This window comes from Bufo gargarizans, chromosome 9 (genome assembly GCF_014858855.1).
Source record: "Bufo gargarizans isolate SCDJY-AF-19 chromosome 9, ASM1485885v1, whole genome shotgun sequence".
NCBI lineage: Eukaryota > Metazoa > Chordata > Amphibia > Anura > Bufonidae > Bufo > Bufo gargarizans.
In genome coordinates this window covers 7,313,530-7,373,059 of record NC_058088.1, presented here as the reverse complement: position 1 = coordinate 7,373,059, position 59,530 = coordinate 7,313,530, and the positions used below count along the sequence as shown (strand labels likewise).

At 43.6% G+C, this 59,530-nt stretch overlaps 7 protein-coding genes and 1 pseudogene across 7 annotated transcripts in view; all 8 read right to left on the bottom strand.

Annotated features, from left to right (window-relative positions):
• The window catches only part of LOC122946570 (interferon lambda-3-like), a 1,638-nt gene extending 786 nt beyond the window's left edge, over positions 1–852 (bottom strand). Inside the window, exons 1-4 of the mRNA XM_044306290.1 lie at positions 793–852; positions 529–690; positions 178–255; positions 1–76 (exon numbers count right to left, since the gene is read on the bottom strand). The exon at positions 1–76 is cut by the window's left edge and continues 59 nt beyond it. Coding sequence (XP_044162225.1) covers positions 1–76; positions 178–255; positions 529–690; positions 793–852 — 376 coding nt within the window. The remainder of the gene's footprint in view (positions 77–177; positions 256–528; positions 691–792) is intronic.
• Positions 853–10,698: 9,846 nt separating this feature from the next.
• On the bottom strand, positions 10,699–12,338 carry LOC122946569 (interferon lambda-3-like). The gene is made up of 5 exons (XM_044306289.1): positions 12,279–12,338; positions 11,664–11,741; positions 11,428–11,562; positions 11,249–11,329; positions 10,699–10,785 (listed from the first exon to the last, which is right to left on the bottom strand). The coding sequence occupies exons 1-5, from the start codon at positions 12,336–12,338 to the stop codon at positions 10,699–10,701; spliced, it is 441 nt and encodes a 146-aa protein (XP_044162224.1).
• A 7,538-nt stretch (positions 12,339–19,876) lies between these two features.
• Positions 19,877–21,516, bottom strand: LOC122946568 (interferon lambda-3-like). The gene is made up of 5 exons (XM_044306288.1): positions 21,457–21,516; positions 20,842–20,919; positions 20,606–20,740; positions 20,427–20,507; positions 19,877–19,963 (listed from the first exon to the last, which is right to left on the bottom strand). The coding sequence occupies exons 1-5, from the start codon at positions 21,514–21,516 to the stop codon at positions 19,877–19,879; spliced, it is 441 nt and encodes a 146-aa protein (XP_044162223.1).
• A 4,927-nt stretch (positions 21,517–26,443) lies between these two features.
• Positions 26,444–28,415, bottom strand: LOC122946567 (interferon lambda-3-like). The gene is made up of 5 exons (XM_044306287.1): positions 28,356–28,415; positions 27,741–27,818; positions 27,505–27,639; positions 27,326–27,406; positions 26,444–26,530 (listed from the first exon to the last, which is right to left on the bottom strand). Exons 1-5 carry the CDS (start codon positions 28,413–28,415, stop codon positions 26,444–26,446), a joined length of 441 nt encoding a protein of 146 aa, XP_044162222.1.
• An 8,022-nt stretch (positions 28,416–36,437) lies between these two features.
• Positions 36,438–37,552, bottom strand: LOC122946565 (annotated as a pseudogene).
• Positions 37,553–44,567: 7,015 nt separating this feature from the next.
• LOC122946564 (interferon lambda-3-like) lies at positions 44,568–46,232 on the bottom strand. The gene is made up of 5 exons (XM_044306281.1): positions 46,173–46,232; positions 45,566–45,643; positions 45,333–45,467; positions 45,154–45,234; positions 44,568–44,654 (listed from the first exon to the last, which is right to left on the bottom strand). Exons 1-5 carry the CDS (start codon positions 46,230–46,232, stop codon positions 44,568–44,570), a joined length of 441 nt encoding a protein of 146 aa, XP_044162216.1.
• Positions 46,233–51,929: 5,697 nt separating this feature from the next.
• LOC122946562 (interferon lambda-3-like) lies at positions 51,930–57,293 on the bottom strand. The gene is made up of 6 exons (XM_044306280.1): positions 57,276–57,293; positions 53,321–53,440; positions 52,764–52,841; positions 52,528–52,662; positions 52,349–52,429; positions 51,930–52,016 (listed from the first exon to the last, which is right to left on the bottom strand). Exons 1-6 carry the CDS (start codon positions 57,291–57,293, stop codon positions 51,930–51,932), a joined length of 519 nt encoding a protein of 172 aa, XP_044162215.1.
• A 12-nt stretch (positions 57,294–57,305) lies between these two features.
• Positions 57,306–59,166, bottom strand: LOC122946561 (interferon lambda-3-like). The gene is made up of 5 exons (XM_044306279.1): positions 59,107–59,166; positions 58,491–58,568; positions 58,255–58,389; positions 58,064–58,144; positions 57,306–57,392 (listed from the first exon to the last, which is right to left on the bottom strand). The coding sequence occupies exons 1-5, from the start codon at positions 59,164–59,166 to the stop codon at positions 57,306–57,308; spliced, it is 441 nt and encodes a 146-aa protein (XP_044162214.1).
• Between the last annotated feature and the right edge of the window lie 364 nt (positions 59,167–59,530).

Sequence of the window (59,530 nt, the reverse complement as noted above, 5' to 3'; positions counted from 1 at the left end):
CAGAGGTAGACATATTAGTCAGGACGTCCAGCGTCAGCGACACTCGTTCCAGGGTCAGGATCAGGCGGTCACTTGGCTGTAGAACAAAATACAAATGTTATATGAGGGGTTCTGCCATTGCTCATCTATAGAGTTAGGTGATTTGACAAAGGCTTTGGTGGAATCTTATTTCCATACCTTGAGGTCACATATAGATGTCTTGTGTCCAGTCATGGTGGTGTAACATCTCACTCCATCACCAGATATTTTCTTTTGCTGTTTAAGAATAAAAATGAGTTTTCTACAATGTGGACAAACAGAATTGTTTCCCTGGTTCTGTCCCTCCATCTAGGGACTTTGTCAGTTAGTTTTCAGGTATTATGACCTTATCTGGAGCTCATACATGCCATTCAGGAAGCTCCTCTAGATGCTATAGAGCGATGAACCCTCAACTCAATGTCCTCATATCACTCTAGAAATGGGATTCAATAATGGAAATAAAAGCTGCGCTTTACACTGACCTGATCATTTCGCAGATGTCTGAGGGACTTCACTTCGGAGGTAGATATGGATGAGTGCTGGATCAAAGGGCAGAGTCTCCTGTGTGGACGTCCACCCACTGCCACCAGAGAAACCAGCAAAGCCAACAATCTGATGTCCATGGTCAATCCTTCCTGCTGAATACTTCAACCTTTTCTTCTCTCTGGAAATCTGTGAATATGAGATGAGTTACTAAACCATATCTGATGTCCATAATCACAGACTGTGTACTGGCTCCCATTAATCTGTATACACCCAGGAGAAGACACTTACCTGCTTAGTTGTCTTGTGTCTCTCTCCTGGTGATCTCAGTTCTATCTCAAGCCCTTCCATCTTTCTCCTTTTATAGTTCAGTCTACAGGAGAAAAATCCCTTTATTTTCCTGATGTGGAGAAATCTTTCATCTAACGTTCAGAATTCAAGTGACGGGAGACAAGGCAGCCGTGGGAACTTCTTGCAACTTTCAGTTTCCTTACTATAGAGGTGAGAAGGAGACGTCAGGTAACTGGGAGGAGACTTCTACAGGTGAGAAATCTCTACAGGAATCCTCCTGTTACTGCACAGCATATCTGTACATAACCAGGATCCCCCGTCCCTCAGTAACTCCCTGCCATCAGTGTTTTATGAAGAATCTTACCCTCTGACTTTGTGGAGAATCATGCTGTGATTCTTCATACTTGGAAGTTTTTACTTGGTATTATATACAGCAGTATAACTTAGATGTTGATGGTGGCAAAACATTAGCCATAATGATCTGTATGTACATACGGTTTTAATTGTAGTTATTGCTTTGTGACACAAAAATGGCAATAAACCTAAAGTCTAACTTATCTAAAATTTTGCTTCTCATTGAATAAAACCTATTGTCATTATCGTCCATTTTATGACAGTGAAGATCTTAAAGTGGTTGTACCAGGTTGATAAGTAATCCCCCATCTACAGGATAGGGGACAACTAGTTTATTTCTGGGGATCTGACTGCTAGGACCCACACCGATCCTGAGAACAGGGGTCCCGTTTCCCCGTTCTGATGGAGGGGCAGGTCTTGCATGCACACTACTGCGCCATCAATTCTCTATGGGAGCGCCCGAGATAGCTGAGCACTGTGTTCTGTAACTTATACATTTGGTCCAACCCCTTTAATGTTATGTTCACACAATAGCGACAAGCTTTGATTTCTAATATTATTAAAGACATCCATCCTCTCCCACCTTGTGTTTATTATAAAGAAGTAACTTATTTAGGGCAGGAAACTTGTGCTGCTGTTAGAACTAAGGGAAAACAAAATAATAGTAGAAATCAATGCTTCACTTATGTCCTAACCAGCAGCACAATAATGGGGATTTAACAAGAAGTAACCTCATAGGGAGGGCCCTCTCATGTGGCGGACTCAAAATTGAACACCCAAGAGCTGTCTCCCCTGAGAACCGGAAAGATATTCCCTCAATGATTGAGCACCAAAGTTTCTGGATCTAGCCACCTTTATGTTTCTTCCACCTAACACGATGGAGTTCATCTGCACTTGTGCCAGATACACAGCTTCCTTGTCCCAAAGTAAAGTGCCCGGTTTCACAGACTGAACAAGCCAATGCTACAGCTCCTGCCTTCTTCCTCCACAGTGTAATAACAGTAGACGTCGCCCAGGTGTGGTCAGCCCAGCTCCTTGGGAAGATGTTGGCGATGTCAAAAAGTGATGGCACACAGGGGCCATGTTTATCTTGGTCTTTAGGAACTGTAAGTGGCACTTGGTGTGGAGGGGATGTGAGACACAAATGGGCATAGCCCCAGGCTGCGGCCTGTATTTGGCAGGTTCCAGTCAGTGGAGGGGAAGTTGGAATGAGGTATGGTAGATCCTGTCACTGTAGGATGCTGTATACATGTTTCATCCAGGCCTGTCACTATAGAAGAAATACAGACGTGGACAAAATTGTTGGTACCCTTTGGTCAATGAAAGAAAAAGTCACAATGGTCACAGAAATAACTTTAATCTGACAAAAGTAATAATAAATTAAAATTCTATAAATGTTAACCAATGAAAGTCAGACATTGTTTTTCAACCATGCTTCAACAGAATTATGTAAAAAAATAAACTCATGAAACAGGCATGGACAAAAATGATGGTACCCCTAACTTAATATTTTGTTGCGCAACCTTTTGAGGCAATCACTGCAATCAAACGCTTCCTGTAACTGTCAATGAGACATCTGCACCTCTCAGCAGGTATTTTGGCCCACTCCTCATGAGCAAACTGCTCCAGTTGTGTCCGGTTTGAAGGGTGCCTTTTCCAGACTGCATGTTTCAGCTCCTTCCAAAGATGCTCAATAGGATTGAGGTCAGGGCTCATAGAAGGCCACTTTAGAATAGTCCAATTTTTTCCTCTTAGCCATTCTTGGGTGTTTTTAGCGGTGTGTTTTGGGTCATTGTCCTGTTGCAAGACCCATGACCTGCGACTGAGACCAAGCTTTCTGACACTGGCTAGTACATTTCTCTCTAGAATTCCTTGATAGTCTTGAGATTTCATTGTACCCTGCACAGATTCAAGACACCCTGTGCCAGACGCAGCAAAGCAGCCCCAGAACATAACAGAGCCTCCTCCATGTTTCACAGTAGGGACAGTGTTCTTTTCTTGATATGCTTCATTTTTTCGTCTGTGAACATACAGCTGATGTGCCTTGGCAAAAACTTCGATTTTTGTCTCATCTGTCCACAGGACATTCTCCCAGAAGCTTTGTGGCTTGTCAACATGTAGTTTGGCATATTCCAGTCTTGCTTTTTTATGATTCGTTTTCAACAATGGTGTCCTCCTTGGTCGTCTCCCATGTAGTCCACTTTGGCTCAAACAACGACGGATGGTGCGATCTGACACTGATGTTCCTTGAGCATGAAGTTCACCTTGAATCTCTTTAGAAGTCTTTCTAGGCTCTTTTGTTACCATTCGGATTATCCGTCTCTTAGATTTGTCATCAATTTTCCTCCTGCGGCCACGTCCAGGGAGGTTGGCTACAGTCCCATGGATCTTAAACTTATGAATAATATGTGCAACTGTACTCACAGGAACATCTAGTTGCTTGGAGATGGTCTTATAGCCTTTACCTTTAACATGCTTGTCTATAATTTTCTTTCTGATCTCTTGAGACAGCTCTTTCCTTTGCTTCCTCTGGTCCATGTCGAGTGTGGTACACACCATATCACCAAACAACACAGTGATTACCTGGAGCCATATATATAGGCCCAATGGCTGATTACAAGGTTGTAGACACCTGTGATGCTAATTAGTGGACACACCTTGAATTAACATGTCCCTTTGGTCACATTATGTTCTGTGTTTTCTAGGGGTACCATCATTTTTGTCCATGCCTGTTTCATGAGTTTATTTTTTTACATAATTCTGTTGAAGCATGGTTGAAAAACAATGTCTGACTTTCATTGGTTAACATTTATAGAATTTTAATTTATTATTACTTTTGTCAGATTAAAGTTATTTCTGTGACCATTGTGACTTTTTCTTTCATTGACCAAAGGGTACCAACAATTTTGTCCACGTCTGTACATTAGATGTATTGGGCAGGTAGGAGAACATCAGCCTGGCATAGAATGACTGGTGAAATGGTGGAGGACATGAAGTGGATGAATTGATAGGTAAATTATTGGCAGATTAGTTGGCACTGGACATACAACAGGAGCTTTTGAATGAATTGACTCTGGTCATGCTGTGGGCACCTTGATGGGTGAGCTGACACTGAGCAGGCATCAGGGACAATGACACGTGACCTTTTGGCTGGGCAGTCACCTGCAACCATCAGGTGCACCATGGATAAGCTTTGCACTGGGCAAGTTTCGGGCACAATGATGGGTGGTCTTTGCTCTGGCATGTGAACTAGCTCTGGTCATGCATAGATCTATCAAGCTGACACTTCACCAGAATCTGTCATTTTGACACGTGGGCTGGTGCTACATGAGCACTGGACTCATTGGTGAGTGAGCTATACAAGCATCGGGCACATTGATGGATGAACTGGCACTGGCTGAGCAACAGAAACATTGTGTACTGGCACTGGCTGAGCAACAGAAACATTGTGTACTGGCACTGGGCATACATTGGTAATAATAGTAAGTAGCAGGTGCTGGGTGCGCGAAGGGAATGGTTCAGAGCAATGTCTGCAAAGGGCTGAATGACCTTGACCCCTCCATTTCATTAAACTACCAAGGAAGTAGACTTTTTTTTTCTATTTTTTTGTTGTTTAAACCAAAGTTATGTCTCATAGTCTGAAAAATTTTGTAATTAGTGGTAAATTGAGTCCATCTGTCCTACACATTAGGGAGAAATACCCCCATGATTGTGCTGCTGGTTAGGACATAAGGGAAACAATAATTTTTAGAACAATTAAATCTATGGGTGTATTCACATATTCATTGTTTCAATGGACTATGAATACTGGTCATAAAATAAATATGACATGTCCTATTTTTTACTTTTATGATGACCCAAGGACCCCATAGAAGTCATTGATCCCATTTCTTGACAGCCTTTCTACAGAATAGAATCTGTCTGATGGCCTGTAAAATTGGTTGGTTTCTAGGAGATACCGAGGAGAGGCAGGGAAATTCTCACCTACCTTCCTAGGTTTCTGGTGAAGACGAAATTCAAAATGAAGTCTATCCGATCACTCCTGGTGTTTTGGAGAAAGAGGATTTTCTAACCACAATACGTCTTAGAGGTATCTACTGCACATCCCCATATTATCCATCCACAAGAAATTTCTCAGAATACACAATCTTGCACATTCTTTATCGCCAAATCACTTGTCTGCACTTTAACATGTCATTTGCTCCAAGAGTTTTCATGAAGACCACAGTAGTTCTGACAGCAGCCCTAGAGATTCAAAGTGTGCCCGGGTTAAGGTGTCCTCCAGACAACAGCTTCTGATGGATCTGCTCGCAACCATGCAGCTGTTACAAGATCATGTCTTCTGGATCATTTACAAGGGGTCAAAGCTAGATCCAACTCAGGAGCTAAAACATCTGTTTTTGTCATAAACACTCATAAGCTAAGAGTAAAATTGTCGTCAGAGAGGAGACACAATCCTGAAGGGGGCAAGTCACCTCTTTTCTCACTCCAAAGAATCATTTTGTTACGTCATGAAAATGTTGGATCTCCTAACTTCATCAAGAGATGTAATACTATGGGCCATAGCTCATGCGGGCTCCTTCCAAGACAATATACACATTTCTTTCCACAGATGTCTCTAGATCAGGGTTTCTCAACTCTGGTCCTTGGGACCCACCTACCAGTCATGTTGTCAGGATTTCCTTAGTATTAAGCATGTGATATAATTAGTGTCCATGCATCAGGACTTACCACAGGTATTCATTCTGTGGGATATTTTCAAATCCTGACCGGTAGGTGGGTCCAGAGGACCGGAGTTGAGAAACCCTGCTCTAGAGCCTAGAAAAGGGGTTTTTAAGTGTATCCATCCACTCGCCAAGAGCTGAAGCTTCTTCTACATTGAAAATCTAAAGTTCTCACCACAGATTCCTCTACCTGGGGTGTGCATGTAGACAGATTGTGGATCCAGAAAATAAAACACGACAAAAGGGTTGTCACCCAACCAGAAAGATCTCAGGGCTGTCAGACTGACCTTAGCTTATTTCCAACCTTACCTGCCAAACCAACAAAAGCTTGTTCAGTCAAACAACTTACCAAAGGTAAGGAGTTAAAAAACAGGCTGCAAAGAGGTTCATCCAGGGTAGTGAAAACTCAACTGTACAATCTTCTCTCAGTCAAAAAGTGGAAGGACCACCTCTAGATGCCAGGGTGACAGAGGAGAATACTAAGGTTTCCAACTTTGCTCTCTATATTGCTCTCATTATGCTCTAGCAACAGGCCGTCTGTCAATCAGCAATGGTGTATATATTCCTACCTCTGCCATTAGTGCCCAGAGTGTTTCGGAAGATTTTGGAGGAACAAGTAGAAGCCGTTCTCCCACTCTGACCCCGCTGAGCCTGGTTCTCGCTCCTTACTGCCCAGCTTTAGGCCCATGGTAATTAATTAATTAATCATTACTGCTTATTAAGTCAACAACAAAAAGTAAAAAAAAATCACCACTATCTTTATGTTAAACACTGCAGCAACTTTAGAAGGGCTCAGGATGACCTAATGGGGATGCGAATTTCATCAGAAGTGGTGTAGTGAAGTCAATAGTGTGCGTGCATATCTTCACACCCCTGTGCCTCCACAACTAAATGCCCATAGAAGCGCATTTATTGCGAAAAAGCTGTTGCCTTTCTGCATTCCGCATTCTCGCGCCATTTGACGGAAAATCGATTGTAAAGGATCTCCCGGCACCCCGACCGGGTACCTCCGTTAATGGATGCTCCCAGTGCCTCCGGAGGACTCCAAGCACTCCACTCAACACCGATACCACCACAGGAACCAGGAACAGGAACAGCTCTTACAAGAGCTAGAAGTAATAGCCAGGGGAGTATACACGTATAGCAATCCCCACACACATGAGACGAGGCTCTATGTTGAGTGTAAAACAGGAACTCTTTATTTGAACACACAGCATTGATTTATGCACATCTTCCAACAAGGTTACCACCCACAGGGTTTTGTAAAAACAGCCAATCACATGCATTTACAGTATTGACACCTTCCCAGCAATTGTACACAAAACCCCCTACCCTCTGTCTGTAACGCAATCAACAAAGTACAATGAGCATTGTCTGAGACACAATTAACTAACACACTTGCATTGTCTGAGACACAATTAACTAACACACTGGCATTGTCTGAGACGCAATCAACAAAATACAATTACCAAACATAATAGGCTAACTTAATCACTCACAGACAGAAACCACACATTTTTCCCAAAACACAGAAAACACCTCAAAACCCCACATATCCCCATAATGTATACATCCATGGATAGCTCTGATCTGGGTGAACAACATATCCAAAAATCACCCAGATCCGAGCAGGGGTTCCCGAATTCCATGGAAGTCACATTTGGCCGTCCGCAAGCATGGCTTTCCTGCCCAAAACAGTTCCACAGATTTAATCTTTTTGGCCGGTCTGTCTTCTCCTTTAAAGTTAGTATGGGCCATAATCCTGGGGCAAGAGGCTGGCAACCAGGCTCCTCCAAAACTTAGTGGCGAGGTTGGTTTCGCCACACATCTCCCCCTCCCAGGGAACACTAACCAGATACCCGACCTCACGTCAGTCGGTACCTGAGTTAGTCTGGCAGTCCACTCACAACCAAATACTGGACCTGTTGAATTTAGTAGCCTGTCTCTGTCCAGTGAGTCCGGCAAGGTTATGTTGGTAACTGGTACTGCCGGTCTCTGTGTTGCTCCCTGGCTTGGAGTGGAGGTTGCTTTGTGGGCAGGGATCAACGGTACTCTGCCCTGGTGCCAGCGCTACCACGGAAGAAGCCTGGTTGGAGCCTGGTTGTTGGAGAGGGAGACCGACTGTCTCCCCTTTGGATACCCAGCTCTGCTGCTGGAGGGGGAGACCGACTGTCTCCCGTTTTGCTAAACAGCCCTGTTGCTGGGGGACAGGACCGACTGTCCCTACCCCCTGTGCTGTAAGTGCAGAGACCACGGTCCCATCTGCACAGTTGTGGGGCTTACTGTCTCCCCCTGGTAAGTTAAGCTGCCACTGGGGAATGGAGACTAGGCTCCCAATTCCCAACAAATCCTTCTGTTGCTGTGGGATGGAGACTGGGCTCCCAATTCCCAACAACTCAATCTGCTGCTGGGGGACAGGACCGACTGTCCCTGCCCCCTGTAACTCAGCCTGCCGCTGGGGAATGGAGACTGGGCTCCCAATTCCCTGTAAATCGCCCAGCCGCTGGGGAATTGAGACTGGGCTCCCAATTCCCTGCAATTCACACTGCCAATAGGGAGAGGGGGTAACAAGCTCCTCTCCCATACATACTTCAAGCCTCTGGGGAGGGAGACAGACTTTTTCCGCTCCCAATACAGTGTCCTGTTGCTGGGGAAAGGAGACTGGGCTCTCTATTCCCTGTAGGACAAAATGCCGCTGGGGGACAGGACCGACTGCCTCTGTCCCCTGTAACTCAGCCTGCAGCTTGGGAATGGAGACTGGGCTCCCAATTCCCTGCAGGAGCAGTAGAGAGACCTCGGTCCCATCTCCACCGGCCACCTGGGGTTCTTCCCAGTAAACATCCACAATATCCTCCCAGCTGAAGGGCTCTGGACCTGGGTCTGTCACTCTGCTGTCCTGCTGAGCCTTCTCACTGGAGTGGAACAGCTGCTGGTATCCCTGTTCCAGCTCCATCTCCCGGGTCACCAGGTGGACCAGGTCCTGCTCATGAGTGTCATCCCAGTCATACCTGCTCTCCCTCCATTCCAAGAGATCACGGAACCGGGCTTGTGTAGGGCTCCCAAACTCCAGCTCTGAAAAAGTCTCCCATAACAAGCCAGGACGATGAAACTCCTTTCCCTCTGGCTTGTCATGCTCAGCTGTCCTGTGTAGGTACTGTGCCCCATACCACCAGAGCGCCTGGTAGGCATCTTTCAGTCACAGCTCCTGCCATGCTAGGAGTTCCAATTCCTTTACCCATTCCTCCCGGGGCTGCTCTCCCAGGAAGGGCATCTGCAGGGCTACTCGCTTCTGCAACGCTGGTCTTCCGTGGGGAGTCTCTCGTCCCGCAGATACTCCACAATACCCAGTGCTTGGTACCAGATGCCTTTGCGAACTGCATCTCGGTTATCCATGACACCCTCATCGTACTCCACCGCTGTTTCCATTCTGGTGCTGTCAGGGTCGCTGTACTAGGACATGCGTTGCCCTCAAATTGTAAAATCCATGGAATGGTGTCTCCTGTAGCTGTCCTTCTGGCTGTGGGAACGATCCCGCCGCTTGCCACCAATGTAAAAGATCTCCCGGCACCCCGACTGGGTACCTCCGTTAATGGATGCTCCCAGTGCCTCCAGAGGACTCCAAGCACTCCACTCGACACCAATACCAGCACAGGAACCAGGAACAGCTCTTACAAGAGCTAGAAGTAATATCCAGGGGAGTATACACGTATAGCAATCCCCACACACATAAGACGAGGCTCTATGTTGAGTGTAAAACAGGAACTCTTTATTTGAACACACAGCATTGATTTATACACATCTTCCAACAAGGTTACCACCCACAGGGTTTTGTAAAAACAGCCAATCACATGCATTTACAGTATTGACACCTTCCCAGCAATTGTACACAAAACCCCCTTCCCTCTGCCTGTAACGCAATCAACAAAATACAATGAGCATTGTCTGTGACGCAATTAATTCGGGTTCCCGAATTCCATGGAAGTCACATTTGGCCGGCCGCAAGCATGGCTTTCCTGCCCAAAACAGTTCCACAGATTTAAGCTGTGCGGCCGGTCTGTCTTCTCCTTCAAAGTTAGTATGGGCCATAATCCTGAGGCAAGAGGCTGGCAAACAGGCCCCTCCAAAACCCGGTGGCGAGGTTGGTTTTGCCACATCGATTAATAAATAAAGCAAGTATTTTATCACTAGCGAGCGGCGCATTTCAGGTCACTGGAGTTATATTACTGCTTATTAACCTGTTGCTGTCTAATTATGTCTAGAGGCTACAGGCTTTAACCTATTTGTGCCTGTGATGTCTACGGACTACCGGGACTAAAAATTTCGGAAAGTAATTTTTTGTTATTTTTTTCTCTCCAGGAATTGCTAAGTAAAAGGTATCATTACATTAACCGAAGCTAGCCCTACAATGCACAGTGTCTGGGTAATCAGTAGGTTTCTAGTGACAGATTTTAAAAATGTTTTTTTCAGACAAGACAAAAAAATTAAAAATATTATGAGACAGAATTATTTTAAAATCTTAATTTAATAGAGCATGTATAAATAAACATAATTTAACAAACTCAATGCATCCTCCAGGGATGAAACCTCTCTGTATAAAACAATATATTATTAGATATAACATAAATAGAGAAATATTACAATATATAAAATATAATTATAAATACAATTATAAATAAATAAATAATAACAGGTCATGTGGACGGTTATAGGTGAACCTCCAGGTAGTTTCTCATATTTCCTGAACAGTATTTGATGACAGAAGATAGAAAACTGATGTCTTGATGATACTTGTGCATACGATTAGGAAAGAGTCCACCTTGGAGACAGTCTAGGAATCACTTGGACACATCACATTTTGCATCCTTAATGAGATGAGGTTGAGCACAACAGCGTCCTGGACACATTGAGGGGAGGCCTATAATGGAGGACAGAGAGATATCTCATTATGTACTGATCACTACAGTCTCTCCCCAAATGGTGACAATGCCGAGTAACTGAATGTGGGTAGCACTATAGTGTGATTGTCAGTTCTAAGGTCCAGTTGTGCCATCGTCCTGTACTAGATGATCACAGAACAAGAGAAATGCACATCGCAAGACCAACAGCAGAATAAAGCAGCCTATTGGAATAAATGCTCCAAAGCCTGTCCTCTCCCCTCGATGCTCCCTCTCCCCTCTCACAGCAGGAAGTCTCAGACAGACAGTGACAGTAACATCCTGCAGCTGCACCCCCCTCCGTTTCTTTTCTTCCTAACTGAAACATACCATTCCCATAAAGCTTTCTGCTTTCAATATCTCTATAAAATTCCTCATCATTTTACTCCTTACAAAGACAATATCCTGTAAACTGTCAGTGTGCAGCTTCTGTAAGACACGTACCTTGTCTTTGAAATCTTGGAGATGACTCAGCCACGGCTCCAGCTGCTCAGAGGCAGGATCACTGTATTCAGGCAACTCTCTCTGTAAAGGAGAACAGGATATAAGGAATTTACACCATGTTGGGTCTATTTCATGGGCCAAAGTTTGATGGACATACAGGATAAGAAGAAGGAACTTACACAGATTATCAGCTGGTCCCTCAATTTAAGGAAAGCCTTCATGGAATTTGTTACAGTGTCAGAGGTAGACATATTAGTCAGGACGTCCAGCGTCAGCGACACTCGTTCCAGGGTCAGGATCAGGCGGTCACTTGGCTGTAGAACAAAATACAAATGTGATATGAGGGGTTCTGCCATTGCTCATTTATAGAGTTAGGTGATTTGACAAAGACTTTGGTGGAATCTTATTTCCATACCTTGAGGTCACATATAGATGTCTTGTGTCTAGTCATGGTGGTGTAACATTTCACTCCATCACCGGATATTTTCTTTTGCTGTTGAAGAATAAAAATGAGTTTTCTACAATGTGGACAAACATAATTGTTTCCCTGGTCCTGCCCCACCATCTAGGGGCTTGGTCAGTTAGTTTTCAGGTATTGTAACCTTATCTGGAGCTCATACATGCCATTCAGGAAGCTCCTCTGTATGCTATAGAGCGATGAACCCTCAACTCAATGTCCTCATATCACTCTAGAAATGGGATTCAATAATGGAAATAGAAGCTGCGCTTTACACTGACCTGATCATTTCGCAGATGTCTGAGGGACTTCACGTCGGAGGTAGACATGGATGAGTGCTGGAACAAAGGGCAGAGTCTCCTGTGTGGACGTCCACCCACTACAACCAGAGAAACCAGCAAAGCCAACAATCTGATGTCCATGGTCAGTGCTTCCTGCTGAATACTTCAACCTTTTCTTCTCTCTGGAAATCTGTGAATATGAGATGAGTTACTAAACCATATCTGATGTCCATAATCACAGACTGTGTACTGGCTCCCATTAATCTGTATACACCCAGGAGAAGACACTTACCTGATTGGTTGTCTTGTGTCTCTCTCCTGTTGATCTCAGTTCTATCTCAAGCCCTTCCATCTTTCTCCTTTTATAGTTCAGTCTACAGGAGAAAAATCCCTTTATTTTCAGGATGTGGAGAAATCTTTCATCTAACGTTCAGAATTCAAGTGACGGGAGACAAGGCAGCCTTGGGAAACCCTTGCCACTTTCAGTTTCCTTACTATACAGGTGAGAAGCAGACGTCAGGTAACTGGGAGGAGACTCCTGCAGGTGAGAAATCTCTACAGGAATCCTCCTGTTACTGCACAGCATATCTGTACATAACCAGTATCCCCCGTCCCTCAGTAACTCCCTGCCATCAGTGTTTTATGAAGAATCTTACCCTCTGACTTCGTGTAGAATCATGCTGTGATTCTTCATACTTGGAAGTTTTTACTTGGTATTATATACAGCAGTTTAACTTAGATGTTGATGGTGGCAAAACATTAGCCATAATGATCTGTATGTACATACGGTTTTAATTGTAGTTATTGCTTTGTGACACAAAAATGGCAATAAACCTAAAGTCTAACTTATCTAAAATTTTGCTTCTCATTGAATAAAACCTATTGTCAATATCGTCCATTTTATGACAGTGAAGATCTTAAAGTGGTTGTACCAGGTTGATAAGTAATCCCCTATCTACAGGATAGGGGACAACTAGCTTATTTCTGGGGATCTGACTGCTAGGACCCACACCGATCCTGAGAACAGGGGTCCCGTTTCCCCGTTCTGATGGAGGGTCAGGTCTTGCATGCACACTACTGCGCCATCAATTCTCTATGGGAGCGCCCGAGATAGCTGAGCACTGTGTTCTGTAACTTATACATTTGGTCCAACCCCATTAATGTTATGTTCACACAATAGCGACAAGCTTTGATTTCTAATATTATTAAAGACATCCATCCTCTCCCACCTTGTGTTTATTATAAAGAAGTAACTTATTTAGGGCAGGAAACTTGTGCTGCTGTTAGGACTAAGGGAAAACAAAATAATAGTAGAAATCAATGCTTCACTTCTGTCCTAACCAGCAGCACAATAATGGGGATTTAACAAGAAGTAACCTCATAGGGAGGGCCCTCTCATGTGGCGGACTCAAAATTGAACACCCAAGAGCTGTCTCCCCTGAGAACCGGAAAGATATTCCCTCAATGATTGAGCACCAAAGTTTCTGGATCTAGCCACCTTTATGTTTCTTCCACCTAACACAATGGAGTTGTCCTGCACTTGTGCCAGATACGCAGCTTCCTTGTCCCAAAGTAAAGTGCCCGGTTTCACAGACTGAACAAGCCAATGCTACAGCTCCTGCCTTCTTCCTCCACAGTGTAATAGCAGTAGACGTCGCCCAGGTGTGGTCAGCTCAGCTACTTGGGAAGATGTTGGCCATGTCAAAAAGTGATGGCACACAGGGGCCATGTTTATCTTGGTCTTTAGAAACTGTAAGTGGCACTTGGTGTGGAGGGGATGTGAGACACAAATTGGCATAGCCCCAGGCTGCGGCCTGTATTTGGCAGGTTCCAGTCACTGGAGGAGAAGTTGGAATGGGGTGTGGGAGATCCTGTCACTGTAGAATGCTGTATACATGTTTCCTCCAGGCCTGTCACTATAGAAGAAATACATTAGATGTATTGGGCAGGTAGGAGAACATCAGCCTGGCATAGAATGACTGGTGAAGTGGTGGAGGACATGAAGTGGATGAATTGATAGGTAAATTATTGGCCGGTTAGTTGGCACTGGACATGCAACAGGAGCTTTTGAATGAATTGACTCTGGGCATGCTGTGGGCACCTTGATGGGTGAGCTGACACTGAGCAAGCATCAGGGACAATGACACGTGACCTTTTGGCTGGGCAGTCACCTGCAACCATCAGGTGCACCATGGATAAGCTTTGCACTGGGCAAGTTTTGGGCACAATGATGGGTGGTCTTTGCTCTGGCATGTGAACTAGCTCTGGTCATGCATACATCTATCAAGCTGGCACTTCACCAGAATCTGTCATTTTGACACGTGGGCTGGTGCTAGATGAGCACTGGACTCATTGGTGAGTGAGCTATACAAGCATCGGGCACATTGATGGATGAACTGGCACTGGCTGAGCAACAGAAACATTGTGTACTGGCACTGGCTGAGCAACAGAAACATTGTGTACTGGCACTGGCTGAGTAACAGAAACATTGTGTACTGGCACTGGGCATACATTGGTAATAATAGTAAGTAGCAGGTGCTGGGTGCGCGAAGGGAATGGTTCAGAGCACTGTCTGCAAAGGGCTGAGTGACCTTGACCCCTCCATTTCATTAAACTACCAAGGAAGTAGACATTTTTTTTTCTATTTTATTGTTGTTTAAACCTAAGTTATGTCTCATAGTTTGAAAAATTTTGTAATTAGTGGTAAATTGAGTCCATCTGTCCTACACATTGGGGAGAAATACCCCCATTATTGTGCTGCTAGTTAGGACATAAGGGAAACAATCATTTTTAGAACAATTAAATCTATGGGTGTATTCACATATTCATTGTTTCAACGGACTATGAATACTGGTGATAAAATAAAAATGACATGTCCTATTTTTTACTTTTATGATGGCCCAAGGACCCCATAGAAGTCATTGATCCCATTTCTTGACAGCCTTTCTACAGAATAGCATCTGTCTGATGGCCTTTAAAACTGGTTGGTTTCTAGGAGATACCGAGGAGAGGCAGGGAAATTCTCACCTACCTTCCTAGGTTTCTGGTGAAGACGAAATTCAAAATGAAGTCTATCCGATCACTCCTGGTGTTTTGGAGAAAGAGGATTTTCTAACCACAATACCTCTTACCGGTATCTACTGCACATCCCCATATTATCCATCCACAGGAAATTTCTCAGAATACACGATCTTGCACATTCTTTATCTCCAAATAACTTGTCTGCACTTTAACATGTCATTTGCTCCAAGAGTTTTCATGAAGACCACAGTAGTTCTGAGAGCAGCCCTAGAGATTCAAAGTGTGCCCAGGTTAAGGCGTCCTCCAGACAACAGCTTCTGATGGATCTGCTCGCAACCATGCAGCTGTTACAAGATCATGTCTTCTGGATCATTTACAAGGGGTCAAAGCTAGATCCAACTCAGGAGCTAAAACATCTGTTTTTGTCATAAACACTCATAAGCTAAGAGTAAAATTGTCGTCAGAGAGGAGACACAATCCTGAAGGGAGCAAGTCACCTCTTTTCTCACTCCAAAGAATAATTTTGTTACGTCATGAAAATGTTGGATCTCCTAACTTCATCAAGAGATGTAATACTATGAGCCATAGCTCATGCAGGCTCCTTCCATTTCTTTCCACAGATGTCTCTAGATCAGGGTTTCTCAACTCTGGTCCTTGGGACCCACCTACCAGTCATGTTGTCAGGATTTCCTTAGTATTGAGCATGTGATATAATTAGTGTCCATGCATCAGGACTTACCACAGGTATTCATTCTGTGGTATATTTTCAAATCCTGACCGGTAGGTGGGTCCAGAGGACCGGAGTTGAGAAACCCTGCTCTAGAGCCTAGAAAAGGGGTTGTTAAGTGTATCCATCCACTCGCCAAGAGCTGAAGCTTCTTCTACATTGAAAATCTGAAGTTCTCATCACAGATTCCTCTGCCTGGGGTGTGCATGTAGACAGATTGTGGATCCAGAAAATAATGGTGTCTCCTGTAGCTGTCCTTCTGGCTGTGGGAACGATCCAGCCGCTTGCCACCAATGTAAAAGATCTCCCGGCACCCCGACCGGGTACCTCCGTTAATGGATGTTCCCAGTGCCTCCTGAGGACTCCAAGCACTCCACTCGACACCGATACCACCACAGGAACCAGGAACAGGAACAGCTCTTACAAGAGCTAGAAGTAATAGCCAGGGGAGTATACACGTATAGCAATCCCCACACACATGAGACGAGGCTCTATGTTGAGTGTAAAACAGGAACTCTTTATTTGAACACACAGCATTGATTTATACACATCTTCCAACAAGGTTACCACCCACAGGGTTTTGTAAAAACAGCCAATCACATGCATTTACAGTATTGACACCTTCCCAGCAATTGTACACAAAACCCCCTTCCCTCTGTCTGTAACGCAATCAACAAAATACAATAAGCATTGTCTGAGACACAATTAACTAACACACTGGCATTGTCTGAGACGCAATCAACAAAATACAATTACCAAACGTAATGGGCTAACTTAATTACTCACAGACAGAAACCACACATTTTTCCCAAAACACAGAAAACACCTCAAAACCCCACATATCCCCATAACGTATACATCCATGGATAGCTCTGATCTGGGTGAACAACATATCCAAAAATCACCCAGATCCGAGCAGGGGTTCCCGAATTCCATGGAAGTCACATTTGGCCGGCCGCAAGCATGGCTTTCCTGCCCAAAACAGTTCCACAGATTTAAGCTGTGCGGCCGGTCTGTCTTCTCCTTTAAAGTTAGTATGGGCCATAATCCTGGGGCAAGAGGCTGGCAACCAGGCCCCTCCAAAACTTAGTGGCGAGGTTGGTTTCGCCACACATCTCCCCCTCCCAGGGAACACTAACCAGATACCTGACCTCGAGTCAGTCGGTACCTGAGTTAGTCTGGCAGTCCACCCACAACTAAATACTGGACCTGTTGAATTTGGTAGCCTGTCTCTGTCCAGTGAGTCCGGCAAGGTTATGTTGGTAACTGGTACTGCCGGTCTCTGTGTTGCTCCCTGGCTTGGAGTGGAGGTTGCTTTGTGGGCAGGGATCAGCGGTACTCTGCCTTGGTGCCAGCGCTACCACGGAAAAAGCCTGGTTGGAGCCTGGTTGTTGGAGAAGGAGACTGACTCTCTCCCCTTTGGATACCCAGCTCTGCTGCTGGAGAGGGAGACCGACTGTCTCCCCTTTTGCTAAACAGCCCTGTTGCTGGGGGACATGACCGACAGTCCCTACCCCCTGTGCTGTAAGTGCAGAGACCACGGTCGCATCTGCACAGTTGTGGGGCTTACTGTCTCCCCCTGGTAAGTTAAGCTGCCACTGGGGAATGGAGACTAGGCTCCCAATTCCCAACAAATCCTTCTGTTGCTGTGGGATGGAGACTGGGCTCCCAATTCCCAACAACTCAATCTGCTGCTGGGGGACAGGACCGACTGTCTCTGTCCCCTGTAACTCAGCCTGCTGCTGGGGAATAGAGACTGGGCTCCCAATTCCCAATAAATCACACGGCCGCTGGGGAATGGAGACTGGGCTCCCAATTCCCTGTAAATCACCCAGCCACTGGGGAATGGAGACTGGGCTCACAATTCCCTGCAATTCACACTGCCAATAGGGAGAGGGGGTAACAAGCTCCTCTCCCATACATACTTCAAGCCTCTGGGGAGGGAGACAGACTTTTTCCGCTCCCAATACAGTGTCCTGTTGCTGGGGAAAGGAGACTGGGCTCTCTATTCCCTGTAGGACAAAATGCCGCTGGGGGACAGGACCGACTGTCTCTGTTCCCTGTAACTCAGCCTGCAGCTGGGGAATGGAGACTGGGCTCCCAATTCCCTGCAGGAGCAGTGGAGAGACCTCAGTCCCATCTCCACCAGCCACCTGGGGTTCTTCCCAGTAAACATCCACAATATCCTCCCAGCTGAAGGGCTCTGGACCTGGGTCTGTCACTCTGCTCTCCTGCTGAGCCTTCTCACTGGAGTGGAACAGCTGCTGGTAGCCCTGTTCCAGCTCCATCTACCGGGTCACCAGATGGACCAGGTCCTGCTCATGAGTGTCATCCCAGTCATACCTGCTCTCCCTCCATTCCAAGAGATCACGGAACCGGGCTTGTGTAAGGCTCCCAAACTCCAGCTTTGAAAAAGTCTCCCATAACAAGCCAGGACCATGAAACTCCTTTCCCTCTGGCTTGTCATGCTCAGCTGTCCTGGGTAGGTACTGGTAGGCATCTTTCAGCCACAGCTCCTGCCATGCTAGGAGTTCCAATTCCTTTACCCATTCCTCCCGGGGCTGCTCTCCCAGGAAGGGCATCCGCAAGGCTACTCGCTTCTGCAACCGCTGGTCTTCCGTGGGGAGTCTCTCGTCCCGCAGATACTCCACAATACCCAGTGCCTGGTACCAGATGCCTTTGTTAACTGCATCTCGGTCATCCATGACACCCTCATCGTACTCCACCGCTGTTTCCATTCTGGTGCTGTCAGGGTCGCTGTACTAGGACATGTGTTGCCCTCAAATTGTAAAATCCATGGAATGGTGTCTCCTGTAGCTGTCCTTCTGGCTGTGGGAACGATCCCGCCGCTTGCCACCAATGTAAAAGATCTCCCGGCACCCCGACTGGGTAACTCCGTTAATGGATGCTCCCAGTGCCTCCAGAGGACTCCAAGCACTCCACTCGACACTGATACCACCACAGGAACCAGGAACAGGAACAGCTCTTACAAGAGCTAGAAGTAATAGCCAGGGGAGTATACACGTATAGCAATCCCCACACACATGAGACGAGGCTCTATGTTGAGTGTAAAACAGGAACTCTTTATTTGAACACACAGCATTGATTTATACACATCTTCCAACAAGGTTACCACCCACAGGGTTTTGTAAAAACAGCCAATCACATGCATTTACAGTATTGACACCTTCCCAGCAATTGTACACAAAACCCCCTTCCCTCTGTCTGTAACGCAATCAACAAAATACAATGAGCATTGTATGAGACGCAATTAATTCGGGTTCCCGAATTCCATGGAAGTCACATTTGGCCGGCCGCAAGCATGGCTTTCCTGCTCCACAGATTTAAGCTGTGCGGCCGATCTGTCTTCTCCTTCAAAGTTAGTATGGGCCATAATCCTGAGGCAAGAGGCTGGCAAACAGGCCCCTCCAAAACCCGGTGGTGAGGTTGGTTTCGCCACATCGATTAATAAATAAAGCAAGTATTTTATCACTGGCGAGCGGCGCATTTCAGGTCACTGGAATTATATTACTGCTTATTAACCTGTTGCTGTCTAATTATGTCTAGAGGTTACAGGCTTTAACCTATTTGTGCCTGTGATGTCTACGGACTACCGGGACTAAAAATTTTGGAAAGTAATTTTTTGTCATTTTTTTTTCTCCAGGAATTGCTAAGTAAAAGGTATCATTACATTAACCGGAGCTAGCCCTACAATGCACAGTGTCTGGGTAATCAGTAGGTTTCTGGTGACAGATTTTAAAAATGTTTTTTTCAGACAAGACAAAAAAATTTAAAATATTATGAGACAGAATTATTTTAAAATCTTAATTTAATAGAGCATGTATAAATAAACATAATTTAACAAACTCAATGCATCCTCCAGGGATGAAACCTCTCTGTATAAAACAATATATTATTAGATATAGAATAAATAGAGAAATATTACAATATATAAAATATAATTATAAATACAATTATACAATTATAAATAAATAAATAATAAAAGGTCATGTGGACGGTTATAGGTGAACCTCCAGGTAGTTTCTCATATTTCCTGAACAGTATTTGATGACAGAAGATAGAAAACCGATGTCTTGATGATTCTTGTGCATACGATTAAGAAAGAGTCCACCTTGGAGACACTAGGAATCACTTGGACACATCACATTTTGCATCCTTAATGAGATGAGGTTGAGCACAACAGCGTCCTGGACACATTGAGGGGAGGCCTATAATGGAGGACAGTGAGATATCTCATTATGTACTGATCACAACAGTCTCTCCCCAAATGGTGACAATGCTGAGTAACTGAATGTGGGTAGCACTATAGTGTGATTGTCAGTTCTAAGGTCCAGTTGTGCCATCGTCCTGTACTAGATGATCACAGAACAAGAGAAATACACATCGCAAGACCAACAGCAGAATAAAGCAGCCTATTGGAATAAATGCTCCAAAGCCGGTCCTCTCCCCTCGATGCTCCCTCTCCCCTCTCACAGCAGGAAGTCTCAGACAGACACTGACAGTAACATCCTGCAGCTGCACCCCCCTCCGTTTCTTTTCTTCCTAACTGAAACATACCATTCCAATAAAGCTTTCTGCTTTCAATATCTCTATAAAATTCCTCATCATTTTACTCCTTACAAAGACAATATCCTGTAAACTGTCAGTGTGCAGCTTCTGTAAGACACGTACCTTGTCTTTGAAATCTTGGAGATGACTCAGCCACGGCTCCAGCTGCTCAGAGGCAGGGTCACTGTATTCAGGCAACTCTCTCTGTAAAGGAGAACAGGATATAAGGAATTTACACCATGTTGGGTCCATTTCACAGGCCGATGTGTGATGGAAATACAGGATAAGAAGAAGGAACTTACACAGATTATCAGTTGGTCCCTCAATTTAAGGAAAGCCTTCATGGAATTTGTTACAGTGTCAGAGGTAGACATATTAGTCAGGACGTCCAGCGTCAGCGACACTCGTTCCAGGGTCAGGATCAGGCGGTCACTTGGCTGTAGAACAAAATACAAATGTGATATGAGGGGTTCTGCCATTGCTCATCTATAGAGTTAGGAGATTTGACAAAGGCTTTGGTGGAATCTTATTTCCATACCTTGAGGTCACATATAGATGTCTTGTGTCCAGTCATGGTGGTGTAACATTTCACTCCATCACTGGATATTTTCTTTTGCTGTTGAAGAATAAAAATGAGTTTTCTACAATGTGGACAAACAGAATTGTTTCCCTGGTTCTGTCCCTCCATCTAGGGGCTTGGTCAGTTAGTTTTCAGGTATTGTAACCTTATCTGGAGCTCATACATGCCATTCAGGAAGCTCCTCTGGATGCTATAGAGCGATGAACCCTCAACTCAATGTCCTCATATCACTCTAGAAATGGGATTCAATAATGGAAATAGAAGCTGTGCTTTACACTGACCTGATCATTTCGCAGATGTCTGAGGGACTTCACTTCGGAGGTAGATATGGATGAGTGCTGGAACAAAGGGCAGAGTCTCCTGTGTGGACGTCCACCCACTGCCACCAGAGAAACCAGCAAAGCCAACAATCTGATGTCCATGGTCAATTCTTCCTGCTGAATACTTCAACCTTTTCTTCTCTCTGGAAATCTGTGAATATGAGATGAGTTACTAAACCATATCTGATGCCCATAATCACAGACTGTGTACTGGCTCCCATTAATCTGTATACACCCAGGAGAAGACACTTACCTGCTTAGTTGTCTTGTGTCTCTCTGCTGTTGATCTCAGTTCTATCTCAAGCCCTTCCATCTTTCTCCTTTTATAGTTCAGTCGACAGGAGAAAAATCCCTTTATTTTCCTGATGTGGAGAAATCTTTCATCTAATGTTCAGAATTCAAGTGACGGGAGACAAGGCAGCCGTGGGAACTTCTTGCAACTTTCAGTTTCCTTACTATAGAAGTGAGAAGGAGACGTCAGGTAACTGGGAGGAGACTTCTACAGGTGAGAAATATCTACAGGAATCCTCCTGTTACTGCACAGCATATCTGTACATAACCAGGATCCCCTGTCCCTCAGTAACTCCCTGCCATCAGTGTTTTATGAAGAATCTTACCCTCTGACTTTGTGTAGAATCATGCTGTGATTCTTCATACTTGGAAGTCTTTACTTGGTATTATATGCAGCAGTTTAACTTAGATGTTGATGGTGGCAAAACATTAGCCATAATGGCCTGTATGTACATACGGTTTTTATTGTAGTTATTGCTTTGTGACACAAAAATGTCAATAAACCTAAAGTCTAACTTATCTAAAAATTTGCTTCTCATTGAATAAAACCTATTGTCATTATCGGCCATTTTATGACAGTGAAGATCTTAAAGTGGTTGTACCAGGTTGATAAGTAATCCCCCATCTACAGGATAGGGGACAACTAGCTTATTTCTGGGGATCTGACTGCTAGGACCCACACCAATCCTGAGAACAGGGGTCCCGTTTCCCCGTTCTGATGGAGGGTCAGGTCTTGCATGCACACCTACTGCGCCATCAATTTTCTATGGGAGCGCCCGAGATAGCTGAGCACTGTGTTCTGTAACTTATACATTTGGTCCAACCCCTTTAATGTTATGTTCACACAATAGCGACAAGCTTTAAATTCTAATATTAAATATTATTAAAGACATCCATCCTCTCCCACCTTGTGTTTATTATAAAGAAGTAACTTATTTAGGGCAGGAAACTTGTGCTGCTGTTAGGACTAAGGGAAAACAAAATAATAGTAGAAATCAATGCTTCACTTATGTCCTAACCAGCAGCACAATAATGGGGATTTAACAAGAAGTAACCTCATAGGGAGGGCCCTCTCATGTGGCGGACTCAAAATTTAACACCCAAAAGCTGTCTCCCCTGAGAACCGGAAAGATATTCCCTCAATGTTTGAGCACCAAAGTTACTGGATCTAGCCATCTTTATGTTTCTTCCACCTAACACGATGGAGTTCATCTGCACTTGGGCCAGATACGCAGCTTCCTTGTCCCAAAGTAAAGTGCCCGGTTTCACAGACTGAACAAGCCAATGCTACAGCTCCTGCCTTCTTCCTCCACAGTGTAATAGCAGTAGACGTCGCCCAGGTGTGGTCAGCTCAGCTCCTTGGGAAGATGTTGGCCATGTCAAAAAGTGATGGCACACAGGGGCCATGTTTATCTTGGTCTTTAGAAACTGTAAGTGGCACTTGGTGTGGAGGGGATGTGAGACACAAATGGGCATAGCCACAGGCTGCGGCCTGTATTTGGCAGGTTCCAGTCACTGGAGGAGAAGTTGGAATGGGGTGTGGGAGATCCTGTCACTGTAGGATGCTGTATACATGTTTCCTCCAAGCCTGTCACTATAGAAGAAATACATTAGATGTATTGGGCAGGTAGGAGAAAATCAGCCTGGCATAGAATGACTGGTGAAGTGGTGGAGGACATGAAGTGGATGAATAGATAGGTAAATTATTGGCAGGTTAGTTGGCACTGGACATGCAACGGGAGCTTTTGAATGAATTTACTCTGGGCATGCTGTGGGCACCTTGATGGGTGAGCTGACACTGAGCAGGCATCAGGGACAATGAAACGTGACCTTTTGGCTGGGCAGTCACCTGCAACCATCAGGTGCACCATGGACAAGCTTTGCACTGGGCAAGTTTTGGGCACAATGATGGGTGGTCTTTGCTCTGGCATGTGAACTAGCTCTGGTCATGCATAGATCTATCAAGCTGGCACTTCACCAGAATCTGTCATTTTGACACGTGGGCTGGTGCTAGATGAGCACTGGACTCATTGGTGAGGGAGCTATACAAGCATCGGGCACATTGATGGATGAACTGGCACTGGCTGAGCAACAGAAACATTGTGTACTGGCACTGGGCATACATTGGAAATAATAGTAAGTAGCAGGTGCTGGGTGCGCAAAGGGAATGGTTCAGAGCAATGTCTGCAAAGGGCTGAATGACCTTGACCCCTCCATTTCATTAAACTACCAAGGAAGTAGACTTTTTTTTTCTATTTTTTTGTTGTTTAAACCAAAGTTATGTCTCATAGTCTGAAAAATATAGTAATTAGTGGTAAATTGAGTCCATCTGTCCTACACATTGGGGAGAAATACCCCCATTATTGTGCTGCTAGTTAGGACATAAGGGAAACAATCATTTTTAGAACAATTAAATCTATGGGTGTATTCACATATTCATTGTTTCAATGGACTATGAATACTGGTCATAAAATAAATATGGCATGTCCTATTTTTTACTTTTATGATGGCCCCAGGACCCCATAGAAGTCATTGATCCCATTTCTTGACAGCCTTTCTACAGAATAGCATCTGTCTGATGGCCTGTAAAATTGGTTGGTTGCTAGGAGATACCGAGGAGAGGCAGGAAAATTCTCACCTACCTTCCTAGGTTTCTGGTGAAGACGAAATTCAAAATGAAGTCTATCCGATCACTCCTGGTGTTTTGGAGAAAGAGGATTTTCTAACCACAATACCTCTTACAGGTATCTACTGCACATCTCCATATTATCCATCCACAGGAAATTTCTCAGAATACACAATCTTGCACATTCTTTATCTCCAAATCACTTGTCTGCACTTTAACATGTCATTTGCTCCAAGAGTTTTCATGAAGACCACAGTAGTTCTGAGAGCAGCCCTAGAGATTCAAAGTGTGCCCGGGTTAAGGCGTCCTCCAGACAACAGCTTCTGATGGACCTGCTGGCAACCATGCAGCTGTTACAAGATCATGTCTTCTGGATCATTTACAAGGGGTCAAAGCTAGATCCAAATCAGGAGCTAAAACATCTGTTTTTGTCATAAACACTCATAAGCTAAGAGTAAAATTGTCGTCAGAGAGGAGACACAATCCTGAAGGGGGCAAGTCACCTCTTTTCTCACTCCAAAGAATCATTTTGTTACGTCATGAAAATCTTGGATCTCCTAACTTCATCAAGAGATGTAATACTATGGGCCATAGCTCATGCAGGCTCCTTCCAAGACAATATACACATTTCTTTCCACAGATGTCTCTAGATCAGGGTTTCTCAACTCTGGTCCTTGGGACCCACCTACCAGTCATGTTGTCAGGATTTCCTTAGTATTGAGCATGTAATATAATCAGTGTCCATGCATCAGGACTTACCACAGGTATTCATTCTGTGGGATATTTCCAAATCCTGACCGGTAGGTGGGTCCAGAGGACCGGAGTTGAGAAACCCTGCTCTAGAGCCTAGAAAAGGGGTTTTTAAGTGTATCCATCCACTTGCCAAGAGCTGAAGCTTCTTCTACATTGAAAATCTGAAGTTCTCATCACAGATTCCTCGGCCTGGGGTGTGCATGTAGACAGATTGTGGATCCAGAAAATAAAACACGACAAAAGGGTTGTCACCCAACCAGAAAGATCTCAGGGCTGTCAGACTGACCTTAGCTTATTTCCAACCTTACCTGCCAAACCAGCAAAAGCTTGTTCAGTCAAACAACTTACCAAAGGTAAGGAGGTAAAAAACAGACTGCAAAGAGGTTCATCCAGGGTAGTGAAAACTCAACTGTACAATCTTCTCTCAGTCAAAAAGTGGAAGGACCACCAGGGTGACAGAGGAGAATACTAAGGTTTCCAACTTTGCTCTCTATATTGCTCTCATTATGCTCTAGCAACAGGCCGTCTGTCAATCAGCAATGGTGTATATATCCCTACCTCTGCCATTAGTGCCCAGAGTGTTTCGGAAGATTTTGGAGGAACAAGTAGAAGCCGTTCTCCCACTCTGACCTCGCAGATCCTGGTTCTCGCTACTTTCTGCCAAGCTTTAGTGACATAGTAATTGATTAATTAATCATTACTGCTTATTAAGTGAACAACCAAAAGTTAAAAAAAATCACCACTATCTTTGTGTTAAACACTGCGGACACTTTAGAAGGGCTCAGGGGGACCTAATGGGGATGCGAATTTCATCAGAAGTGGTGTAGTCAAGTCAATAGTGTGCGTGCATATCTTCACACCCCTGTGCCTCCACAACTAAAAGCCCATAGAAGCGCATTTATTGCGAAACAGCTGTCGCCTTTCTGCATTCCGCATTCTCGCGCCATTTTACGGAAAATCGATTAATAAATAAAGCAAGTATTTTATCACTGGTAGGCGGCGCATTTCAGGTCACTGGAGTTATATTACTGCTTATTAACCTGTTGCTGTCTCATTGTGTCTAGAGGTTACAGGCTTTAACCTATTTGTGCCTGTGCTGTCTACGGACTACCAGGAATAAAAATTTCGGAAAGTACATTTTTGTTGTTTTTTTTTTTCTTCAGGAATTGCTAAGTAAAAGGTATCATTGCATTAACCGGAGCTAGCCCTACAATGCACAGTGTCTGGGTAATCAGTAGGACAGAATTATTTAAAAATCTTAATTTAATAGAGCATGTATAAATAAACATAATTTAACAAACTCAATGTATTCTCCAGGGATGAAACTTCTCTGTATAAAACAATATATTATTAGATATAACATAAATAGAGAAATATTACAATGTATAAAATATAATTATAAATACAATTATAAATAAATAAATAATAAAAGGTCATGTGGACGGTTATAGGTGAACCTCCAGGTAGTTTCTCATATTTCCTGAACAGTATTTGATGACAGAAGATAGAAAACTGATGTCTTGATGATTCTTGTCCATATGATTAAGAAAGAGTCCACCTTGGAGACAGTCTAGGAATCACTTGGACACATCACATTTTGCATCCTTAATGAGATGAGGTTGAGCACAACAGCGTCCTGGACACATTGAGGGGAGGCCTATAATGGAGGACAGCGAGATATCTCATTATGTACTGATCACAACAGTCTCTCCCCAAATGGTGACAATGCTGAGTAACTGAATGTGGGTAGCACTATAGTGTGATTGTCAGTTCTAAGGTCCAGTTGTCCCATCGTCCTGTACTAGATGATCACAGAACAAGAGAAATACACATCGCAAGACCAACAGCAGAATAAAGCAGCCTATTGGAATAAATGCTCCAAAGCCTGTCCTCTCCCCTCGATGCTCCCTCTTCCCTCTCACAGCAGGAAGTCTCAGACAGACACTGACAGTAACATCCTGCAGCTGCACCCCCCTCCGTTTCTTTTCTTCCTAACTGAAACATACCATTCCCATAAAGCAGTGATGGCGAACCTATGGCACGGGTGCCAGAGGCGGCACTCAGAGCCCTCTCTGTGGGCACCCACACCCTGGAAAGAGTCTATGGTGTACCAATATGCCTTAGACTTTTCCTGCCATTCAGCAGCGCAGGTCGCACTATGAACAGCACAGGCAGCGCACTGAATGTAGGCAGGCTATTATAGCTAAATGATAATGTACATGGAAGATATTCTATATTGGACTGTAGTATTCAAGGTAAATTGCTGTGTTGGCACTTTGCGATAAATAAGTGGGTTTATGTTGCAGTTTGGGCACTCGGTCTGTAAAAGGTTCGCCATCACTGCCATAAAGCTTTCTGCTTTCAATATCTCCATTAAATTCCTCATCATTTTATTCCTTACACAGACAATATCCTGTAAACTGTCAGTGTGCAGCTTCTGTAAGACACGTACCTTGTCTTTGAAATCTTGGAGATGACTCAGCCACGGCTCCAGCTGCTCAGAGGCAGGATCACTGTATTCAGGCAACTCTCTCTGTAAAGGAGAACAGGATATAAGGAATTTACATCATGTTGGGTCCATTTCACAGGCCAAAGTGTGATTGACATACAGGATAAGAAGAAGGAACTTACACAGATTATCAGCTGGTCCCTCAATTTAAGGAAAGCCTTCATGGAATTTGTTACAGTGTCAGAGGTAGACATATTAGTCAGGACGTCCAGCGTCAGCGACACTCGTTCCAGGGTCAGGATCAGGCGGTCACTTGGCTGTAGAACAAAATACAAATGTTATATGAGGGGTTCTGCCATTGCTCATCTATAGAGTTAGGTGATATGACAAAGGCTTTGGTGGAATCTTATTTCCATACCTTGAGGTCACATATAGATGTCTTGTGTCCAGTCATGGTGGTGTAACATCTCACTCCATCACCGGATATTTTCTTTTGCTGTTGAAGAATAAAAATGAGTTTTCTACAATGTGGACAAACAGAATTGTTTCCCTGGTTCTGTCCCTCCATCTAGGGGCTTGGTCAGTTAGTTTTCAGGTATTGTAACCTTATCTGGAGCTCATACATGCCATTCAGGAAGCTCCTCTGGATGCTATAGAGCGATGAACCCTCAACTCAATGTCCTCATATCACTCTAGAAATGGGATTCAATAATGGAAATAGAAGCTGCGCTTTACACTGACCTGATCATTTCGCAGATGTCTGAGGGACTTCACTTCGGAGGTAGACATGGATGAGTGCTGGAACAAAGGGCAGAGTCTCCTGTGTGGACGTCCACCCACTGCCACCAGAGAAACCAGCAAAGCCAACAATCTGATGTCCATGGTCAATCCTTCCTGCTGAATACTTCAAACTTTTCTTCTCTCTGGAAATCTGTGAATATGAGATGAGTTACTAAACCATATCTGATGTCCATAATCACAGACTGTGTACTGGCTCCCATTAATCTGTATACACCTAGGAGAAGACACTTACCTGCTTGGTTGTCTTGTGTCTCTCTGCTGTTGATCTCAGTTCTATCTCAAGACCTTCCATCTTTCTCCTTTTATAGTTCAGTCTACAGGAGAAAAATCCCTTTATTTTCATGATGTGGAGAAATCTTTCATCTAACGTTCAGAATTCAAGTGACGGGAGACAAGGCAGCCTTGGGAAACCCTTACCACTTTCAGTTTCCTTACTATACAGGTGAGAAGGAGACGTCAGGTAACTGGGAGGAGACTCCTGCAGGTGAGAAATCTCTACAGGAATCCTCCTGTTACTGCACAGCATATCTGTACATAACCAGGATCCCCCGTCCCTCAGTAACTCCCTGCCATCAGTGTTTTATGAAGAATCTTACCCTCTGACTTTGTGTAGAATCATGCTGTGATTCTTCATACTTGGAAGTCTTTACTTGGTATTATATACAGCAGTTTAACTTAGATGTTGATGGTGACAAAACATTAGCCATAATGGTCTGTATGTACATACGGTTTGTATTGTAGTTATTGCTTTCTGACACAAGATTTCATTTAAATGGCAATAAACCTAAAGTCTAACTTATCAAAAATTTTGCTTCTCATTGAATGAAGCCTATTGTCAATATCAGCCATTATATGACAGTGAAGATCTTAAAGTAGTTGTACCAGGTTGATAAGTCATCCCCTATCTACAGGATATGGGACAACTAGCTTATTTCTGGACATCTGACTGCCTGGACCCACACCGATCCTGAGAACGTTTCCCCGTTCTGATGGAGGGGCAGGTCTTGCATGCACACTACTGCTCCATTAATTCTCTATCAAAGCGCCAGAGATAGCTGAGCCTGTGTTCTGTAACTTATACATTTGGTGCAACCCCTTGAAAGTTATGTTCACACAATAGCGACAAGCTTTGATTTCTAATATTAAATATTTTTTCCCATAGTCCTAACAGCAGCTGAATAATAGGGGTAATGGGGGGCGTGGCCTGGCCGGCAACTGAGATGGACGCCTGGTGAGAGAGCTCCGGATCCCGCCGTCCATCTCCCTCATCTAGCGACTGCCATAGCGACCTAAGGCATTATCTGAAGCCCAAGAATGGCTGTCAAACAGCTGGGGAAAAGAAAGGGGCCAAAACTAAAGGCTCAATGCCTCTGGATCACTTCTTTTACAACGGGACGGTAGGCAAAGATAGCATGTGTGAGGGAGAGTGTGCAAGCAGCACTATGGCCCTTGTAGAGCTCCCCGCCGCCGCCTCAACCCCGACTCCCTCAGCCGCTCGGCAGTTCTCCCTAGATGGCCCTACTGGGACTCGCCTGTCCCATTTGCAGGGGAAGAGGATGAAACTACGGCAGGCCCCGATGCCTGGAGAGGAGGGAAGCCATTCCTCCACCCCCAGAGATGGCCGACACTCAGCGCTGGTAAGCCCGCAACAGCAGAGGCAGGACAGACAGAATGGAGAACAAAGTGCTTCAGCAGAGGAACCTGACATTTTCTCACAATTTCAAACGTCAGACAAAGCTGCATCTGAACATACACTAAAATGGATGCTATTAGCCCTGTGATCCTGCTTGCACAAGGAGTTTACTAAGCTCCTGTCTCCGTTTCCTGTCTCCGCTCCACACGGTGAGCCATGACATTGGAGATAGAGTATCCCACGTGGAATCTAAAATGTCTTCCTTCGCTGAAGCTCACAATGAGCTGGTAGACTCCCACAATAACCTAGATGATAAAGTGGCCTCTCTACAAGCGAAGCTGGTGGAATATAAAGATCGCAGCCACAGGAACAACATAAAGTTCTGCAACATCCGGAGTCCATTCTCGACTCAGAAAATACTTACAACAGTTCACCAAACTTCTACTTCCCGACTGTGCGGATTACGAGCTCAGCATAGACAGAGCGCATAGAGTTCCCAAGCCACCTAACCTACCGGACTCAGTGCCCAGGGACGTACTGGCCCGATACACCTTCTACCATATAAAGGAGATGCTCCTGGAAAAGACGCAAAAACAACAGCCACTACCTGACCCATGCTCGTCCCTGAAATTATTCACTGACTTATCGGCTGCCACCCTGCAAGCCCGCAGACCTCCATCCTGAGACACCAAGCTATCCCGTACCGGTGGGGTTTTCCCACTAAAGTCCTCATTAACAGGAAAGGGATGTTCCATGCAGCTGCATTGATATAAGAAGGGAAAGCTCTCCTTTCCAAATGGCGCATTCCAATGGAAGAAGAACCCCTGCAGACCAAAAACATTCCCCCTGCAAAGTTAGCCAAGGAGTGGCATGCAATCCCTACATCCTGAACCTTATCCCTATACCAGGCCTTCTATTCTATCATCCTTTTCCTCCCAAGAGCCCCCTAACTAGGGTGAGGGAGAAGGTGGGATCCCTTTTGAACTAAACTAAGATGTCAACTGTTTTCCCCCCCAGTTCACACAGTACCTCCAGTACCGGGTGTAAACTCAGGGACTGGGTACTGTTAATGTTATACCATGGTCACTGCTTGTTATCTTTTTACTTTTGTAGTCATTTCATATGTCGGTTGTCCGGGTGAAGGCTTTCTTTGTGATAGACCGATTGGAGGTGGTGGGCAACCCCCTAGTTGCCCGAGAACTAGTGTCACCAAACACACCTATCATTTCTGGGTAACTCAAAATGGTACTTAAGCTTCTTTCTTTGAATGTGAGGGGGTTAAACAGCCCCTTCAAGAGGTCAGTGAAGTGGAGGGAATTAGCCTCCCAGAAATATGATATTGTATGTTTGCCGTAGATACATATTTCATCTACTAATCCACCTAAATTACAACACAAAAATGACCCCATCATCATTAAATCCTCATTCTCCCCCCCCCCCCCAAAAAAAAGAGGAGTACTTATAGCTTTCAAAGCATTAGTAGCAGTCCAAATTCACCAAACCTGGATTGACCCACACAGTCGTTATGCTTGGTCAATAATGTAGAATACACTATAATGAACAGAACGCTTCCTTAGACGCGCACTGAGTAAACTGCAAAAAGTACAGAAGGGTAACGTTGTTGTTTGCGGGGATTTCAATGCTATTTGCAACCCCTCTATGGACTCTACCGCAAACCCCTTGACCTGCAGAATTTCAATGGCAAAAATGACATGGGCGCATGATCTGTATGATATATGGCGTCTCCTGCATGTTAATGAAAAAGATTACACTTATTACTCTGGAGTCCATAGGACTTACTCCCGTAAAGACATGTTTTGGGTGGGTAAGTCCCTCTTAGATAAAACTACCAAGGTGGAAATAGGTTCTATTCAGTGGTCGGATCATGACCCTTTAACGCTGTCACTATCAGAATCCCCCTCTAGAATCTAAGATTATGTCTGGAGGTTAAATACGTACCTTCTGTCGGTGCCAGCAGTGGATAGAGAAGTGGAGTCGTCCCTTAGAGAGTTCTTTGCTTTTAACTGTACCTCAGAGATCCAACCCTATAGCCTGTGGAACTGCCGCAAGGCATACATGAGGGGAGTGCTTATCAAACAGAGCAACATATGGCGCAAACAAAGAGATAAAGACATCCAGAACACGATGAAAACTATTCAAAAGACAGTGAATAAACAATCTCTTTCAGATTCTCATTTAACTGAGCTCTCCAAAGCCAGGCTACGTCTTAGAAGCCGCCTCATGTATGCCCATGAGAAATCTCTAAGCCGCCTTAAGTTCCAATATTATGCCTTATGCCCAAGACAACAAAGCCGGGGAGCTCCTGGTGAAAAAATACTTAAATCTCAAACACTAAAATAAAAAATACAGCGTATTCACCACCCCAACACAGGGTACCCAACCTACGCCCCTAGAGACATAGCCAACACCTTTCGAGATTACTACTCTCGCCTATATAACCTAAGTGAAGATGCCAATACTGCCCAACCTACTCAGGAGAATATTAACTCCTTTTTAGAACAGGTCAACCTTCCAAAAGTATGCCCAGAAGACCTAGAAGACCTAAATAGACCAATCTCCTCTGCAGAGATACAGGCAGTAATTCACTCCCTCCCTCTAAACAAAGCCCCAGGGCCTGATGGTTTCTCCGCATTATACTACAAGAAATATGGCCCTCAATTAAACATCTACGTCCTATCAGTATATTCCACGGCAATGGAAACTGGCTCCCTCCCGTCAGAGATGCTAAAGGCACTCATAGTGACTATCCCAAAACCTGGCAAATCACCCCTGCAAACCACCAGTTACCGACTAATTTAATTGCTAAATTGTGATGTAAAGATCTATGCTAAGATATTAGCAAATAGACTCTTGTCGATTATCCCCTCCTTAATTTTTAAAGATCAAACTGGGTTTGTGCCAGGGAGACAAGTTCCGGACAACACCAGAAGAATCCTGACACTTCTGCAGACAGCAGAATCTTCCGGTATCCCGACCACATTACTGACGCTGGACGCCGAGAAGGCTTTTGACCAAATTAACTTGCCTTATTCCTTCTCGGTGCTTCGGAAGTTTTGATTTATGGGCCCAATTAACACAGCAATCTACGCACTGTACTCCAACCCATGTGCTAAAGTATTCGCCAATGGAGCCCTATCCTCTGCATTCAACCAGGCCAATGGCACTAGACAAGGTTGTCCACTATTCCCCCTGTTCCTCATTCTTTCTATGGAACCATTAGCAGAGCTAATTCGTCAAGACCCAAGTATAGTGGGTCTAGAGGAGGGATCCACGGAACACAAATTGGTGTTATTCGGTGATGATATTATTGTGGTCTGTACTGACTCTACACACTCCCTCCTCAGAGTTTTTGACTTTACTAAAGGCCTTTGGCCACGTACTACAAACTGAATATAGATCTCAGAGCCTCCTAATAAATATTCCAACTGACCAACTGCTACAACTTAAAAAATTATTTTTAACCTACCCAGTGTCAAAAACTTTCCATACCAACTTTCCCCCCATGTTAGCATGGGTGGCAGCTTACAAGATGCTACTCTTGCCCAAGCTTCTTTACCTTTTCAGAACCCTCCCTATCCCAATCCCCGAGCCTTTCTTTAACAAAGCCCGGAAACAGATGTTGGACTTCATCTGGAACTATAAACACCCCAGAGTAGCGTACTCGACCATAACCAGACATAAAAACGAAGGAGGACTGAGAGTACCCAACCTGAAAAACTATCACACAGCATGCCTGTTGGACAAATTAGTCCACTGGTGGAACGACTCAGCAGACAAACAATGGGTGGCAATGGAGAGGTCCTTGCTTAAGCTAACCATTCGCTCCCTGTTGATAGGTACAGCCTGGAAACTTGGGCCATACACATCCACACTACTCACAGTAAAATCATTCATTAAGGCTTGGGAAGTCTACTTAGAGAGACTAAGCGAAGGGGGAGACATTCCCTCCCCCACAATATCCACAACCTGCCTTATGGACCACATCCCAGGACTGGACCTCCGGATGTGGACCACCCGGGGCATAAAGCAAAAGGATGAAGGCTACAGCAGCAAATCCAAATACAGAGCTTCTTTATTCAGACTTCCAAAAAAACGATGTACAAAGTGGCAACTTTTCGGCTACAAGTAGCCTTTGTCAAGCATCTGGGGCAGGTATCTGTAATAAGAATCATATCTCTGACTCTGCAAGAAAATCACAGAGAGATATCTCATTTCAGATATATGCCCTCGTTACTGCTGTAGGACTGTCTCTGCACCTTCCTATATCCATTTACTCTGCAAAACGTCATACTTTTTGATATATACATACTTATCTCCCTATATGTATGTTTATGTGTATGCATTTTGATGAGGAGATGTATATATATATATATTTTTTTTTTTGTATTGTTTATATCTTTAAGTATACATATATGTATTTTTCCATCTCCCTAAGAATTGTTCATATTATACAAGAATGCAATGAGTTTGGTTCAAAATACTCTATAGACAGCTCTCTACAAGAACACATCAGTGCCGAAAAAAACGCATACATAACGCAATGGAATCGCATTCCAACAAGAATCCTATTTATCATCACTGGATCCATTCCAGATTTACCACAGAGCCCGATAAGAAGACAGCTATATAAGAGCCGGTTTGCCAAATATAGCCACTGAGGAAGGAGACAGTAGAGTCTTCGAAACGCGACTAGCGTATAATACAAGATATATTTGATCTGGCACGAATAAAACCGGTATTTGGATATCCAGCATCGTTTTCCTAGCCGATGTCAAAGTAAGCACTTGCAAGTAAAAAGAGACCAGAAAGTACGGCAGTGATTGGTGTACTACAGGAAGTAGCAGGAAACTAATCGAGCTCCATTACCTGCACGGGCAGGATCGGAAACACGAGGGACGCCAAAGACCTACTGGGAGCCCCACTACAAGCCGTTTCTGGGCTCACTAAAGAAGAATCACGTTATACAGCAGAGCTCTACCTACCGGCTAGAACAGACCACATCGTCTGCAGTGAGGTATTATTGAAGCCTGCTATTGGAGATCGCTATAGATGAGGTAAGCTTACCCCATACTCACCCCACGTGGGATGCCACAAATAGGAGAATATGGACATATATGTGAGTACTGGAACAATCCTCGGCAAGCTGCATTGTGTATCACTGACCCACTTTGAGTTTGCTAAATCCAAGCTCCAGACTGCAACATTGTATATGAACACTAATCAGTAATTATCAGCTACATTCTCGAGGGAAACAACTCTGATATTACCATTGCGGAGAATCTCCATATATTTGGCAGCATGTTCATACTGTCACTGTGACTATTTTTCTTGAGCACGTTTGCACTTTAGAGGAATATCACTTTTTGTTGCACCTCTGCAATATTTTTGTATTATCATTTTTTGCCATTTTTATCCACTCTACTCCCTACTGGTTGGACTTGATATACCCACCTATTTATTTATTTATTATTTTTGCCACTTACATAGATTTTTTTCATATTTGCACACTATTCTGGACATATTGTTGCCATAAAGATATTTGTTTATGATACTACTTCTATGACCTATTGGACTATATCTGTTTGAGAGTAGAATGAACTTTGCTTTGACTCTAGATCCCGCAGTTCAGTAGCTATCCGGACACTTTTTATATATATATAAAAAAAAAACTTTTATATTTATTTATTTATATATAATTTTTTAAATAAATTTTCATATATTTCTAGCTATATTATAATTATCACCCATTTAAAAAATACATCATAGTGATACATTATACATTGAGTCTATGTGAATCCATCTATAAGAGTTCCCACTCACTTCTTTTGGCACTATTTGATTTTGGTGAATAGAGTGCGTCATCTGTTTGGAGCACCTTGCCATCTCCAAGCAGAGGGAGAGCCGTCCTAGACATCCTACCAGATTTAACCCATGTGTGCCTGTGGAGTGAAGTCAATAGTGTGCGTGCATATCTTAGCATATCTTGACACGCCTGCACTGCCACACATAAAAGCAGTAGAAGCATATTTATTGCGAATCGGCCGTTGCCTTTCTGCATTCCGCATTTTGATGCCGTTTTATGGAAAATCGATTAATAAATAAAGCAATAAATAAAGCCTACAGACTACAGGAAAAAAAAATATTCCGGAAAGTACTTTTTTTTTTTTTTTTAATCCAGAATGAAGCAATGGATTGCTAAGTAAAAGGTATCATTACATTAACTGGAGCTAGCCCTACAAGGCACAGTGTCTGGGTAATCAGTAGGTTTCTGGTGACAGATTTTAAAAATGGGTTTTTCAGTCAAGACAAAAATAAAAAAAAATGTTATGAGACAGAATTATTTTAAAATGTTAATTTAATAGAGCATGTATAAATAAACATAATTTAACAAACTCAATGTATCCTCCAGGGATGAAACCTCTCTGTATAAAACAATATATTATTAGATATAACATAAATAGAGAAATATTACAATATATAAAATATAATTATAAATACAATTATAAATAAATAAATAATAAAAGGTCATGTGGACGGTTATAGGTGAACCTCCAGGTAGTTTCTCATATTTCCTGAACAGTATTTGATGACAGAAGATAGAAAACTGATGTCTTGATGATTCTTGTGCATACGATTAAGAAAGAGTCCACCTTGGAGACACTAGGAATCACTTGGACACATCACATTTTGCATCCTTAATGAGATGAGGTTGAGCACAACAGCGTCCTGGACACATTGAGGGGAGGCCTATAATGGAGGACAGTGAGATATCTCATTATGTACTGATCACAACAGTCTCTCCCCAAATGGTGACAATGCTGAGTAACTGAATGTGGGTAGCACTATAGTGTGATTGTCAGTTCTAAGGTCCAGTTGTGCCATCGTCCTGTACTAGATGATCACAGAAGCAAGAGAAATACACATCGCAAGACCAACAGCAGAATAAAGCAGCCTATTGGATTAAATGCTCCAAGTCCTCTCCCCTCGATGCTCCCTCTCCCCTCTCACAGCAGGAAGTCTCAGACAGACACCGACAGTAACATCCTGCAGCAGCACCCCCCTCCGTTTCTTTTCGTCCTAACTGAAACATACCATGCCCATAAAGCTTTCTGCTGTCAATATCGCCATTAAATTCCTCATCATCTTACTCCTTACACAGACAATATCCTGTAAACTGTCAGTGTGCAGGGTCTGTAGGACACGTACCTTGTCTTTGAAATCTTGGAGATGACTCAGCCACGGCTCCAGCTGCTCAGAGGCAGGGATCACTGTATTCAGGCAACTCTCTCTGTAAAGGAGAACAGGATATAATGGAATTTACACCATGTTGGGTCCATTTCACAGGCCAAAGTGTGATGGACATACAGGATAAGAAGGAGGAACTTACACAGATTATCAGCTGGTCCCTCAATTTAAGGAAAGCCTTCATGGAATTTGTTACAGTGTCAGAGGTAGACATATTAGTCAGGACGTCCAGCGTCAGCGACACTCGTTCCAGGGTCAGGATCAGGCGGTCACTTGGCTGTAGAACAAAATACAAATGTGATATATGAGGGGTTCTGCCATTGCTCATCTATAGAGTTAGGTGATTTGACAAAGGCTTTGGTGGAATCTTATTTCCATACCTTGAGGTCACATATAGATGTCTTGTGTCCAGTCATGGTGGTGTAACATTTCACTCCATCACCGGATATTTTCTTTTGCTGTTGAAGAATAAAAATGAGGTTTCTACAATGTGGACAAACAGAATTGATTTTCTGGTTCTGTTCCTCCATCTATGGGCTTGGTCAGTTCGTTTTCAGGTATTGTAACCTTATCTGGAGCTCATACATGCCATTCAGGAAGCTCCTCTGGATGCTACAGAGCGATGAACCCTCAACTCAATGTCCTCATATCACTCTAAAAATGGGATTCAATGACCATAATAGAAATAAAAACTGTGCTTCACACTGACCTGATCATTTCGCAGATGTCTGAGGGACTTCACTTCGGAGGTAGACATGGATGAGTGCTGGAACAAAGGGCAGAGTCTCCTGTGTGGACGTCCACCCACTGCCACCAGAGAAACCAGCAAAGCCAACAATCTGATGTCCATGGTCATTTATTTCTGATGAATTCTTCAACCTTTTCTTCTCTCTGGAAATCTGTGAATATGAGATGAGTTACTAAACCATAACTGATGTCCATAATCACAGACTGTGTACTGGCTCCCATTAATCTGTATACACCCAGGAGAAGACACTTACCTGCTTAGTTGTCTTGTGTCTCTCTTCTGTTGATCTCAGTTCTATCTCAAGCCCTTCCATCTTTCTCCTTTTATAGTTCAGTCTACAGGAGAAAAATCCCTTTATTTTCATGATGTGGAGAAATCTTTCATCTAACGTTCAGAATTCAAGTGACGGGAGACAAGTCAGCCGTGGGAAACCCTTACCACTTTCAGTTTCCTTACTATACAGGTGAGAAGGAGACGTCAGGTAACTGGGAGGAGACTTCTACAGGTGAGAAATATCTACAGGAATCCTCCTGTTACTGCACAGCATATCATTACATAACCAGGATCCCCCGTCCCTCAGTAACTCCCTGCCATCAGTGTTTTATGAAGAATCTTACCCTCTGACTTTGTGTAGAATCATGCTGTGATTCTTCATACTTGGAAGTCTTTACTTGGTATTATATACAGCAGTATAACTTAGATGTTGATGGTGCAAAACATTGGCCATAATGGCCTGTATGTACATATGGTTTGTATTGTAGTTATTGCTTTGTGACACAAAAATGGCAATAAACCTAAAGTCTAACTTATCTAAAAATTTGCTTCTCATTGAATAAAACCTATTGTCATTATCGGCCATTTTATGACAGTGAAGATTTTATGACATTGAAGATAAGTTGATAAGTCATCCCCTATCTACAGGATAGGGGACAACTAGCTTATTTCTGGGGATCTGACTGCCTGGACCCTCACCGATCCTGAGGACAGGGGTCCCGTTTCCCCGTTCTGATGGAGGGGCAGGTCTTGCATGCACACTACTGCTCCATTAATTCTCTATCGGAGCGCCAGAGATAGCTGAGCCTGTGTTCTGTAACTTATACATTTGGTCCAACCCCTTTAATGTTATGTTCACACAATAGCGACAAGCTTTGATTTCTAATATTAAATATTTTTTCCCATAGTCCTAACAGCAGCTGAATAATAAGGGCATTTCTACCCCTGTGTACTATTAAGGCAGATGGAATTTTTTAAATTAATGAGCTTAATCACTACTTAGGGTACTTTCACACTAGCGTTATTCTTTTCCGGCATTAAGTTCCGTCCTAGGGGCTCTATACTAGGGTTGGACGATATCAAAAATATTCCCACGATAACGATATTATGAAATGTATCGCGGTAACGATATATATCGCGATAAATGCCCATTTAGAAGAAAAAAACACTTGGGGCCACAAGAAGACATTATACTGTATGGGGACAGCCACAAGGAGATATTATACTGTATGGGGGCAGCCACAAGGAGACGTTACACTGTATGGGGCAGACACAAGGAGACATTATACTGTATGGGGGCAGCCACAAGGATACATTATACTGTATGGGGGCAGCCACAAGGAGACGTTACACTGTATGGGGGCAGCCACAAGGATACATTATACTGTATGGGGACAGCCACAAGGAGACATTATACTGTATGGGGGCAGCCACAAGGAGACGTTACACTGTATGGGGGCAGCCACAAGGATACATTATACTGTATGGGGGCAGCCACAAGGATACATTATACTGTATGGGGGCAGCCACAAGGAGACGTTACACTGTATGGGGGCAGCCACAAGGATACATTATACTGTATGGGGACAGCCACAAGGAGACATTATACTGTATGGGGAGGCCACAAGGAGACGTTACACTGTATGGGGCGGCCACAAGGAAACGTTACACTGTATGGGGCGGCCACAAGGAGACGTTATACTGTATGGGAACAGCCACAAGGATACATTATACTCTATGGGGGAAGCCACAAGGATACATTATACTGTATGGGGACAGCGAGGCAGCCACAAGGAGACGTTAATTGTTATACTTTTATATGTCATTTTTCACCATTTCGGGTATCTGTAACTAGTCAATTGACTTCTAGTAACAACAAAAACATTACAGGGTTAATTCTGTACCAGAACGAGTGGTTTATAGTAGGGATGTCCTGATACCATTTTTAGACCGAGTACGAGTACCGATACGCTTATTTAAGTACTCACCGATACCAATTATAACAAATAATTAAATAACACATTTATTTTGTGACCACTGACCAACCAAAAAATTAAAAAATAGCCCCCAGCCTCTGATCAGCCACCAGCCTCTGATCAGCCACCAGCCTCTGATCAGCCCCCAGCCTCTGATCAGCCCCCCAGCCTCTCATGTGCCCGCCAGCCTCTCATGTGCCCCCCAGCCTCTGATCAGCCTCTCATGTGCCCCCCAGCCTCTCCTTCTTATCAGCCCTCTCTAGTAACTCAACCTCCCCCTAGTATTAAGCATTGGTGGCAGTGGCCACAGGGTCCCCCTCCTCTCCCCCATCATTGGTGGCAGTGGGCAGCGCGCCCCCCCCCAGTATTAATCATTGGTGGCAGTGGCCACAGGGTCCCCCTCCCCCCATCATTGGTGGCAGTGGGCAGTTTTGATCGGAGTCCCCAGCAGTGTAATGCTGGGGCTCCGATCGGTTACCATGGCAGCCAGGACGCTACTGGCTACCATGGTATGTTAGTGAGCAGCATTATACTACGTGCGCCGTGGCCGCCGGGCACTCCTTCTTCTGTCTATGCGGCACATTGCTAATGCTTATAGCATTAGCAATGCGCCGCACAGACCTATGAGAAGGAGCGCCCGGTGGCCACGCCATTTGTCAGATCCTTCTGACAAATGCCATCCATTTGCATACGTTTTGACGGATTCGGTAGGTAGTTCTGGCAACGGAACTGCCTGCCGGAATCCTCTGCCGACAGTGTGAAAGTACCCTTAAGTAGAGACCATTTAGCCTATACTGTATAAAGACATCCATCCTCTCCCACCTTGTGTTTATTATGAAGAAGTAACTTATTTAGGGCAGAAAACTTGTGCTGCTGTTAGGACTAAGGGAAAACAGATTATTAGTACAAATCAATGCTTCACTTATGTCCTAACCAGCAGCACAATAATGGGGATTTAACAAGAAGTAACCTCATAGAGCCAAGAGCGGTCTCCCCTGAGAACCGTAAAGATATTTCCTCGCTGTTTGAGCACCAGAGTTTGTGGATCTAGCCACCTTTATGTTTCTTCCACCTAACACGATGGAGTTCACCTGCACTTGTGCCAGCTGCACAGCTTCCTTGTCCCAAAGTAAAGTGCCCGGTTTCACAGACTGAACAAGCCGATGTCACAGCTCCTGCCTTCCTCCTCCACAGTGTAATAGCAGTAGACGTCACCCACGTGTGGTCAGCTCAGCTACTAGGAAAGATGTTGGCCATGTCAAAAAGTGATGGCACACAGGGGCCATGTTTATCTTGGTCTTTTAGAATTGTAAGTGGCACTTGGTCTGGAGGGGATGTGGGACACAAATGGGTATAGCCCCAGGCTGCGGATGGATTTTGGCAGGTTACAGTCACTGGAGGAGAAGTTTAAATGGGGTATGGGAGATTCTGTCCCTGTAGGATACTGTTTCCTCCAGGCCTGTCACTATACAAGAAATACTTAAGATATATTGGAAAAGTAGGAGAACATCAGCCTGGCATAGAACAAGGTGGTGGAGGCCGGAAGTGGATGAATTGATGGGTGAATGATTGGCAGGTTAGTTGGCACTGGACCTACAAAAGGAGCTTTTGAATGAACTGGCTTGGGGCATGCTCTTGTCTCCTTGTTAGATGAGCTGGCGCTGAGCAAGCATCAGGGACAACTTTAGGCTGGGCAGACATTAGGCACATTGATAAGTCACCTGTAATTATCAGGTGCATCCATGGGTTAGCTTTGCACTGGGAAAGTTTTGGGCACAATGATGGGTGGTCTGGCATGTGAACTAGCTCTGGTCATGCATAGACCTATCGAGGTGGCACTTCACCAGAATCTGTCATTTTGAAACGTGGGCTGGTACTAGATAAGCACTGGACTCGGTGAGTGAGCTATACAAGCATCGGGCACATTGATGGATGAACTGGCACTGTCTGAGCAACAGAAACATTGTGTACTGGCACTGGGCATACATTGGCTATAACGGTAGGGAACTGGTGCTGGGTGTGCAAAGGGAATGGTTCAGAGCAATGTCTGCAAAGGGCTGAATGACCTTCACCCCTCCACTTCATTAAACTACCAAGGAAGTAGAAAATATTTTTTCTAACTTTTGTTCTATAAACTTAGGTTGTATCTTATAGTCCAAAAAATATAGTATGTATTGATAAATTAAAAATTCCATCTGTCCTACTGGTACACATTCAGGAGAAATACCCCCATCATTGTCATTCTGTTTAGGAAATAAGGGAAGCAGCCATTATGAGAACAATTTAATTCTATGGGTGTATTCACATATCATGTTTTACCAGACTGTGAATACTGGCCATCAAAAAATAGGATACATCCTATTTTTCACCTTTACGATGGCCAAAGGACCCCATAAAAGTCATTGATCCCATTTCTTGACAGCTTTTCTACAGAATAGCATCTGTCTGATGGCCGTTAAAATTGGTAAGTTGCTAGGAGATACCGCAGAGAGGCAGGGACATTCTCACTTAACTTCCTAGGTTTCTGGTGAAGACAAAATTCAAAATGAAGTCTATCCGATCACTCCTGGTGTTTTGAAGAAAGAGGATTTTCTAACCACAATACCTCTTACATGTATCTACTGCACATCCCCATATTATCCATACACAGGAAATTTCTCAGAATACACAATCTTGCACATTCTTTATCTCCAAATCACTTGTCTGCACTTCCACATGTCATTTGCTCCCAGAATATTTATTAAGACCACAGTAGTTCTGACAGCAGCCCTAAAGATTAAAGGTGTGCCCGGGTTAAGGCCTCCTCCAGACAACAGCTTCTGATGGATCTGCTGGCAACCATGCAGCTGTTACAAGATCATGTCTTCTGGATCATTTACAAGGGGTCAAAGCTAGACCCAACTCAGGAGCTGAAATATCTGGTTTTGTCATAAACACTCATAAGCTAAGAGTAAAATTGTCATCAGAGAGGAGACACAATCCTGAAGGGGGCAAGTCATCTCTTTTCTCACTCCAAAGAGTCCTTTTGTTATCTCATGAAAATGTTGGATCTCCTAACTTCATCAAGAGATGTAATACTATGGGCCATAGCTCATATCGGCTCCTTCCAAGACAATATACACATTTCTTTCCACAGATGTCTCTAGATCAGGGTTTCTCAACTCTGGTCCTTGGGAACCACCTACCAGTCATGTTGTCAGGATTTCCTTAGTATTGAGCATGTGATATAATCAGTGTCCATGCATCAGGACATACCACAGGTATTCATTCTGTGGGATATTTTCAAATCCTGACCGGTAGGTGGGTCCCGAGGACCGGAGTTGAAAAAAACCCTGCTCTAGAGCCTAGAAAAGGGGTTTTTAAGTGTATCCATCCACTCGCCAAGAGCTGAATTGTCTTCTACATTGAAAATTTGAAGTCCTCACCACAGATTCCTCTGCCTGGGGTGTGCAAGTAGACAGATTGTGGACCCAGAAAATGGAACGCAAAGAAAGGGTTGTCACCAAACTGGAAAGCTCTCAGGGCTGTCAGACTGGCCTTAGCTCATTTCCAAACTTACCTGCGAAACCAGAAAAAGCTTGTTCAGTCAAACAACTTACCAAAGGTAAGGAGGTAAAAAACAGGCTACAAGGGTAGTGAATACTCAACTCTACCATATTCTCTCAGTGACAGAGGAGAACACAAAGGTTCAAGGGCTCAAGAGGACCTAATGGGTCTGCGAATTTCATCAAAAGTAGTGGAGTGAAGTCAATAGTGTGTGTGCATATCTTAGCATATCCTGACACGCCTGCACCTCCACACATAAAAGCAGTAGAAGCATATTTATTGTGAATCAGCCGTTGCCTTTCTGCATTCCGCATTTTCGTGCCATTTTATGGAAAATCGATTAATAAATAAAGCAAGTATTTTATGTCACTGAAGTTATATTACTGCTTATTAAACTGTTGCTGTCTAATTGTATCTAGGAAGCTTTAACCCATTTGTGCCTGTGCTGCCTACAGACTAAAGGAAAAAAAAAATTCGGAAGGTAAATTTTTGGTTTCTTTTCTGCAGAATGAAGCAATGGATCGATAAGTAAAAGGTATCATTCATTACATTCAGCTGAGCTAGCCCTACAAGTCACAGTGTCTGGTTAATCTGTAGATTTCCGGTGACAGATTTTAATAATGGGCTTTTCAGACAAGACAAAAATAAAAATAATATTATGAGACAGAATTATTTTAAAATGTTAATTTAATGGAGAATGCATAAATAAATAAATAAATATAATTTCAAAAATTCAATGTATCCACCAGGGATGAAACTTCTCTGTATAAAACTATATATTATTAGATATAGTATAAATAGAGAAATATTAAAATGTATAAAATATAATTATAAATACAATTATAAATTAAATAATAATAAAAGGTCATGTGGACGGTTATAGGTGAACCTCCAGGTAGTTTTTCATATTTCCTGAACAGTATTTGATGACAGAAGATAGAAAACTGATGTCTTGATGATTCTTGTGCATATGGTTAAGAAAGAGTCCACCTTGGAGACAGTCTAGGGATCACTTGGACACATCACATTTTGCATCCTTAATGAGATGAGGTTGAGCACAACAGCGTCCTGGACACATTGAGGGGAGGCCTATAATGGAGGACAGCGAGATATCTCATTATGTACTGATCACAACAGTCTCTCCCCAAATGGTGACAATGCCGAGTAACTGAATGTGGATAGGACTGTAGTGTGATTGTCAGTTCTAGAGTCTTGTTGTGCCATCATCCTGTGCTAGATGGTCATAGCAACAAGAGAAATGCACACCGCCGGACCAACAGCAGAATAAAGAAGCCTATAGGATTAAAAGCTCCAAAGCCAGTCTTCTCCCTGGATGCTCCCTCTCCCCTCTCACAGCAGGAAGTCTCAGACAGACACTGACAGTAACATCCTGCAGCTGCATCCCCCCTCCTCCTTTTCTTATCAGCGGCTTAACTATTTCAGTCCATTTTCGTTCTTCCAAACCTTAACATATCATTCCCATAAAACTTCATGCTTTCAATATCTTCCATAAATTCCTCATCATCTTACTCGTAAAACAGACAATTTCCTGTAAACGATCAGTGTACAGCATCTGTAAGACACGTACCTTGTCTTTAAAATCTTGGAGATGACTCAGCCACGGCTCCAGCTGCTCAGAGGCAGGGTCACTGTATTCAGGCAACTCTCTCTGTAAAGGAGAACAGGATATAAGGAATTTACACCATGTTGGGTCCATTTCACAGGCCGAAGTGTGATTGACATACAGGATAAGAAGGAGGAACTTACGCAGATTATCAGCTGGTCCCTCAATTTAAGGAAAGCCTTCATGGAATTTGTTACAGTGTCAGAGGTAGACATATTAGTCAGGATGTCCAGCGTCAGCGACACTCGTTCCAGGGTCAGGATCAGGCGGTCACTTGGCTTAAAAGAATAAAAATGTGATATGAGGGGTTCTGCCATTGCTCCTCTATAGAGTTAGGTGATATGACAGAGCCTTTGTTGGAATCTAATTTCCATACCTTAAGGTCACATATAGACATCTTGTGTCCAGTCATGGTGGTGTAACATTTCACTCCATCACCGGATATTTTCTTTTGCTGTTGAAGAACAAAAATAAGGCTTACACAATGTGGACAAACAGAATCGCCTCCCTGGTTCTGCCCTTCCATCTAGGGGCTTGGTCAGTTAGTTTTCAGGTATTATAAACCTAATCCCATTTAGGAAGCTCTTCTGGATGCTATGGAGCGATGAACTCTCAAAACAATGTCCTCATATCACTCTAGAAATGGGACTCAATGACCATAATGGAAATAAAAGCTCTGCTTTACACTGACCTGATCATTTCGCAGATGCCTGAGAGACTTCACTTCGGAGGTAGACATGGATGAGTGCTGGAACAAAGGGCACAGTCTCCTGTGTGGACGTCCACCCACTGCAACCAGAGAAACCAGCAAAGCCAACAATCTGATGTCCATGGTCAATGCTTCCTGCTGAATACTTCAACCTTTTTTTCTCTCTGGAAATCTGTGAATATGAGATGAGTTACTAAACCATAACTGATGTCCATAATCACAGACTGTGTACTGGTTCCCATTAATCTGTATACACCCAGGAGAAGACACTTACCTGCTTGGTTGTCTTGTGTCTCTCTGCTGTTGATCTCAGCTCTATCTCAAGCCCTTCCATCTTTCTCCTTTTATAGTTTAGTCTCCAGGAGAGAGATTTCTTAATTTTCACAATGTGGAGAAATCTTCTCTCTAGCGTTCATAATTCAAGTGACGGGAAACAGGGCAGCCGTGGGAACTCCTTATAACTTTCAGTTTCCTTACTATACAGGTGAGAAGGAGACGTCAGATAACTGTGAGGAGACTCCTGCAGGTGAGAAATCTCTACAGGAATCCTCCTGTTACTGCACAGCATATCAGTACATAACCAGTATCCCCGTCACTCAGTAACTTTCTCCTGCCATCAGTTTTTTACTCTTTGACTCTGTATAGAATCATACTGTGGTTCTTCATGTTTGGAATTCTTTACTTAGTATTGTATTGTTTCTGTTAGATTTTGATGGTGGCAAAATATTAGCCAAAAAGGTCTGTATGTACATGTGGTTTTTATAGTGGTTATTGCTTTGCAACACAAGGTTTCCTTTAAATAACAATAAACCTAACGTCTAACTTATCTAAATTTGTTTATTAGTTGAATGAGATCAATCTTCCCAATATCAGCCAATTTCTGAAAGGGAAGGGCTTAAAGGGGTTGTGCCAGGTTTATAAGTCATCTGCTATCCACAGGATAGGGGATAACTAGCTGATAGCTGGTGGTCCGAATGCTGGGACCCCTACTGATCCCAATAATGGGGATCCCGTTTCCTTGTTATGATGGAGGGGCAGGTCTTGCATGCACACTGCCGCTCCATTTACTCTCTATGGGAGCGCTGAAGATAAATGAGCACTGTATTCAGTAACTTATAAACTTGGCAAAACAGCTTTTAAGGTTATATTCACATAATAGCAAAAAGCATTGATTTCTAACATTAATATCTAACATTAATCTTTTCTCCCATAGTCCTAACAGCACCTCCTAAATGGGGGGTATTTTTGCGCCTGTGTAATAGTAGGACATGGCATTTTTAATTAATCAAATTAATTACTAATTAGTGAACCCTGAGCCTCTATAAAGATGTCTATCCTCCCCTACCTTGTGTTTATTTTGAAGAAGTGACCTACTTAATGTCACAATGTCGGGGGAGGGGAGGAACACCAGAAAGACAACAGAAGGAAGATGACCAGGAACTAGGCCTCAAGGCTAGGGACAGGGAAATGGTAACCACCTAGGAAATCCCTAAACCTAGCCCTGACTCCTGTCAGTGTGAATAGACCACAGGTGGGAACATTCATACACCGGAAACCTAGGCCCTAGTAACCCTGAATATCCCTAGGAGTAGTGACAGGATCTGAAACTACTGGTTTCTTCCCAGATGAACGAACCAGCATTTCCCTGAGGCCTAGTTAACAACGAGCAAATGGGAACAACAAAATACAAAAAGAAGTACACTTATCTTCAGTAGAAAATGGATGAGCAGATACTCAGATGAGGACCACACACCACCTCTTCCAACTCCAGGCAGATAATATCAACCGAATGGTAAGAAGTGTGAGTCCAGACTAAATAGAGGAGCAGTAATAACCACAAGCTACACCTGAGACAAGAGGTGTGGTCATTACCAACAACACTGCAACAAGTGAAAACAGATAGGCTGTCAGATGACCTAACATGCAGCCAGTCTCTCAGATATTCTAACCTCTGTCACAGGAGGGATCGTGACACTTAGGTTGGGAAGCTTGTGCTTCTGTTAGGACTAAGAGAAAACAGATAAATATTAGAAATCAGGCTTTTATTATGTCCTAAACAGCAAAGCAATAAAAGGGATCTAGCGAAAAGTAAACCCAAAGGAAGGCCGTCCCATGTAGCAGACTGAAAATTGACTGGCAAGAGCCGTCTCCTCTGAGAACCAGAAGCACGAGGTTGGAGGGGCTAGATATCCTTATGTAGACTCAAGGGTCCCCATTTAATATATTTTTTGGACTGTAAGACACAATTTTTAGCAAGAAAATATTTTTCTAAAAAGTTCTTTCATCTTATATTCCACAGTCAAGGTGGTCCAGCAGTGCTAGACCTGCCTGGCTGCCAGATTTCCTGCTCTTCCCTTGCTTTTTCCTCACTGTATGAGCACCAAAGTTACTGGATCTAGCTACCTTTATGTTTCTTCCACCAAACATGATGGAGTTCATCTGCACTAGTGCCAGCTGCACCGCTTCTGTGTCCTGGAGTGAAGCGACCAGTGTCACAGACTGAACAAGCCGGTGTCATAGCTTCTTCCTTCCTCCTCCACAGTGTAATAGCAGTAGACCTCGCCCTGGTCATGTTAAAAGATGATGACACACAGGGGCTGGCCGTGTTCATCTTTGACGTTAGAAACTGTATGTGGCACTCAGTGTGGATGGAGTGTAGGCCACATGTAGGCATAGCCCCAGGCTGTGGCCTGTATTTGGCAGTTTCCAGTCACTGGAGAGGAAGTTTAAGTGGAATGTTGGAGACCCTGTCACTGTAGGCTGCAGTATACATGTATCCTCCATGTTAATCACTATAACATAAATACATGAGGTGTTTTGGGAAGCTGGGCATGCAAGGACTGGTGAACTGGTGAAGGGCATGCAATGGATGAATTAATGGGTGCATGATTGGCAGGTGAGTTGGCGCTGGACATACAACAGGAGCTTTAGATTGAACTGACTCGGGGCATGCTGTGGGCACCTTGGTAGGTGAGCTGGCACAGGGCAAATATCAGGGACAATGACAGGTGAACTTTAGGTTGGGCAGTCATTGGGCACATTGATAAGTCACCTCTAACCATCAGGTGCATCCATGGGTGAGCTTTGCACTGGCCAAGTTTTGGGCACAATAAAAGGGGACATTTGCTCTGGTGTGTGAACTAGCTCAGGTCATGCATAGACCTATCGAGATGGCACTTTACCAGAATCTTTCATTTTGACATGTGGGCTGGTGCTGGATGAGCACTGGACTCATTAGTGAGGGAGCTATATAAGCACCAGGCACATTGATGGAGGAGCTGGCTCTGGCTAAGCAACAGAAACATTGTGTACTGGCACTAGGCATACATTGGCAATAATGGTGGAGCATCTTAGCTCTTTACAGAAAAAAGAGTTCTATATTTTTTAATAAAGACCAAGTGAAAAAATATTTTTTTTAGCTTAAAATTAGTACAATGCAATAATAACAAAAGATTGCCCCAAGGTGTACATAGCCTTCAAGTCGACTATGCCCAGTAGATGTATGGTGGCCAAAGCTGCTAATTTCAGTAGGACAAAATAACTATCTAATGTGTATAGGAGTCATGGTTTTCTTCTCTTGACAGATGCTGAGGGAAAGAAGGATTGGGCTGTTGGATTTCAACATGCCTGATACTTTTGTCATGCACCAGATGTGTCTAGCATCAGATTTTTCTATTCTCTGAACACATACACACTAGACTGTGTGTGTGAAAGGAGTCAAGAGGAATAGTTGTCGGTAAAGTGAGTGTCCAGCTTTCTTTGACAGGTGCACGGTACCGGTGGGTGTTTTTCTCTTTTGCAAAACCAGGAGTGGGTCCTAAAAGGAAGAGTTCCCTCTATTTAGTCTCTAGTCCTGGCTTTATAAGCTGCTGTATCTCCATTTACTGCTTACCCATAGCTACCAAGCACAGATCGGTTGGCGTCCAACACCCGGCACCCCCACAATCAGCTTAGTTGCCAACAGTTCTGAATTTGTAGGGAATGTCCCTAATTTTCTGAGGCAGTTCCTGCAAATTTGATTTGTACTGGGCCGAAAATGAGCAGAATGTAGGTAAGCCCAAAAATACACTGGCTCCACCCTTCTGCCCAGCTTTATCGGGTCCATGGTCCTGGATTACTTGATTTATCGTTACTGTGTATTAACCTCTTTCTCTGTCTGGTTGTACCTAGAGTACCTGTGCCGCCTATGGACTAGAGGAAATGAAAATTTTGGTAAGTAAATTTGTTTGTTTTTCTCTAGAATGAAGCAATGGATCGATTAGTGAAAGGTATCATTACGTTCAGCTGAGCTAGCCTTACATGGCACTAGACCTGGTTTACCAGTGAATTTCCTGGTGATAGATTTGGAAAATGTATTTTCCAGACAAGTAAAAGAAAAAAACTGAACTAAATATTTTAAGATGTTTAAAATATTGAAAATTAAAAATGGGTTTTTCAGTCAAGAACCCAAAAAATTATCCCTTCAGCATTAGATCTTTATAAACACCCGCTGATGAAAGACTGCTCTCCATTCCATATCAACTATTGCATCAGATATTTAAAGCAATACCTAACACGTCTACCTACAGTATGCAGATTAAAGATCCAAGAGGGAAAGTCTCCAAACTGTATGAGATTTTGATGTCCGCATCTAAAATAGACAGTCCAACCTTTCTACAACAATGGGAGTTAGACTTACAAATCAAGTTTTCACCAGTTGAGAAGAGACTTGCTTTGCTCTCCCCGACTAGGGTGTCCAGGTGTGTCAAGGTACAAGAAAATAGTTATAAAGTCCTAACTAGGTGGTATTTTACACCCCAAAAACTCCACCGTATGTTCCCCGCTACTACCAACCCCTTGTGTTGGAGGTGTAATAAAGAATTGGGTACTCATGCTTACATTTGGTGGTCTTGTGACAGAGTAGCGCCCTTTTGGAAAGCAGTGTGTGGAGTTTTATCAAAAGTGAGTGGGACGCACATCCCTGTGACCCCCAAACTTTGCCTGTTTGGGTTGTATAATGACATAAAGGGTCCAAAGAACATAAGAATTTTGTGTGCGGCTTTGCTGGCCTCTGCTAGACTTCTCATTGCAACATGCTGGAAACAGCAGGAAATACCTCCAATCCAGAAATGGTTTGTCAAATGTGACCAGATATGTAGACTTGAACAGATGGTACATTGGGAATCTGGATCCCCACTTAAATTTGAAGCTATTTGGAACCCCTGGAGATCTTATAGAAGATTTACTCTAGATTGATTACTTTGGATAAGATAATACTAAGTGTACTTGAACGACGGCCCTTACATGAAGTTGAGCAAATCTGAGTTCATATGGATGAGACTTACAGAAAGTAAGATTATAGCATCTGACTGTCCTTCACATGGTGAAGTTCCAAGGTTAATGAGAATACCTTACGCACCAACTATTTGCTTTACCCCTCCCCCCCTTGTTACTTTTTCCTTTATCTTACCACACCCCGCCTACCCATGTATGTTTACTACTACTTGTTTTGTATGTGGTTATTTACTTATTATTCTAAATGTGCGTGGTGATCCGCTCCACGTACTTGGATATGTTACCAGACTATTGACGATGTCATAGAGATATCCCTGATATGCATTATGTCATCTTGTATCTGTGTCTCAGATATGTATCTTTTATATCAAAGTGTCAATATGTATGTTTTATTGGCTGATAAAACAATAAAAAGAGTTTTAAAACAAACAAGAACCCAAAAAATTATCATATTTTAAAATGTTGTTTAATGGAGCATGCATAAATAACATTATATATCCTCCAGGGATAAAACCTCTCTGTATAAAACAATATATTATTAGATATAGAATAAATAGACAAATATTACAATGTATAAAATATAATTATAGATAAAATAATAAATAAAATAATAATGATAAAAGGTCACGTTGACGGTTACAGGTTAACCTCCAGGTAGCTTATATTTCTGGAACAATATTTGGTGACAGAAGGCAGGAAACTGATGTCTTCATGATACCTGTGCATCTGTTAAGAAAGAGTCCGTCTTGGAGACAGTCTAGGGATATCTTGGACACATCACATTTTGCATCCTTAATGAGATGAGGTTGAGCACAACAGCGTCCTGGACACATTGAGGGGAGGCCTATAATGGAGGACAGCGAGATATCTCATTATGTACTGATCATCACAGCAGAACTAACAGCAGAATAAAGCAGCCTATAGGATTAAGAACTCCAAAACCCGTCCTCTCCCCTCTCACAGCAGGCAGTCTCAGACAGACACCGATAGTAATATCCTGCAGCTGCATCCCCCTCTTCCCAGTGGTTTAACTATTTCAGTCCACTTTCTATCTTCCTACCTAAAACATCCCATTCCTATTGCTTTCAATATTTCCATTAAATGATTCATCATCTTACTCCTTACACAGACAATATCCTGTAAACTGTCAGTGTGTAGCGTCAGTAAGACACGTACCTTGTCTTTGAAATCTTGGAGATGACTCAGCCACGGCTCCAGCTGCTCAGAGGCAGGGTCACTGTATTCAGGCAACTCTCTCTGTAAAGGAGAACAAGATATAAGGAATTTACACCATGTTGGGTCCATTTCACAGGCCGAAGTGTGATGGACATACAGGATAAGAAGGAGGAACTTACACAGATTATCAGCTGGTCTCTTAATTTAAGGAAAGCCTTCATGGAATTTGTTACAGTGTCAGAGGTAGACATATTAGTCAGGACGTCCAGCGTCAGCGACACTCGTTCCAGGGTCAGGATCAGGCGGTCACTTGGCTGTAGAAGAGAATATAAATGTGATATGAGGGGTTCTGCCATGTCTCCTCTATAAGGTTAGGTGATATGACAGGGGCTTTGTTGGAATCTTATTTCCATACCTTGAGGTCACATATAGACGTCTTGTGTCCAGTCATGGTGGTGTAACATTTCACTCCATCACCGGATATTTTCTTTTGCTGTTAAGGAAAAAAATGAGTTTACATGTGGACAACCAGAATTGTCTCCCTGGTCCTGCCCCTCCATCTAGGGGCTTGGTCAGTTGGGTTTCAGGTATTATAACCTTATCTGGAGCTCATACATCCCATTCACGAAGCTATGATGAACCCTCAAAGCAATGTCTTCATATCTCTCTAGAAATGGCATTCAATGACCATAATGGAAATAAAAACTGTGCTTTACACTGACCTGATCATTTTGCAGATGTCTGAGGGACTTCACTTCGGAGGTAGACATGGATGAGTGCTGGAACAAAGGGCATAGTCTCCTGTGTGGACGTCCACCCACTGCAACCAGAGAAACCAGCAAAGCCAACAATCTGATGTCCATGGTCAGTGCTTCCTGCTGAATACTTCAACCTTTTCTTCCCTCTGAAAATCTGTGAATATGAGATGAGTATATAAACCATATCTGTATGCACCCAGGAGAAGACACTCACCTGCTCTGTTCTCTTGTGTCTCTCTGCTGTTGATCTCAGCTCTATCTCAAGCCCTTCCATCTTTCTCCTTTTATAGTCCAGTCTATAGTCCAGACTGGGCTCTGATAGGTGCAAATGGGTCTGGAAGAAACAAGGAAAAAGGTGGCTAACGGATCGAGAAATTGAAGGAACTATCAAGTTCGGTGGAGGAAGGCTGATCATGAGGGGTTGTTTCATAGCCAAAGGTGTTGCATATTTGACCAGGATCAATGGTTGTCTCAATGCTGAGCTATATGTAAGTGTCCTACAAGACGAGTTACTTCTTAACACTCGATTACTATGGGTATGAAAAGGACAACATAATGTTCCAGCAGGACAACGATTGGCGAACAAATGGTTCAATGACAATGAAGTAGAAGTAATGGTGCCGGTTTGGCCCCCACAGTCCCCACACCACAACCCAATCGAACACTAGTGGGTAGAGTTGAAGAAAAAGCTGTATTCATACCCAAGTGAGTCGACCAGTGTGTGCCAACACTGGAAACGTGTAGAAGAGACCTGGGAACAGATTTTGATCGAGACAAGTTTGAATCTGATTGAGAGCATGCCCAGAAGGATTCAGGCAGTGCTGAAAGCCAAAGGTGAATTTACAAAATAATAAAAAAATTGAATTTAAGGGGCATAACAGTAACAATGCAGTTACATGACAAGAATCAGTGTAACTAATTATGTGCTAAATAGTTGCAAGTCCAATTTATGAGATAGTGAAGATGATTGTCTATAAACTGTTGGTAGTTTCACAATCAAAGCTGCAGTGGATGGTGAGATATGGATCCTAAAAGTCAAAAGTTCAAAATATTGTTACCCTTTTACTCGTCAGTGTATATAAAGACACCTTGTGTTTATTATAAAGAAGTAAACTACTTAGAGCGGTAAAATTGTGCTGGACTAAGGGAAAACAGATTAAGGTTAGAAATCTACACTTCTCTTATGTCCTAACCAGTGGTATAATAATGGGGGAGTTAGCAAAAAGTAGGGAGGGTCCTCTCATGTGGTGGACTCAAAATAGACCACCTTTTCAGAACAATTGAAGTCTGTGGGTTTATTTACACATGGGTTGTTTTAATAGACTATGAATACTGGCCATCAACAAATAGAAGACATTCTATTTTTGACCATTTTGATGGTCTGATGGACCCCATAGAAATCAATGGGAACGGCTATCAAAACCCCTGGGAGAGGCAGGGGAATCCCCTCCTATGCTGCATAAGCCAAAGAAAATGGTGCCTGGGTGATCATGTGACCACCCTTCTGGCGTTTTCATGCCGTTAGGGAAAAATTAAAGGGGAACAAAATTCATCAGTTGTTTTTTTTTTTTTTATGGTAAAGTAATTCACAAGATCAGTTCGGTCCCAAAACGCATAGTTTATGTAACAATAACAACGTCCGATTGTTAAATCCTTGGGGTGGCGCCACTACAGAATCCAGTTTTTATCTTTACACACTCAAATTTGTATGGGAGTCCCGATGTTCTCCTCATTACAGATGTTAGGAGAAAGGATTGGGCTGTTGGTTTTCAATCTGCCTGATACTTTTGTTCTGCACTAGATGTGTCCAGGGTCAGCTTATTCCTCTCTCTGAACACATGCATACTCGGCTGTGTGTGAAAGGTGTCGAGAGGAATAGTTTTCAGCAAAATGTGTGGCCGTTGGATTTTTTATTTTTTTTGCAAAGCCAGGACTGGGTTGTTAAAGGAAGAGTTTCCTCTGTTTAGGGTCCAGTCCTGGCTTTATGAGCTGCTGATATTAATAAAAAGTCTCTAACAGGAATACTGGCTATGTTACCCACAGAAACCAATCACAGCTCAGCTTTCATTCCTTAAACTGCTCTGAAGAAATGCTACCTGCTCTGTGATTGGTTGCTATGGGCAACAAGGCTAGATTGGTGTTAGGTAATTGGGGCCTACGTGTCCCTTACTTCATGGGGCATTATCTCAATTACATGAAACTTTTGACATATTAAATACAAATATATATGTAAAGGAAAAGAAAATACAAGCAAAAAATATAAAGAAAATAAAAGAAAAACATGTCGTAGTTTTATTTCGGCCGCATGTTTGCTGTGCTCCCACCGGAACTCCGGCCCACCCCCATTATAGTCAATGGGGCCGGAGTAAACCTCCGGCGGCACACGTGCACTAGCGGCAGCACGGATCCGGCAGGCTGTTCACCCGTCAGAAGAAGGCTGTCGCTAGTGAGAAACTACCCTTGTTGGGTCCATGGTCCTGGATTAACTGACTTATCTGTCACGGCCATGGCCATGGTCGTGACTCCTGTGCGAACTGTTACTTGTGGTTGGGTCTCCCCTCGTCCACGTCTCAGTGGTTCTCTCACCTGTGTCGGTGTGGCTGGCTGCAGGCCTTGTTGGACTGGCTTTAGTGTGTGCTGGGAGAGGATGCATGCTGGCAGCGACTTTGTGAGAACCGTATGCTGAGAGTGGACGCAGTGTTCAGTGCGGTCTCTCCGGGCTGGGATCAGTCCTGAGGAGACTCGCTAACACTGATCCTGCTTTCTTTTCCCTTCCCCCTTCCATGTTTGGGGTCCCACACTTGTTTTCCCTTTTGTGTGGGTGAGGGGGCTTTGAGGGGTGAGAGTGTCACGGCCTATGGTATGTTGTGTGGCACTTTCCTTCATTTGGTTGTCCGTGGCAATGTGTGGTGTTGAGTGTGTGTGGTGGCAGTGTCCCAGCCCTATGGCTGATCCCCAGGACATGATTGTCACACATGCCGTTGCCCGCGGCAACAGGTGAAGTGTGTGGTTTATGTGTGTATTCCCCTTTAAGTGCCCGTCTTCCCTTGACTTGTGTTTGAAGGGTTAATTCCCTTCTGTGTGTGTGAACACTGGGTGTGTTTGTTGGGTGTGGCTACTTGGGCCTATTAAGCCTCAGTGTTTAGCACGTGTCTAGGGGGTACTTCAGCCATGGCTAGCTGGAGTAGCCTCCTGTGTTATATCACCTACCAGTGGGGGCCACCCTTGTGGTCATACTGTCACAGGTGAGGATGGGGAAAATCCTCAGTCGTGCGATGCCAGAAGATGTAAACCACTGCTCGGCCAGGACAAGAGAATTAGGGAGCAGGTCACCTGCCATATCCATAGGCCTGTTTCTGTTCCCCTTTTTCCTGCAGCTTGGCCAGTGAGACTCCTGTTCCTCCGTGTCCAGAAGGAACAGGTCGTCTTACCCTTCACTCCTAGTTCAGGGACCGGCGGAGGGTGAGTAGGGATCCGAGGTTCCTGAGCATGGGCCCTCCTACCTTCAAGGTCGACCCATGCAGCTAGGAGTTAGGGATTAGGGATGCGTTAGGAGGTGACCTGCTCCCTAATTCTCTTGTCCTGACCGAGCAGTGGTTTACATCTTCTGGCATCGCACGGCTGAGGATTTTCCCCATCCTCAGCCGTGACATTATCATTACTGCGTATTAACCTATTTCTCCGTCTGCTTGTACCTAGAGTACCTGTGCCGCCTATGGACTAGAGGACATAAAAATATATGGATTCCAAGTGAAAGGTATCATGACATTAAGCTGAGCGAGCCCTACATCGGGCTTGGTTTACCAGTGAATTTCCTGCTGATAAATGTAAAAAAAAATATTTTCCAGTAAATAGAAAACCCAACAGAACTGAATATTTTAAAATGTTGTTTAATGGAGCATTCATAAATAACAGCATATAATTTAACAAACTCAATGTATCCTCCAGGGATGAAACCTCTCTGTATAAAACAATATATTATTAGATATAGAATAAATAGAGAAATATTACAATGTATAAAATAATTATAAATACAATAATAAATAAAATAATGATGAAAGGTCATGTGGACGGTTAGAGGGGAACCTCCAGGTAGCTTATCATATTTCCAAAATAATATTTGGTGACAGAAGTCAGGAAACTGATGTCTTGATGATTCTTGTGCATACGGTTAAGAAAGAGTCCATCTTGGAGACAGTCTAGGAATCACTTGGACACATCACATTTTGCATCCTTAATGAGATGAGGTTGAGCATAACAGCGTCCTGGACACATTGAGCGGAGGCCTATAATGGAGGACAGACAGATATCTCATTATGTACTGATCACAACAGTCTTTCACCAAGTGGTGACAATGCTGAGCAGGGGCGAACTGGGAACTTAAAGTGGTCCTGGAAAAAAAAAAAAAAGTGACCCCAGATACTACAGTGCAGCACAAAATACTGCCTAAGAGCATCAGATCTTTTTGTACCTGGCTTTTGGCTAAGAGGATGGTTTAGGTGGCCCTCTGGGCATCGGCCCACCGGGAAATTTCCCTGTAGGGTCTATGGCCAGTCCACCCCTGATGCTGAGTAACTGAATGTGGGTAGGACTGTAGTGTGATTAACTGCTCAGCTCTAGGGTCCAGTTGTGCCATCTTCCTGTTCCAGATGGTCATGGCAACAAGAGAAACACACAGCAGAACCAACAGCAGAATAAAGCAGCCTATAGTATTAAAAACTCCAAAACCCGTCCTCTCCCCAGTCACAGCAGGCAGTCTCAGACAGACACTGATAGTAACATCCTGCAGCTGCATCCCCCTCTTCCCAGCCGTTTAACTATTTCAGTCCACTCTCTATCTTCCTACCTAAAACATTCCTATTGCTTTCAGTATCTCTATTAAATTCCACATCATTTTATTCCTTACACAGACAATATCCCATAAACTATCAGTGTGCAGCGTCAGTAAGACACGTACCTTGTCTTTGAAATCTTGGAGATGACTCAGCCACGGCTCCAGCTGCTCAGAGGCAGGGTCACTGTATTCAGGCAACTCTCTCTGTGAAGGAGAACAGGATATAAGGAATTTACATCATGTTTGGTCCATTTCACAGGCCAAAGTGTGATCCAAAGTGTGATTGACATACAGGATAAGAAGGAGGAACTTACACAGATTATCAGCTGGTCCCTCAATTTAAGGAAAGCCTTCATGGAATTTGTTACAGTGTCAGAGGTAGACATATTAGTCAGGACGTCCAGCGTCAGTGACACTCGTTCCAGGGTCAGGATCAGGCGGTCACTTGGCTGTAGAAAAGAATATAAATGTGATATGAGGGGTTCTGCCATTGCTCATTTATAGAGTTAGGTGATATGACAGGGGCTTTGTTGGAATCTTATTTCCATACCTTGAGGTCACATATAGAGGTCTTGTGTCCAGTCATGGTGGTGTAACATTTCACTCCATCACCGGATATTTTCTTTTGCTGTTAAAGAAAAAAATGAGTTTACATGTGGACAACCAAAATTGTCTCCCTGGTCCTGCCCCTCCATCTAGGGGCTTGGTCAGTTGGTTTTCAGGTATTATAACCTTATCTGGAGCTCATACATCCCATTCACGAAGCTCCTCTGGATGCTATGGAGCGATGAACCCTCAAAGCAATGTCCTCATATCACTCTAGAAATGGGATTCAATGACCATAATGGAAATAAAAACTGTGCTTCACACTGACCTGATCATTTCGCAGATGTCTGAGGGACTTCACTTCGGAGGTAGACATGGATGAGTGCTGGAACAAAGGGCATAGTCTCCTGTGTGGACGTCCACCCACTGCAACCAGAGAAACCAGCAAAGTCAACAATCTGATGTCCATGGTGAGTGCTTACTGCTGAATGCTTCAACCTTTTCTTTTCTCTGGAAATCTGTGATTATGAGATGAGTTACTAAACCATATCTGATGTCCAAAATCACAAACTGTGTACTGATTCCCATTAATCTGTATACACCCAGGAGAAGACACTCACCTGCTTGGTTGTCTTGTGTCTCTCTGCTGTTGATCTCAGCTCTATCTCAAGCCCTTCCATCTTTCTTCTTTTATAGTGCAGTCTACAGGAGAAAAATTCCTTTATTTTCATGATGTGGAGAAATCTCTCTAACGTTGAAAATTCAAGTGAACAGAGACAAGACAGCCGTGGGAACTCCTTGCAACTTTCAGTTTCCTTACTATACAGGTGAGAAGGAGACGTCAGGTAACTGGGAGGAGACTCCTGCAGGTGAGAAATCTCTACAGGAATCCTCCTGTTACTGCACAGCATATCAGTACATAACCAGGATGTCAGATCTAAGACTCTATCCTTCCATCAGTGTTGTATGAAGAAGTTTACCCTTTTGACTCTTCATACTTGGAAATCTTTACTTCATATTGTATAGTTTCTGTTAGATGTCGAT

What these genes read in the sequence shown, in the direction of transcription:
- LOC122946561 (XM_044306279.1), bottom strand. Translation starts at nt 59,166, where the DNA reads ATGGAAGGGCTTGAGATAGAGCTGAGATCAACAGCAGAGAGACACAAG. An exon ending in CCTCTATATGTGACCTCAAG is followed by an intron (nt 58,390 to 58,490) that starts GTATGGAAATAA and finishes TCTTTTCTACAG; the next exon opens with CCAAGTGACCGCCTGATCCT. An exon ending in TCCAAGATTTCAAAGACAAG is followed by an intron (nt 57,393 to 58,063) that starts GTACGTGTCTTA and finishes CCTCCATTATAG; the next exon opens with GCCTCCGCTCAATGTGTCCA.
- LOC122946568 (XM_044306288.1), bottom strand. Translation starts at nt 21,516, where the DNA reads ATGGAAGGGCTTGAGATAGAACTGAGATCAACAGCAGAGAGACACAAG. An exon ending in CATCTATATGTGACCTCAAG is followed by an intron (nt 20,741 to 20,841) that starts GTATGGAAATAA and finishes TTTGTTCTACAG; the next exon opens with CCAAGTGACCGCCTGATCCT. An exon ending in GGGACCAACTGATAATCTGT is followed by an intron (nt 20,508 to 20,605) that starts GTAAGTTCCTTC and finishes TCTCCTTTACAG; the next exon opens with AGAGAGTTGCCTGAATACAG.
- LOC122946564 (XM_044306281.1), bottom strand. Translation starts at nt 46,232, where the DNA reads ATGGAAGGGCTTGAGATAGAGCTGAGATCAACAGCAGAGAGACACAAG. An exon ending in GACACAAGACAACCAAGCAG is followed by an intron (nt 45,644 to 46,172) that starts GTAAGTGTCTTC and finishes GTTCTTCAACAG; the next exon opens with CAAAAGAAAATATCCGGTGA. An exon ending in TCCAAGATTTTAAAGACAAG is followed by an intron (nt 44,655 to 45,153) that starts GTACGTGTCTTA and finishes CCTCCATTATAG; the next exon opens with GCCTCCCCTCAATGTGTCCA.
- LOC122946569 (XM_044306289.1), bottom strand. Translation starts at nt 12,338, where the DNA reads ATGGAAGGGCTTGAGATAGAACTGAGATCAACAGGAGAGAGACACAAG. An exon ending in GACACAAGACAACCAATCAG is followed by an intron (nt 11,742 to 12,278) that starts GTAAGTGTCTTC and finishes ATTCTTCAACAG; the next exon opens with CAAAAGAAAATATCCGGTGA. An exon ending in TCCAAGATTTCAAAGACAAG is followed by an intron (nt 10,786 to 11,248) that starts GTACGTGTCTTA and finishes CCTCCATTATAG; the next exon opens with GCCTCCCCTCAATGTGTCCA.
- LOC122946562 (XM_044306280.1), bottom strand. An exon ending in GAGACCAGCTGATAATCTGT is followed by an intron (nt 52,430 to 52,527) that starts GTAAGTTCCTCC and finishes TCTCCTTTACAG; the next exon opens with AGAGAGTTGCCTGAATACAG. An exon ending in TCCAAGATTTCAAAGACAAG is followed by an intron (nt 52,017 to 52,348) that starts GTACGTGTCTTA and finishes CCTCCATTATAG; the next exon opens with GCCTCCCCTCAATGTGTCCA.
- LOC122946567 (XM_044306287.1), bottom strand. Translation starts at nt 28,415, where the DNA reads ATGGAAGGTCTTGAGATAGAACTGAGATCAACAGCAGAGAGACACAAG. An exon ending in GGGACCAGCTGATAATCTGT is followed by an intron (nt 27,407 to 27,504) that starts GTAAGTTCCTTC and finishes TCTCCTTTACAG; the next exon opens with AGAGAGTTGCCTGAATACAG. An exon ending in TCCAAGATTTCAAAGACAAG is followed by an intron (nt 26,531 to 27,325) that starts GTACGTGTCTTA and finishes CCTCCATTATAG; the next exon opens with GCCTCCCCTCAATGTGTCCA.